The sequence below is a fragment of the Bubalus kerabau genome, chromosome 12 (assembly GCF_029407905.1).
Source record: "Bubalus kerabau isolate K-KA32 ecotype Philippines breed swamp buffalo chromosome 12, PCC_UOA_SB_1v2, whole genome shotgun sequence".
Taxonomy (NCBI): Eukaryota; Metazoa; Chordata; class Mammalia; order Artiodactyla; family Bovidae; genus Bubalus; species Bubalus kerabau.
Genome location: NC_073635.1, coordinates 60,030,034 through 60,102,122, shown reverse-complemented (window position 1 = coordinate 60,102,122; position 72,089 = coordinate 60,030,034). Strand labels below are relative to the sequence as shown.

Below are 72,089 nucleotides of genomic sequence, written 5' to 3'. Positions count from 1 at the left end.
TCTAAATAAATTGTCTTTCTTAATATAGTATTGTAATATATCAAGCCTGAATTAACAACAAGTCTAAAATACTATTTAATGACTCTGAGAGCATACAATCTCTTTCATCTCCCAGCATAATAGAAAATAGATATAGGCATGGTGTTAGCCTATAAACTGAAAATTCAGAAACCTAAAATAGAGTAATAAATTTCTTTTTAACAGCATGCTACCATCAGAGTAGTTAATAATAATTGTAGGAAATTATTTACCCTTTCCTCAGCTCTGGCTTAGAAAGTAATTTCATCTAAATGTATTGTATTTTAGCTGACACTAAGGACCTGCCTTTGTGAGTTCTATTAAATTCTTATGTACTGTGGAATTGTACTTCAGGGTAATTTACAAACTATATGTGTGATTGGTGATTAAAATTATCTTCAAAGACTGAATTCTATATTGATAACATTTTCCTGCCTATTTGAAGAGGAAATGAACAATCAGGAAGGCAATAAGCTATTCTTATGTGCTCCTGCACAAAGGTGCTCAGTAGATCTCTTCTCAAGATAACCAGAGATGATTGAATTAATTTCTTCAAAGAGAACCTGTTCAAAGTTTTTATCATTATCTTCGTTATTGCCATTGTCATTATTATTTTACTCTGTCTCAACAATAGACAGTAATAGTATTCCTAAATTGTATAGTATTCCTGTACTTGTCCCTTCTTTATCAAACAAAAAATCAAATATATTGGATAGGGAAGTATTTTTGTATGCAATTTTAAAGTGATCCCTGGAATTAATTTAGGCATAATAAGATACAAACATTATAATACACATGATATTATATGAATACCACTAGTATTAGAGATAAATATAAAAGTAAATATGAAGCATTAAAATAAAATGTATCAACATTCAAACACTATAGAGTAGTGTTCAGAGTATGACATCTCTATTGAAACTAAGTAGGTTGCATTTTACTTTCTTCTTTTAACTGAAAAACTATTTTAATGTGCACACATTCACATTTTTTATTTTCTTTTTTTTATTTGAAGTATAGTTAATTTATTTTTATTTATTTATTAATTTTTTTAATTTTATTTTTAAACTTTACATAATTGTATTAGTTTTGCCAAATATCAAAATGAATCTGCCACAGGTATACATGTGTTCCCCATCCTGAACCCTCCTCCCTCCTCCCTCCCCATACCATCCCTCTGGGTCGTCCCAGTGCACCAGACCCAAGCATCCAGTATCATGCATCGAACCTGGACTGGCAACTCGTTTCATACATGATATTTTACATGTTTTAATGCCATTCTCCCAAATCTTCCCACCCTCTCCCTCTCCCATAGAGTCCATAAGACTGTTCTATACATCAGTGTCTCTTGAAGTATAGTTAATTTAAATGTTTTGTTAGTTTCAAGTGTACAGCAAAGTGATTCAGGTATACACACATACTATATAAACATATATATATCAGAGCAGGCAATGGCACCCCACTCCAGTACTCTTGCCTGGAAAATCCCATGGACGGAGGAGCCTGGTGGGCTGCAGTCCATGGGGTTGCTAAGAGTTGGACACGACTGAGCGACTTCACTTTCACTTTTCACTTTCATGTATTGGAGAAGGAAATGGCAACCCACTCCAGTATTCTTGCCTGGAGAATCCCAGGGACGGGGGAGCCTGGTGGGCTGCCATCTATGGGGTCACACAGAGTCGGACACGACTGAAGCGACTTAGCAGCATATATATATATATATATATATATATATATATATACACATATATACACATATATTATATATATGTATATAATAGGCAATATATATATATATATATATATTCTTTTATTAGCCTTAACATAGATTCTAGCAAGTAGGAGATGGTCAATACATTTCTCTCTGTCTGTCTTTCTCTCTTTCCTTTTTTCTTGTGCTTTCTATGTATACATATATGTATATGTAAGGGCTTCTTCAATGGCTCAGTGGGTAAAGAACCTGCCTGTAATGCAAGAGACACAGGAGGTGTGGATTCAATCCCTGGATCGGGAAGATCCCCAGGAGAAGGAAATGGCAACCCCCTCTATTATTATTGCCTAGGAAATTCCATTTTTAGAGAAGTCTGAGGGACTAGTGTCCAAAGGGTCACAAAGAGTCAAGCATGACTGAGCAACAAAGTATGAATGAATACATATGTATATATATATATGTTTCTATATAAAACATACACATCACATAAATATATGCTTACAGGCAGGCACATGTATGTTTATATAATTATATATTTTATTTCATGTATAAAATATATCTATAATATAATATATATATAATTGGTAAATAAGTAAACATATCCCAACATTCTACAACATATACTAAATCTTGCTGATGATGGCAATTTCCTTCTTTTTTAGCAATTTATCTATCTCTACCTATAAAACTTCTGCCATCACAGTACAGATGAAGCAAAAATTAAGGACAAAGTAATAGCTACAGAAAAAGTGAAGCAAAAGTCCTTATAGTACTGTCCATTTCACAATATCGCCTTCATAGAGCACAGCCTTGTCATCATGAAGGGGCTGCATAATCCAATGAAGTTATAAGCCATGCCATGCAGGGCCATGCAAAATGGATTGGTCATAGTAGAGAGTTCTGGCAAAATGTGGTTCACTGGAGGAGGGAATGACAACCCACTGCAATATTCTTGCCGAGAGAACCCCATGAACAATATGAAAAGGCAAAAAGATATGACACTAGAAGATGATCCCCCCCCCCCCCCCAAGGTTGGAAGGTGTTCAAATATGCTACCAGGGAAGAGCAGAGGACAATTGCTCATAGCTTTAGAAAGAATGAAGCAACTGGGCCAAAGGAGAAGTAACACTCAGAAATGAATGTGTCCCGGTGGCTAAGATAGTAAAGGATCTGCCTGCAATGTGGGAAACCTGGTTTCGATCCCTGGGTCTGGAAGATTCCCTGGAGAAGGGAATGCAAACCATTCCAGTATTCTTACCTGGAGAATTCCATGGACAGAGGAGCCTGGCGGGCTATAGCCTACAGGGTTGCAAAGAGTCAGACACAACTGAGTGACTAAGACGTTCACTTTTTTCACTGGTGGTAAAAAGAAAGTCTGATGCGACAAAGAACAATATTGTATAGGAACCTGAAATGTAAAGCCCATGAATTAAGGTAAACAGGATGTGGTCTAGCAGGATAAGGCAAGAATGAACAATGATATCCTAGGAATCAGTGAACTAAAATGGACAAGAAGGTACAAATTTAATTCAGATGAACATTATATGCAGTACTGTCAGCAAGAATCCCTTAGCAGAAATGGAGTAGCCCTCATAGTCAACAAGAGAGTCCAAAATGCAGTGTAACCTTGAAAAATGGCAGAATGATCTCCATTCATTTCCAAGGCAAACCATTCAACATCATCACAGTAATCCAAGTCTAAGCCCCAACCATTGATTATGAAGAAGCTGAAGTTGACCAGTTCTCTGAAGACCTATGATACATTACAATACTAACACCAAGAAAGATGTCTGTATACCAATGGGGATTGAAAGGCAAAAGTAGAAGTCAAGAGATACCCCAAATAATAGGCAAGTTTGGCCTTGGAGTGAAACATGAAGCAGGGCAAATCTAACAATGTTTTGTCAAGAGAGCTCACTGATCAGAGCAAACACCTTTTTCCGGCAACCCAACAGACATCACCAGATGGTCAGTACCACAATCAGGCTGATTATATTCTTTGCAGCCAAAGATGGAAAAGCTCTATACAGTTAGTGAAAACAAGTCTTGGGGGGTGATTGTGGCTCAGATCCAGAGCTCCTTACTGTAAAATTCAAGCTTAAATGGAAGAAAGTAGGGAAAACTACTAGACCATCCAGGTATGACCTAAATCAGATTCCTTATGATTGTATATTGGAGGTGAAAATAGATTCAAAATATACTCAAAGGATTAGATCTGGTTGACAGGGTGTCTGAAGTAATATGAACAGAGGTTTGTAACATTGCACATGAAGCAGTGACCAGAACCATGCCAAAAACAAAGAAATGTAAGAAGGCAAGGTCATTGTCTGAGGAGGCTTTACAAATAGCTGAGGAAAGAACAGATTCAAAAGGCAAGGGAAAAGGAAAAGATATACCCAACTAAATACAGAGTTCCAGAGAATAGCAAGGAGAGAGAAGAAGGCCTTCTTCAGTGAATAATGCAAAGAAGCAGAGGAAAACAAAAGAATAGGAAAGACTAGAGATCTCTTTAAGAAAATTGGAGATATCAAGGGAACAGTTCATGCAAGGATGGGCATAATAAAGCATAGAAAAGGTAAGGACTTAACAGAAGCAGAAGAGATAAAGAAGAGGTGGCAAGAATATACAGAACTGTACCAAAAACAAACTTAATGACCCAGATAACCACAATGGTGTGGTCACTCACTTAGAGCTAGATATCCTGGAGTGTGAAGTCAAGTGGACCTTAGGAAGCATTACTAGAAACAAAGCTAGTAGAGATGATGAAATTCCATCTAGGCTAATTAAAACCCTAAAAGATGATGCTGTTAAAGTGGTGTATTCAATAGTTCAGCAAATCTGGAAAACCCAGCAGTGGACACAAGACTGGAAAAGGTCAGTTTTCACCACAATTCCAAAGAAGGGCAGTGCTAAAGAATGTTCAAGCTACTGGACAATTGCACTTACTTCCAATTCTAGTAAGATTATGCTCAAAATCCTACAAGCTAGGCTTCAGCAGTACTTGAATCGATGTAAAACCTGGGTTTAAAAAGCCAGAGGAACCAGAAATCATATTGATAATACTCACTGGATCATAAAGAAAGCAAGGGAATTCTAGAAAAAAATCTACTTTTTTATCGTTGGCTACGAGAAAGTCTTTGACTATGTAGATCACAACGAACTGAGGAATATTCTTAAAGTGATGGGAATACCAGATCACTTGACCTGCCTCCTGACAAACCTGTATGCGGGTCAAAAAACAACAGTTAGAACTGAATGTGGAACAATTGACTGATTCCAAATTAGGAAAGGTGTACAAAAATGCTGTATATTGTCACCCTGCTTATTTAACTCCTATACAGAGTATATAGGGTAAAATGTTTGGCTAGATTAATCACAAATTGGAATCAAGATTGCAGGGAGAAATATCAACAACTTCAGATATGCAAATACTTCCACTGTAATGGCAGAAAATGAAGAATAACTAAAGAGCCTCTTGATGAGGGTGAAAGAGGAGAGTAAAAATCTGGCTTGAAAATCAACATTAAAAAACTAAGATTATGACATCCAGTTTCATCACTTCATGGCAAATAGAAGGGGAAAAAGTAGAAGCAGTAACAGACTTTTTTTGGGGGGCTCCAAAAATCTGCAAACAGTGACTGAAGCTATGGAATTAGAAGATGCTTAGTCCTTGGAAGGAAAGCTATGACAAACCTAGACATCATATTAAAAAGCAGAGACATCACTTTGCCAACAAAGGCCCATTATAGTCAAAACTATGCTTTTTTCAGTAGTTATGTACAGGTGTGATAGTTGCTTTCAAACTGTATTGCTGGAGAAGACTCCTGAGAGTCCCTTGGACTGCAAGGAGATCAAATTGGTTGATCCTAAAGGAAATAAACCCTGAATATTCATTGGAAAGACTGATGCTGAAGCTGAAGCTCCAGTACTTTGGCCACCTGATGTAAAGAGCCAAATTATTGGAAAAAGCCCTGATGCTGGGAAAGATTTCAAAAAAAGAAGAGGGTGGCAGAGAATGAGATGATCTAATAGCACCACTAACTCAATGGACATGAATTTGAGCTAACTCCAAAAGATAGTGGAAGACAGAGGAGCCTGGCATGCCACAGTCCATGCAATCAAAAAGAGTTGAATTTGACTTAGCAACTGAACAACAATGACAATTTCACAAGATATTTTGAAGGTGGTCTTCTGATTCAAAGCTGTTAATGGAGCTTCAGCTTCAGCATCAGTGCTTCCAATGAATATTCAGGTTTGATTTCCTTTAGGAGTGACTGGTTTGATCTCCTTGCAGTTCAGGGGACTCTCTGGAGTCTTCTCCAGCTCCACAATTCAAAATAACCATTACTTCAATGCTCAGCTTTCTTTATGGTCCAACTCTCAGATCTGTACATGACTACTGGAAAAACCATAGCTTTGACCCTAGAGACTTTTGTTGGCAAAGTGATGTCTCTTCTTTTGAATATGTTACCTAAGTTAGCCATAGCTTTCCTTGCAAGGAGCAAGAGCCTTCTAATTTCACCTATTAAGACAGATGATTTGTTAATAGCTGGGGTATCTGGTTTAAATATGTAATAGAATTATTTACTACTTTTGCAGACCCACAAATAAGTAAATATTTTATTCAGGACTTGGTATGATGAAATTTATTTTGTTTCTGAATTCTCAGCCAAAAATTATTGTCTCTACCTTTTCTCCCTACTCCAATCCTGGGTAATATTGATATTTTGTTCAGACACTCAAGGCAACAGGCTTTGGTAGTCTGTTTTATAGGACTGAGATATACATACTCATGTCTCTTTAATAATTTGTGAGATGGTCTTCTCAACTGTCACAAATCCCATTTTGAAAGCTAATCAAAATATCTATTAATAACTAAATATTTCATCAAAATATAACTCTCTGGCTTTCTTCACTCATCTTTAATTCTGCTATTGTTTTCATAATCTCAAAGCTTTTTTAGTCACAACTGAAAATATAAGGAAAATATTTTATATACAAATGTAAGGTTACGTTAGGTTTTAGTTGTATTATTTTATTTACAAAATTTTTGCTTATATTGATTGACATATATTCTATCACTGAATAAGAACATTGCAGACTTTATCAGCATGATAAGAGAAAGAAGCCAATAATATACTCAGTCACAATCAGTAAAAACAGTCAACTGTTATACTATACAAATCAGTGTACACCAGTTAATATGTTAATTCTATCAGTCAACAGAATTAGAATATTTATTCATTCACCTCATCAATCTGAAAATCATTTCTTACAAAGAAAAATATACATAAAGTAACAACACTTACCTCAGAGATATCATCAAGTTAGCAGTGGCAAATGAAATAAAGCATATGCAAGTTCTTTATGAAGGGCAGAGCATTTTCACATGATAGAAATATTGAAGATGCTCTCTCAATAATCCAAAATTATGCTATGGGGCTTCCCAGGTGGCACTAGTGGTAAAGAACCTGTCTGCCAATGTGGGAAACATAAGAGACACAGGTTAAATCCCTGGCTTGAGAAGATATTAGAGGACAGCATAAAAACGCACTTCAGTATTCTTGCCTGGAGAATCCCAGTGAAAGAGGAACCTGGTGGGCTACAGTCCATAGGATCACAGTCGGACTTGACTGAAGTCACTTAGCACACACATAGTCCACGTATCTCTAAAAGTTCTGTGTGTGTGTGTGTGTGTGTGTGTATGTGTGTGTTAGTCACTAAGTCATAGGATTCTCCAGGCAAGAATACTGGAGTGGCTTAGCCATTTCCTTCTCCAGGTGATCTTCCAGACCCAGAGACTGAACTCCAGTTTCGTGTTGAAGACAGATCCTTTATCATCTGAGCCACCAAGGAGGCCCATAAATAGTGTATAGCTCTTATTTTTTTTGTTTTAATTTTTCATGATGCTTGTGTTTACACTTGGATTTGCACTTAGTTGAAAAAAAACATGCACCCCTTATCTCAGTTAGGTTTTTTTCATATGAGCCTACCAGTCTCGGGCATAGTAGGTAACATAAAAAAGTAAATGCCAATATTGGTAATCCATGGCTCAGGTGAAAAGCACCTCTGTACTTCAATTCACAATGGTATTTCATATCTAAAAGATATTTGATTTTCTGCACCCAATGAAGCCAGGGAGATAGCCAGAACATGTCTAGAGAGTCATAGAATTTTACAGCTGGAGGTAAATTTATTGTGAAATCCCAAATACATCAGATAAAGAAATGGACTTACAAAGGTTAAATAACAAGCAAAATTTAAGTGTGGGCTAACTGATCTCAGATTTGGGGGAAAAAAATCTAGGTTTTTTTTTTCCTTTATTCCCAGTTCAGCTACCCAAGTTTCTTTCAGACTCAAATAACATTTGATAGCCTATTTCCATTTGAGATGTACAAAACTACGTAAATACTTGCTCTAAACTCTTGCTGGATAAAAATTATAACTAGGTATTTTATAAAAAGGACTTTTTTTTCACTATCAAAAATATGTTAGAATTATTTTTGAAGGTAAATTAAGGTATGTTGTTTTGTGGAATGACTAAGACAGTAGTGTTTAAATAAACCAAGAGAGGTAATAATTCTATGTCTGCTTTGCTAGAAGAAAGCAAAATTATTAGCACAAATATTTTGGGATGCATTAATAAAAATCCTGACCAACTGACTAACAACTATTTTCTCTACCTAATTGGTCTAAAATAATTATAATTATTTGGAGATTTTTCATGTAAGAAAAGTGTTAGCCAGTAAAAGATAAGAGGAGAGTGCAAAAGCTGGCTTAAAACTCAACATGCAAAAAACTAAGATCATGGCATCTGGTCCCATCACTTCATGGCAAATAGATGGGTAAACAATGGAAACAGTGAGAGACTTTATCTTCTTGGGCTCCAAAATCACTGCAGATGGTGACTGCTGCCATGAAATTAAAAGATGCTTGCTCTTTGGAAGAAAAGTTATAACCAACCTAGACAGCATATTAAAAAGCAGAGACATTACTTTGCTGACAAAGGTCCATAGTCCATAGTCATAGTCATAGTCAAAGCTATGATTTTTCCTGTAGTCATGTATGAATGTGAGAGTCGGACCATAAAGAAGACTGAGTGCTGAAAAATTGATGCTTTTGAACTGTGGTGTTGGAGAATACTCTTGAGAGTCCATTGGACTGCAAGGAGATCCAACTAGTCCCTCCTAAAGGAAATCAGTCCTGAATATTCATCAGAAGGACTGATGCTGAAGCTAAAACTCCAATATTTTGGCCACCTGCAAAGAGCTGACTCATAGGAAAAGAGACTGATGCTGGGCAAGTTCGAAGGCAAAAGGGTAAGGGGACAACAGAGGATGAGATGGTTGGATGGCATCACCTACTCAATGGACATGAGTTTGAACAAGCTCTGGGAGATGGTGAAGGACAGGGAAGCCTGGTGTGCTGCTGTCCATGGGGTTGCAAAGCATCAGATGTGACTGAGGGACTGAACAACAACGACAACAGCAAAGTGTAACAAGGGCTTCTAAGAATACAGTTTTGTTAAATTTTAGTTCTTAAAGTAAATCCATAAGAACTCAACCTCTCAGTTTTGCTGAATAGCAATGAATTATCATCTAGCCCCAAGTGCTAATGTCAGCCTTCTTGCATGTAAATAAGTAGGCACCATGTGGATATGTTCAGTATATATAATGGTTGGCCAGACAGAGACTGAAAAATGCTCAGTCTTTCAGCATCTGGGGGGGAGAGGTTGATGACTTTGTGGACATTTTTGAGTTATTGAATTACCTCTCCTGAAGTCTTTACTCCTTGTGTCTTTCATGAGCCAACAATAATAAAGCAATACCCAAAACAATAAAAACATGCTATTTATTTACCAATACCTAGAATATAGATTTACTTACAAGACAAAAGATACTACGGAGGTAGGAAAAATCATAACTGAGTAGCTTATGTTTGCAACAGAGGATTCCTCTTTACTGAAAATTATGGGTATATTAATACAGATGTATTTTGTATTGAGAGCTTCCTGGCAGCAGAGATGATGAAGACTCTGCCTGCAATTCAGGAGACTTGAGTATGATCCCTGGGTAGGAAAGATCCCCTGGAGAAGTGAATGGCTACCCACTCCAGTATTCTTGCCTACAACTCACATCAAATACTCATTCCCTTGTAGTGCTTGATACAAAAATGCTGAAATATTCCCTTTAATACAAGTTTAAATAGATTTTATCCTAGGACTAACCTAACAGAAATATTTCTTTAATCTATATGGAGTGGATCTGCTTACTCAGTCACACATAAGATTTACTACTAGTTTAAGTTAGAGTTGACAGTTCATATATATATATATAAAAGTATTTTTATATATTAAATATATATTTATATAATAGATTTAAGGGTCTAGATCTGATAACAGAGTGCCTTATGAACTACGGATGGAGGTTTGTGACATTGTACAAGAGACAGGGATCAAGACCATCCTCAAGAAAAAGAAATGGAAAAAAGCAAAATAGCTGTCTGAGGAGGCCTTACAAATAGCTGAGAAAAGAAGAGAAGGGAAAAGCAAAGGAGAAAAGGAAAGTTAAAGCCATTTGAATGCAAAGTTCCAAAGAATAGCAAGGAGAAATAAGAAAGTGTTCCTCAGTGATCAGTGCAAAGAAATAGAGGAAAACAATAGAATGGGAAAGGCTAGAGATCTCTTCAAGAAAATTAGAGACACCAAGGGAACATTTCATGCAAAGATGGGCTCAATAAAGGACAGAAATGGTATGGACCTAACAGAAGCAGATATATTAAGAAGAGGCAGCAAGAACACACAGAACTGTACAAAAAAGATCTTCAAGACCCAGGTAATCACGAAGGTGTGATCACTCACCTAGAGCCAGATCCTGGACTGTGAAGTCAAGTGGGCCTTAGGAAGCATCACTACAATGAAAGCAAGCGGAGGTGATGGAATTCCAGTTGAGCTATTTCAAATCCTAAAAGATGATGCTGTGAAAGTGCTGCACTCAATATAGCAGCAAATTTGGAAAACTCAGCAGTGGCCACAGGACTAGAAAAGATCAGTTTTCATTCCAATCCAAAAGAAAGGCAATGCCAAAAAATGCTCAAACTACCGCACAATTGCATTAATCTCACACACTAGTAAAGTAATGCTCAAAATTCTCCAAGCCAGGGTTCAGAGAAATATGTTAACCATGAACTTACAGATGTTCAAGCAGTTTTTAGTAGAGGCAGAGGAAACAGAGATTAAGTTGCTAACATCCGCTGGATCATCAAAATAGCAAGAGAGTTCCAGAAAAAAATCTATTTCTGCTTTAATGACTATGCCAAAGCCTTTGACTGTGTGGATCACAATAAACTGTGGAAAATTCTGAAAGAGATGGGAATACCAGACCACCTGACCTGCCTCTTGAAAAATCTATATGCAGGTCAGGAAGCAACAGTTAAAACTGGACATGGAACAACAGACTGGTTCCAAATAGGAAAAGGAGTACATTAAGGCTATATATTGTCACCCTGCTTATTTAACTTATATGCAGTGTACATCATGAGAAACACTGGGCTGGATGAAGTACAAGCTGGAATCCATATTGCCACAAGAAATACCAATAACCTCAGATATGCAGATGACACCACCCTTATGGCAGAAAGTAAGGAAGAACTAAAGAGCCTCTTGATGAAAGTGAAAGAGGAGGGTGAAAAGGTTGGCTTAAAGCTCAAGATTCAAAAAACTAAGATCATGGCATCTGGTCCCATCACGTCATGGCAGATATATGGGGAAACAGTGGCTGACTTTATTTTTTGGGGTTCCAAATCTCTGCAGATAGTGTTTGCAGCCATAATACTAAAAGACGCTTACTCCTTGGAAGGAAAGGTATGACCAAACTAGACAGCATATTAAAAAGCAAAGACGTTACTTTGCCAACAAATGTCTGTCTAGTCAAGGCTATGGTTTTTCTAGTAGTCATGTATGGATGTGAGAGTTGGACTACAAAGAAAGCTGAGCCGTGAAGAATTGATGCTTCTGAGCTGCAGTGTTGGCAAAGACTCTTCAGAATCCCTTAGACTACAAGGTGATCCAACCAGTCCATCCTAAAGGAGATCAGTCCTGGGTGTTCACTGGAAGGACTGATGTTGAAGGTGAAACTCCAATACTTTGGCCATCTGATGAGAAGAGTTGACTCATTTGAAAAGACACTGATGCTGGGAAAGATTGAAGGCAGGAGGAGAAGGGGACTACAGGGGATGATGGTTTGATGGCATCACCCACTCAATGGGCAGGAGTTTGGGTAGGCTCCAGGAGTTGTTGATGGACAGGGAGGCCTGGGGTGCTGCAGTTCATGGGGTTGGAAATAGTCAGACATGACTGAGTGACTGAACGGAACTGAATTTATATAATATATTATATAATATATAACATTATATATAATTTTATAGAATTAATATATGTTATTAATTTATATATTATTTATTATAATATAAATAAATACTAATTAGATTAATATAATCATTATATTTTATATAATTTTATATTATATATATATGAAAAAATTGAGATCTGAAACATTATGCTCAATATCTTATTTCAAATAGATGTTGAGAGTTAGTGTTAAGTCTTCTGGTAGTTGAGTTTAATACATTAAAATATACTGTCACTTTCATCAAAGCAGATGATACCTACAAAAACGTAGTATGGGTTGGAAAGGCCCATGGAAGAAATACTTCCCAGGAAGGTGTATAGACAGAAGCATGTGTTTAAAAATAAACTACTTGATACATAAATAATACCACCTAAAATAGCCAAGTGAAATTGAATGCATGTCTGCAGAAGCATAAAATGTGACGTGCTTTCCAGATTCACTGGTCAGAAATTTCAGGGTAATTTCAAATATAATTTAGAAAAAAAGTTTTGGAAAAGTAAACAATGTGTGAAAGACTAATAAAGTCAAACCCTATGTTTGAAGCAGATTAGACTATTCAAAAGACACAGGTTATTATTATCATTGGTCATTTAGAATATGTCTGCAAGACATAGAACACTTGTGGGCTTTGACAAAAATATTAAGAGCCTTAAATGTTTCATGTGTTATCTTAGTAAAAACAGTAAATTTTGTTTCCTCTGGTTTGTAAAAGCTACAACTAAGAGCCAGTTTATATGGAGAAGCTATAAAAGCTGTATAACCCTTGGCATTTCTAGAGACACTAGGATCTGTCCTACAGAGAAAAACAACCAAAATTCAGATGCACAAAGAGTTAGGTCTCTCTGATTTAGGAAATATATTAAGACTTTTCCAATAGATCTTCTATTCTTTTTTTTTTTTTTAGATCTTCTATTCTTTGAAGATAAGTGATGCATTGATAGTTATGAAAATATTCTCCAGATGCATAAAAATAAGGATTCATAAAATATTTTATACTGAAGAAAATTCACTCATGAAGTAATTTTTGATGGCAAGTAGAAAGATTTATAATGAAGTCTACCATTTGAGTACTTGCTAAGGAAAATTTATCTTATTCTTATAATGACATGAAATTCATTCCACAAAAAAAAGACTTAACAATTTAGATTCCGATCATCAAGAAAGTACTAGTACAGATTTTAAGGTTGATGTCAGCCTATCTGGCCTTCGAAGTGAATAATTCATTATCATTAATATAATTATTTCATTGTACACTGCTAATTTAATATTATGGCATTAGTGGAAGTATATGGTCTTGTGCTGGAGAAGGAAATGGCAACCCACTCCAATACTCTTACCTGTAAAATCCCGTGGACCAACGAAGGAGCCTGGTAGGCTACAGTTCATGGGGTCACAAAGAGTTGGACACGACTGAGACACTTCACTATGGACTTGTGCTGACATTTACCCTTTGCTGTAACAAGAATTAATTTTGAATTTTTTTTATTTGTAACTTTTAAAAAATTCATAATTTCTCTTGTTAAAAGAAAAATGGGTTTTGGTTATGAGGAGGCAGGGCCTTAGGGAGGTGATAAGATCATGAAGACAGAGTTCTCATAAATGGAATTGTTGTTGCTGTTCAGTGACTAAGTCTTGTCCGACACTTTGCAACCCCATGAATTGCAGCATGCCAGGCTTCCCTATCCTTAACCATCTCCTGGAATTTGCTTGAACTCATGTCCATTGAGTCAGTGATGCCACCCAACCATCTCATCCTCTGTTGTCTTTTTCTCTTCTTGACCATTTAGTGTCCTTATAAAAGAGACCTCAGAGATCTGGCTTGCCCTTCTCACCACGTGCTGTGCTGTGGTTAGTCACTCAGTTGTGCCTGACTCTTTGTGGCCCCATGGGCTATAGCCCTGCAGGTTCTTCTGTCCATGGGATTCTCCAGGTAAGAATACTGGAGTGGGTTGCCAGGACCTCTCGCCAAGTGAGAACACAGCAAAAAGTGGCTGAGAACCAGGAAGGGGGCTCTCACACCATATTAAATATGCCTGGCACTTTGTTTAGCTTCCCAGCCTGTGGTATTTTGCTTTAGTGTCAGAACTGAATATGAACCACAAGAAACTTGTGGAGATTAAATTTTATTTTCCTTGAAAATGTATATACAATTACTCTAATAATATTTACTTAAATTGTCCACATAAACTCATTCACTTGAAGTGCCCTTACAAAAAACCTAATTGCTTTTCATTTTATGTCTCTTCCATTTCCTTACTGTATTATAATTGTCTATGATTCTTTATTCCTGCACTAATATCAAACTCATAGTTGTTTATATCCCTTAATAACTGATAAGCCAGGATTCTCTATTTTTCAACATACTCTGAGTTTTCCTAACTGTATTCTATATTATTTAACAGAATTAAAAATCATCTTGTCCTGCTCCATAAAATTCCTGTTTAGAACTCATAATTGCTTTAAATTTTGCATTTTTTAGAAGAGAAAAGCCATTTTGCAATATTAATAACATGTAGGGGATTCAAGAGATTTGTTTATCCATTTGCTTACTGAAGAATATTTGGTGTACTTTCAGCACTGGCTATTATTAATAAAATGACTATGAAATTCTCAAGAAATCTTCTTATGGACAATGTTTGTATTTATAATATATCAATAGCCACAAATGAAATTTCTATGTGATAGAGTAGACAGGTATTTATTTTTATTAGAAAATTTGAGTTTTTTTTCTAAATTGAGAGTAACATTTTTATCCCTGTTGTGAATATACCATGTATAATAATATATAGGCATTGCATTCTCTACATTTTCAGCAACATTTGGTTTTATCAGTCTCTTTATCCATCTAGTGAGAGATACCTGGCATCTCGCTTTTAGTTTGTATTTCCTTGAGGAAGAGTGTGTCTTGAGTACTTTTTTTAAAAATTATTTTTGTGCCTTCCTAGTATGCATTTTGCTATTCATAGATATTCCTTTGTGAAGCTTCTGTTCTAATCTTTTGCTCATGTTTATTGAATTTCTTGTCATTTCATTATTGACTTGTAGAAATTTGTTGCATAATTCTGGGTTTAAGTCGTCTTGCAAATCTATGTTTTGCAAATATTATTTTCTTGGACTTAATTTTAAAATTTAAATTTAAAATTCTTTTAAAATTTATTTGCTTAATGTTTTATTTATTTTAATGAACAGAATTTTTATGATTTACAATATATTTTTTAAGTCTATTGTTTCTGGATCTATCAAATAAAACTTTTATTCTCCAAAACTGTGAAAATATTTTCTTCTGAAAAGTTATAGTTTTCAAATTTGTGATAATATATATATAATCCATTTCATATTGATTTTTATAAATTTGTAATATGTAAGAAAATATCAAAGAATTGTTCTTTATAAAAAAGGTTTTCAGTTATTCCAGCTCCGATGATTTGAAGATTTTTTTTTACCCAATGATGACTTTGGCATCTTTTAGAAAATCAAAGTATCATTACATAAAAGTGGATCCATTTCTAACTATTTTCCATTGATCTATTTGTTAGGACTTCAACATACACATTTTGGGGAACATGATTCAGTTTATAACATAGGATCTCATGCTTTCTTGAGAAGGCATTAGATTGAGAAGGCAGCTTTTAGATTTTCAAGTTTTTTTTTTTTTTTTTCCCTCTGTTCTTCAGCAAGAATTATTTCCATTGGTCATAGCACTCCATTAAGTGCTATGCTTATGTTAGGGCTTCCCTGTTGGCTCAGAGGGAAAGAATCCACCTGCAATGTGGGATACTTGACTTCTATCCCTGGGTTGGAAAGATCCCCTGGAGGAGGGCATTGTAACCCATTCCAGCATTCTTGCCTGGAGAATCCCCATGGACAGAGGAGCTTGGCAGGCTACAGTCCATGGGGTCGCAGAGTTGGATACCACTGAGTGACTAAGCAGCAGCAGAGGCAGCAAGCTTAGCTAACTGGATCTCTATTTTGTTATTTCTGTTTGTTCGCTAGGCCCATCCAGTGAAGTTTTTCTTTTCTTTTCTTTTCTTTCTTTTAGATATTCTACTTTTCCATTCTAGAATTATAACTTTATTTTTTGTTATAATTTTTTTTTCTCTGCTGTAATTTCCAGACTGGGTTATCTCATGTTAGTCTTTGTTGGTTTTCTTACTTTCTAGACAATCAGCCATATTTTCCTATGTATTTATTTGTTGAGTAATTTTGACTTCTATCTTTGACATTGTTGTTGTTCAGTTGCTCAGTCGTGTCTGACTCTTTGAGTATTTTATTTTATATATTTTTAGAGTTTCTACTTTAAGTTCTTTCTGTTCCTCCTATGAATATTGATTTTGCTTTTTAAGCAAGCATTCAATTTTCCCGAACCACAATTTTGTCACTCTTGTGGGTACAGAAGTTCAAATCTCAATATTTTTTAGCCTTTTCTGCAGTTCTTGTAATATGCCTCAGTAATTCAGACTTCAAGGGTAAGTCAGAATCTGGCAAATTCTATATTTAGATGTGGGTCTCTTTGTCTCTGGTCCTCTAATTTCCCACTCTAACTGAGAGATATTCCCTCTCAGTATTCTTTGACTCTGGTAATACAAACTTTCTTCTAGTTCTTCAATTGTTTAAGTCTTTTTTTTTTTTTTCTAATAGAATTTGACTTATTCTTTTTGGATATGACTAAGGTTGAATAGCAAGAAACTATCTGTGAAAGAAGGAACTCTACTTAGTGCTATTGTTTATTCTCAGTTTAACTTTTATTAACTAGTATCTGAGTGCTTTTGATTATGCTTTGTGCCTTCAGGTTTATTTTTGTTTACCAAAATTTATAGGTTTTATGTATGGGAAGAGTGGTCTGATAGAAGATGTTCAGCCATGGCCCTAGTGAAGTATGTTTACGTACAAAGGAAAAGAGTACTACTATTTTATCTCTCAGGTACATTTGACAGTTGAACAAGACCGAGGTTGGACCATTGACCTCTCCCCCTGCCCAGTCAAAAATCCATGCACAATTTTGACTTCCCCAAAACTTAATTACTAATAGACTACTATTGACTGGAAAATTTACCTATAAGCAGTTAACATATATTTTGTATTTTATTCTTATAATAATGTAAGCTAAAGAAAAGAAAATTATAAAGAAGAAAAATTGTTTATAGGCCTGTACTCTGTCAATATCATTAAGTTTACATCATCTATTTATAAGAGGAATTGTCTGTTGATACCTACAATAGTTGTTTTATGATATAAAACACTGTAGATAATATACATATATTGTGTGTGTGTGTTAGTCAGTGAGCCATGTCTGACTCTTTGAGACCCCAAGGACTGTAGCCTGCCAGACTCCTCTGTCCATGGGATTTTCCAGGCAAGAATATTGGAGTGGGTAGACATTCCCTTCTCTAGATACATATATTACTACATTAAATTTTTTTTAAAAAGAAATATCTTTTACAGGTATAACAATTCATACACTGTTGATTAAGAAGCAACAACAGGATTGCTTTATTGTAGCCTAGGATAATCTATATGATTTCTTCATGAGGCCTAGCCCATACACTAATGAATGAATCACTATAACATTTGTATGGTATACACTATGACAGTCATTTTCATGAAACAGTATTTGGAACATTGTTACATTAAGAAAAAAGTTTATCTGTGATAATAGCTGACAAGAAGTTTCTTCAATTAGAGAGAGAGGTATAACCTAAGGTAATGCAATTCTTTGTAAGCAAAGTAAAACGACAGTAAGAAAATAGAACATTTTTAATTTTATATAAAATATTACTCACCATATGCCTATATAAGGATGGATGGTATAGACATATAATTTATACCTTTGTGACCTACCTGGTTTTATTTTTTCAATAGTTCTAAACTATGTGGTTCATGCTATATAATGTAAATATCTCTATGGATATAAAGTTAATTGAATGAAGGTCAGAGAACACATTTATTGCATGGTATTATTGAGTTGTACCAAAACAATAGTTCAGGGTTTTTTTTGTGTTCTTCTGTTAGAACATTGCTTTTTCATTTTGCTTGACTCTCTGTTAGTTCTTATATGTTAGATAAATGAGCCACCTCTCCTAGTCTTGAAGGAATGGCCTCATGCAGGATATAATCTTAATCCTGGCCTAGCTCTAGGTTGTCCTTCAAACATCTGCAATTGGCCAAGCAGCCTATTTTTATTTTTAATGGCCCCCAGTAGTTGAGGGTGTGCCAAGATCTTTCAGTTTGCCAGAAGAGAGGATCTCAGTCTGTATTGAGATGCAGCCTGATTGGGAATACATGCTCAAGCAGCAGCTTTTCAAGTGTACAAATGTATACAGTCCTGTGGGACTACAAGCATAAGCCATGCTGATCTCCAGAACTGGGCAACTGGGTGGTCTGGAGATGATCCCCAGGTATCAGTTACAAAAACTGTGACTCCAGATGACTGTGTAAATTTCTTTCTGGGAGTTATTAATATAAGTATGCTGTAGTGAGGCAGAGGAACACTATGATGATGGTGCCTTCCAGCCTCTAATGTGTATTAAATTAGATATTAATATCTCCCAGGACTTCCCTAGTGGTCCAGTGGTTAAGAATTGATACTTCCACTGCAGGGGTGCAGGTTTGACCCCTGCTCTATCCCTTGGTCTGGGAATTAGGTCCAATATGCCAGAAAATTAGATGCTTCCATGACAGGTTAATGCTCTAAGATTAGCAAATAAGCCTCCCCATCTATTGTCTCCAGGCTGTGCCCTAAGGCTATGGAGACTGATCCTGCAAGCCATTTAGGTCCTTTCACACACTATTATAGCCTTGGGGTTTTGCAGACTTGAGTCTGCCTCTTTGGATTTCAAAGCTATATGTATTAGGGATTCATCTTTTAGAAGCAGGTTTGAAAAGCTGAAGTGTTGTAGGGAAAGAGCAAATTAGCGAAGATGGCTTGGTCAGGCTCTCTCGCCCCATGGCCTCTCGCTTTTGCCCCACATTTTGTAAATAATGATATGTAACAGCTGAGATCACTTATTGCATGTGCATGCATATCATGAGCTTTATATAACAACTGAGATCACCTATAGGACTGTGCATGCCCCTCAGGAGGTACTTATTTGGTCACAGGTTGTGTTGTTGTAAAGCAGCGGCATTACTGCTGCGTGGCTACGTCTGCAGGGTCAGCTATGAGAGGAGAGATTTGTGGCATGGCTGTCATGCCGGCCAGAACAGAATAAGTGTGTCTGCGATTGCTAGGGCTCCTGGAGTCTCCTTCCGGCCTCTTAGCTCGCGCCTTGCCTACCCTGCATTCAGCGAACAGTGTGGGCAGTGGCTACAGCAAGACAATTGGCGTCACCAGCAGGATCAGCAATACGGGTGTCCAAAGTGCAGTTCAAAGCTTTCACTTTTCAGCGTGGAGTTCCCTCCTGATTATAGGTCTCAGTGCCAGGGATGGGGCTTATGGAGAGATTGTGTCCCAGCCTCCTCAATAGATATGAGCTTTCTCTCATTGGCTCCTCAACTAGAACTGGCTCAGAATTTTTCTTTTTTTAGAGAGAGGGATTTTTTTTTTTTAGAAAGATTTGTTGAGTCTCTGAAAAGAGGTGAGTCCAGGATCCTCCTAAGTAACTCCTGGAACTGGACCCCCCCAAAAATATTTTAAAACGTCTAAAGAAATATACAGTAGGCATTTACGTATGTTCTCTTGCACTTTCCACATTTTAAAGCATTTATTAAAATTTGTGTTAGGTAATTCGGAAAGAATATATCAGCAGGTCCACCCCCAGCAAGGGTTCTTCTGCCAGGTGTCTTTTGAGCCTATGGAATGAGACTGAGTTCAGTTCAGAGGAAAAAGAGATCTTTATCAAAGAATGGAAAAATGCAAACTCCTGCTCTAGAGCAGTGCCAGGGACCAAGGGTTCCAGAGGATAGTTGGGAGATGATCAAGCATGTTACATTTATCGTGCACTTTATTTCTAATCTAATGCCACCACTCATCTGGCAGCATGAACTAGTCAGCCTGGAGGTTGGGGACTCCTGCTCCAGAAGAAACACTGTCCTCAAGAGGCTGCAGGTGGGACTGTTTTGCAGGTTTCTGTCAGTGAGGAGAGGGCGGGGTTCTTGCCTATGAGGCGCAGGCGAGTTGCTTACCGCCCCAGACCCAGGTGCCTGGCCCAGTTTCTCTGCACAGGGCCGTCGCCATCTTGAATTGAGGCACTGCCCAGTGCTTGTCCTGAGGGCACACCGCGCTGGTGTGTTAAGTGCAACAGTTTCTCTATGGAAACTCTAACTGGACTTGTTACTTGCAAGGCCTCTGCACGCAACACTCTATAGGTAAGAAAAACCAGTTGTTGTTACTGTTTAGTTGCTAAGTCATGTCCGACTCTTTTGTGACCCCCATGGATTGCAGCACGCCAGGCTCCTCTGTACATGGGATTTCTCAGGCAGGAATATCAGAGTGAGTTGTCATTCCCTTCTCCAGGGAATATTCCAGATCCAGGGATCAAACCCACATCTCCTGCATTGGTGGGCAGATTCTTTACTGAGCCACCAGGGATGCCCAAATGAAACTAGACTAAGCCCTAAAGAAGAGGTTAGACCTCATCACCTGGATTACATGGAGACCAGTCAGCTTTGCCAGTGACAGAACTATCCATAAATTGAATTGGCAGCTGGAAATGAGGTAAGTGACAAAGATGACTAAAGGTTTATTCATGATTTGTGTGCATATTAGGGCCAAAATCTATACCATGGGAGTCTAGATTGAATAAGGCTCACCAGGACACTGTGGTAATAAAATGCACCATTTTCCTGTTAGTTTAGTGACATCTGTTGATGGAACAGTCATAGTGAATGTATAACTGTTGTATATTTAGGTCTAGATCGTAAATGAGTAATGATGTCATGGAAGTAATATCTGAAGCCATATATTTGGTTAAACTCACCCAAGGGTAAAATTACAAGAAAAAAAAAGTTAAAAATCCATACCTATACATTCACTTATCATCTAAAAGAAGAGAAACTAACACATTCCTTAGTATAGAGGTAAGTATATATTATTTATCTTTAGAAAGTTCAGGTACAGCATATGTAACATTCTGAATATGGGCTTAAAAACCTGGATCAGGAGTTGGCTGCCATAATAGGTCTTATTAGTCAAGGCAGGTAACATTTCAGAACTTCAGTTTTCACCCTCTGTAAAAGTTATCTACTTTGTCAGGTTAAAAGCTCTTTTTTTTTTTTTTTTTTTTTTTTTCCATTAGGCAGTGAAGAAAGGAAAGTATATGGGGGAATGGGACAATAATGATTATCAGATGAGTTAAAAAGAAGGGCTTCAGGTACCTTCAGCTTTTTTCCCCAGGATATCCAGCTACCCCAGAGACAGTTCTGAAACCAGAGAGAGGCTCATTTATATATATACTTACTTGGTCATGACTTGTTAAAGGTACAAAATTCTCCACAAGCTTACCACCCTATGTTGGCTTTGCTTTTCTCTATCCCATCAGGGATCAACATAGGAAACTGCTGTTTCCCAGAGGGAGCACACGACCTATTCCTAAGCTGCTCTTCTCCCAAATGGTAAGATGTGAATCAGTCACTTTATCTTTAATTGTAGTAGTGTATGTATATTCATATGTCTATTGAAAATGAAATATTCTAGCAGCGCCAAGTACTTCTGAAAGTGCCATTCAGACATATGGTACAATATGTTTATACCTTTTGCGGACCATCTGCTGTCTAGGCTCAATTGCACATTTATTTTACTTTTAATTCACTAAGAAAATGGAAAATAGAACTGGCCCATGTATCACAATTTGGCTGGGCTTTAAGCAGGTGCAAATTCAATAAGAAAACGTATTTGGAACTATAAAAACCTCACTTGTCTGTCCCCATGTGGGTATATATTCTTTCCAAACCAATGCAAATGTCTCAGTTTCTTATGTTTAGATCTGTCGTGCTGTGTTTTAATGGGGTCAGATGGGATGAGACTGATTTAGAAACCAGAGAACTCTATATCCTTTTGCTAAAGAATAAGGAATGTGTATAATAATGCTTGCAATACAATTTTCTTGGTGTCATCCAGGTTTTATACTTAGAAGTAACAATTATGAAAACTTTATTCTTTCTAAATAATTTTCCTTTTAATATAGTATATGCCCTACACAGAATGAAAATACATGAGATTTCCATAGGCAAATCATCTTGCTTGTTAAAATGTGAAAATTTGTCAGAAACCAAGTCACAGTTACATACCACAAGAAAGAAAAAGAGAAACGAAGGTAATGAGGTAATATACTCATGTAGCAATGAAGACATACTTGCAATTTATTTATTCTTAACTATGATACAAAGTATTTTTCAATAATAAGTTCTTTCCTGGTACTTTCCTGGCCTTCCAGTGGTTAAGACTTCAGCTTCCAATGCAGGTGGTGCTGGTTTGGTACCTGGTTAGGGAACTAAGATCCCACATGACTTGTGGACAAAAAATCAAAATATGAAACAGAAGCAATCTTGTAACAAATTTAATAAAGACTTTAAAAATGGCCGACATCTAAAAAAACCTTTAAAACAAATATTAGTTCTTTCCAAAACTGCTCAGATGTTTTAATTATTGACTCTGCTGCTGCTGCTTCTAAGTTGCTTCAGTCGTGTCCAACTCAGTGGGACCCCATAGACGGCAGCCCACCAGGCTTCGCCGTCCCTGGGATTCTCCAGGCAAGAACACCGGAGTGGGTTGCCATTTCCTTCTCCAATAATTATTGACTCTAAGTAATCTTTTAATAACTAATGTTTTGGGTTGAGTTTTAATATAACTCTTTCAATTTTAATATGAGATAACTTTTTCAAAATTTCAAAGCTATTTTTTTTTGGACAGAAAATGTTTGAATATTTAAATTTGATGTGCTTTAACCTAAAATATTCTTCACTGTCTAGGTTCTTTAGGTAGAAATTGTTGGTGAATTTTTCAGATAGAGGCTAAATATATCATATGTCAATAGGAGACACTTCTTTCACTGTTATGGTCACTTGATAAATGAAGGATATATATCAAGGGTCACTTGATACATGTAAATTTTTTTTTTTTATAAAATTTGTCCTCAAAATGTTTTGTCTGTGAGGTCGAATGTATCATTTGTGGCGAATACATACATACATAGATGTGATATAAATAAATGATGCCTCAGAAAGGAGTGTGAAGTGTGAAGTCGCTCAGTCGTGTCCGACTCTTTGCGACCCCGTGGACTGTAGCCTATCAGGCTCCTCTGTCCATGGGATTTTCCAGGCAAGAGTGCTGGAGTGGATTGCTATTTCTTTCTCCAGGGGATCTTCCTGACCCAGGAATCGAACCCGGGTCTCCCGAATTGCAGGCAGACGCTTTATTCTCTGAGCCACTAAGAAAGTACAGGTATATTGTGGGAACACAGGTGTAGGTTACTTTTCAGTTTCAATGGCTACACAATACTATTTTAACAGAAAAGAATGGGGATCCGTAGAGATTTCCTAAGGAAAACCATTCTATCGATAAAAGTAAGTCTTGATTGAGTATTTGCCATATGACATGTTGAAATGAGGAATAATAATAATATAATAATAAACAAGAGCTGAGACTAACTAGTTTCATGTGGAATATTTAAATAAATACTTGCATTACTTTCAAACCCTTACTACTTCTAAAATTTAAAGGCAAAGCAAAATGAAAACCAGTGGCATTGATTTAAAATTTTTGCCAAATCAAGGAAGCATTAACACTTTTAATCAGGATGGTGAATAGGTTTAATCTCATGGACAACTTCTGTCAATTGATACTGGTCTTCAAAAATGCTACCCTGCGAATCATTTGGGTTCTTCTCTTATGGTCACTGGAAGCAAATACAATGATTATTCATGTTGCCTTCCAAGATCCTTTAAAACACACTTTTCAAACTATCTTTAATTAACAGCTCCAACCATTCCCCCAGTAATATAAGACTTCTATTTGGAGTGAAACTGAATCCTTTTACTACCATAATTTCTTTGTATTCAAATAAGTTAACATGGATTAAAAGTTATCCTACAAAAAAATTAAATCAGCTAATTAAACATCCTGACTTTTCAAGAAATCCTGATGTTACTAGATTCCTCTGTCTTTCTCTAAAGGAGGAAATGATACTTTCTACAGGGGGAAATGATACTTTAATTCTAGATATGAGAATATAAAGATGGGGCTGAATTATATTTAGTGGCAGTGTTATTTGAACTGTAGCTATATGGGAATAAGTTTTAGCATTTGTTATTGAATTCCTATCTCTCAATTAAATCATACAAAAATCGGCTTTGTTTTCTGCCTTTTTCTTCTGCATTGTTCTTACTATGTGGGATTTCCCAGGTGGAGTAGTGGTAAAGAACCTATCTGCCAGTGCAGGAGACATAAGGTACATGGGTTTGATCCCTGGGTTGGGAAGATCCCATGGAGGAGGAAATGGCAACCAGTATCCTTGCCTGAAAATTCCATGAACAGAGGAGCCTATCAGGCTATAGTCCATAGAGTCGCACTGAGTTGGACATGACTGAAGCAACTTAGCATGCACGCACCCATCTATAATGTTTGTTTGTTCACATTATTCTTTGAAAAGGAAATACCCGGTGGGAATAAGTTATTATTTGGGATGGTATTTGTTTACTTAATAATCTTGACATGGGTCTATATGGTGTACAAATAGATGTATTTAACAGGAGTCTTCTGAATTTCAAGCGTAAAATATAAGTTTAGAGTAACTAAACTCTTATTGAGGAAGTAAAGTGAAAGTTGTTTAGTATAATTGAATATATATTTAAGGTCTATATATATACACACATATATTTAGATGAATCATTTATACATTGTATGTAAAATATACATATGTATGTTTGTGTGTCTGTGGTAAAACTGACATGTGTGTACATACATAAAAGTGTACCTTACAACATTTACAAATAATATATGGCATGGGTTTGGTCAATGCAATGTTTAGGTAGCTTTGGCTTACTAAAACATCTTTGTGAATTCACACAAAAACAACTTGAAATTGAATATTTGCAATCCAGATTCCTCAATTTCTACTGATACACCTCTTGTTGACCTTGATGGATGTTCGAACTTGATGTCATCAAAATCAATGCTGATATTAAAAGGAACTTTAGGAGCCCTGTCAAAATTAGCTAAAAGGTCATTCTCCATGGCAAACATCAAGTATGTAGCAGTGGAGACTACTGCTCATTAAGCAAGAGAAAATATATTCTCCAATCATCTGCTTTACCCAGGAAATGATATCTCCCTTACTGCCACACAGAAACTTTCTGTTAAAGTTGCTTTTTTTTTTTTTTCATAGCTGTAATTTATTTGGCATCTTCTATGAGTCTGTTGCTAGGTTAGAGAGTCTAGAATGCATTTACTTTCCAACTCTAACCCCTATTCATACCCTAACTCATGCTGTCATGGTGTTTAAGCCTTAATTTTAGGTCAATAAAAAGTTTTTTTTTTTTTTTTTTTTATGTTTCTTTATGTCAAGAATGTCATTTGTGTGTGTGTGTGTGTGTTTATTCATTAAAACAATGACCTCCAGTCAGTACTCATGGTTATTTCCTGCTCCAGGGAGTTTTTATCTTCTCCTTCTTAAAATGTCTGCTCTTCAAGATCTTTGTGTATCACAACACTCCAAAGACAACTCACAGATGAGACAAATGAATCTTAAGCTGTGCGATGAAATCTTGCATTTTTGTCAAGATTTTATTGTATCATTAAACATGAAAAATAACAACTTGAAAATCAGGTACCTTTATCTTTAAAACACTGTTTCATTGATTTCCCTTTTCTCTGGTTACCAGTGTGAATTCTGAATAGAAAAGACTGATTTTCTTTCTGAACCAAGATTTTTAAAAACATAGGAGATGCTTTTTTCTTTTTTTCCTACTTTAACCTGTATATTTAGGAATTTAAAAGGAAATGAGTATGTATCTCTATTTTATTGTCATTAGTTTCACTAGAGACTTGGTTTATCCATTCAGTTACTGGACTTAAGCCTTTCTGTAGGGTATCACTCCAATTATACCTACCTGTCTTCCTGTCTTGCAAAATTCCTTTTATACATATGATTCATTTCTTGGATCTACCTTTTACGTGATTTTTGTTTTTCTCATGATTTCCATTTCTTTGATCTCATGCTTCAGGATTGTGTGGTTGTTCTTACTGTTAATTTGTTTAATTATTTTGACAACTGTTTCTTCCTCTTGTATTTTCTTGAACACTAATTCATTTCATAGTAGGGACCGTTCTCTTTCAAGTTGTCTACATATTTTTAATGAAATCGTGTTTCTTCAGTTGTACAAAGTGGTTTGGTGTTTGAATTTCATTCATTTGATAGTTACTGTAATTTCAGGACTTTTTCCATTAGTTTCATTTCAACAGAAGCTATCTGTTATGCTTGTTGATACAGGTCTCCCACATTCAGTTTGTGTAAATTATAATTTTTGCTGATTTATTATTGACTCCGTATGAGTATCACAGTTTTTAAGAATTTTTTAGTAGTAAGCCAATGGCAATCAGTTAAGAGAGTTCCATGGCTGGCATCTCTTCAGAAATAATCATTATAAACCAAAACATTATCTGGAACAAATGAATCTGAACTCATTTGTATTTCATAAATAATAAAGTAACACTGTAACAATATTAATAACTATATTTTTAATATAGTATGGCAAATCTTTTTATATTGACATTTACCATATGAATATTTTATCTATATAATAATGCCTAAAACCAATATAATACAATTGGTGAACAGTGGCTACACATAGGTTATGTAACTTGAATGAAGCTCCATAACTAAGTATTCAATTTAGAATGATGGGTCTCCTAATTACATGCTCTATCTGTATTTTGCACCTTGCTGTTACTTATTGCCACTGTTATGTCAATATGTTTTAATATCTTTTAAATAGATTTTAATATCTTGAATGTTTTAATATCTTTCATTTGTTTTAATAGGTAAAGTTTCAAATACTAGATTTTTCCAGACCAATGAAAGGACTCATCATAATGGTGTACCCTATATAGTATTCTTTTATATATAAGGATATATATATATGTATACATACATATACATATATATGGATATATATATATATATATACAGATATGCATATATATATGTATGTATGGATATATATGGATATATATATATGTATGGATATATATGGATATCCATATATGGGTATATATGGATATGCTGGGAGGGATTGGGGGCAGGAGGAGAAGGGGACGACAGAGGATGAGATGGCTGGATGGCATCACTGACTCAATGGACGTGAGTCTAGTGAACTCTGGGAGTTGGTGATGGACAGGGAGGCCTGGCGTGCTGCGATTCATGGGGTCGCAAAGAGTCGGACATGACTAAGCAACTGATCTGATCTGATGCATACATATATACAAGAATAAACAGAAGAACTATACAAAAAAGATCTTCATGGACCAGATAATCACAATAGTGTGATCACTCACCTAGAGCCAGACATCCTGGAATGCAAAGTCAAGTGGGCCTTAGGAAGCATCACTACAGACAAAGCTAGTGAAGGTGATGGAATTCCAGTTGAGCTATTTCAAATCCTAAAAGATGATACTGTGAAAGTGATGCTTCTCTCAATATGCCAGCAAATTTGGAAAACTCAGCAGTGGCCACGGGACTGGAAAAGGTCAGTTTTCATTCCAATCCCAAAGAAAGGCAATGCCAAAGAATGTTCAAACAACTGCACAATTGCACTCATTTCACACGCTAGCAAAGTAAGGCTCAAAATTTCCCAATCCAGGCTTCAACAGTAAATGAACCATGAACTTTCAGATGTTCAAGCTGGTTTTAGAAAAGGCAGAGGAACGAGGGATCAAACTGCCAACATCCACAGGATCATCAAAAAAGCAAGAGAGTTCCAGAAAATCTTCTACTTCTGCTTATTGACTATGCCAAAACCTTTTACTGTGTGGGTCTCAAAACTCTGGAAAATTCTTCAAGAGATGAGAATCCTAGACCACGTTACCTGCCTCCTGAGAAATCTGTATGCAGGTCAGGAAGCAACAGTTAGAACTGGACATGAAACAACAGACTGGTTACAAATCAGGAAAGAAGTACACCAAGGCTGTATATTGTCACCCTGCTTGTTTGCCTTAAATGCAGAGTACATCATGAGAAACACTGGGCTGGATGAAGCACAAGAAGGAATCAAGATTACTGGGAGAAATATCAATAACCTCAGATATACAGATGACACCACCCTTATGGCAGAAAGTGCAGAGGAACTAAAGAGACTCTTGATGAAAGTGAAAGAGGAGAGTGAAAAAGTTGGTTTAAAACTCAGAATTCAGAACACTAAGATCATGGCATCCGGTCCCATCACTTCATGGCAACTAGATGGGCAGACAGTGGAAATAATGAGAAACTTTATTTTCTTGGGCCCCAAAATCATTGCAGATGGTAACTGCAGCCATGAAATTAAGAGAGACTTGCTCCCTGGAAGAAAAGCAATGACAACCTAGACAGCATATTAAAAAACAGAGATATTGCTTTGCTAACAAAGGTCTGTCTAGTCAAAGTGATGGTTTCTCCAGTAGTAATGTATGGATGTGAGAGTTGGACTGTTGAGAAGACTGAGTGCCAAATGTGTTGGAGAAGACTCTTGAGAGTCTCTTGGCCTGCAAGAAGATCAAACCTGTCAATCCTAAATGAAATCAGTCCAGAATATTCATCAGAAAGACTGTTGCTGAAGCTGAAACTCCAATACTTTGGCCACCTGATGTGAAGAACCTACTCGTTGGAAAAGACCCCAATGCTGGGAAAGATTGAAGGCACGAGGAGAGGAGGACCACAGAGGATGAGATGATTGTATGGCATCACTGACTCGATGGACATGAGTTTGAGTATGATGTGGGTGTTGTTGATGGACAGGGAAGCCTGTTGTGCTGCAGTCCATGTGGTCGCAAAGAGTCGGACATGACTGAGTGACTGAACTGAATGTATGCATACATATATATCTATCCTTTTGATAATTAAGTAACTGAGAAATCTAAATAAAGCATGTTTCCATACTCCACATGTGTTTTTTCCTTGTAGGTTTTTTTCTTTATGCATATACCGACATTGGGCAAAGGCTCTTTTTAATATTTTATACCATAGAATTTTTGCAGCAATTAAGAACAGAAACCTGCTTTGCACAATGTCTAGTGTGTGCTAAGTGCCCAGCTAATGGTAAACTAAAACCAATAATCAAACAATATTAAGGTAAATCATTTTCTAGCAAACTGTTCCTCTAATGGCATTCAACATTATTCAGACTAATTTATCCATTGAAAACAACTAAAGATGTTGGATTAAAAAATCTTTACAAATCTTACTGATAAATCAAAGACTGATAAAATAACAAGAAATCATCAGGCAAAATATAACAGAAGGCAAGAATTCACTCTTAAGTATACATAGAGCCTGAGCTCATATGCCAATCTTGCAGTAATTGAGCTTTTGAGAATCTAATAGGGCAAGGGAGATTGAAGTATAAGCATAAAGCCTTGTAAGGTTACTAAGCCAAGTGCAAATTCCCTAAATTAAGGTTGCACTCCTAGGGTAAACTTGAACCGAAATAAATATACCCCATCCCAAGCCTCAGAAACTTAAAGACAAATACAGACTTCCATATGATTTAACACCCTAAGGACACATTCTGGGAGAACCAAGGGAAATCAGATATCAAATCTGGTCAAGGAGGTATCTAAATCATCATTGTGCCTACTGGAACTATCAGACACAGATTGTAAAAATAAATAATTTTTATGATGTTAAAAAGACAAACCTTGGCCATATTTGCAGAGAATAAGAATTAGATGATTTGAAAAATATTCAAATAAAACTTGTATAAGTATTTTTTAAAAATATATGACCAAATCAAAACTCAGTGATTAATTTTGACAGCAGACTGGGATTTCCCTGGGTATTAAGTGGTTAAGAATCTGTGTTTCTTTTGCAAGGGGCATGGGTTCAATCCCTTGTCAGGGAACTAAGATCCTGCATTCTGTGCAGTGCAGCTAAAAAAAAAAAAAAAAAAGTATTTTAGCAGACAAAAAAATATTGGACATTAGGTCACAATAAATCATCTAGATAGAGCATTCAGACTCAAAACAATAAAAGTATGGGATAGCAGTAATGAAAATGTGCAGGACAGAATGAAGTCTATATTGTTTAATGAGAGCTATAGGCAAAAAAGACAAGGGACAGAGACAATATTAGAAAAGACAATAACTAAGAATTTTCCAGAAATATTATATTAGAAAGGCATAACAACTCACAGCCAGCTGAATGACCGTAAATCATCAGCATCTACTTTGGAAATTCAGGTATCTTTTTCCTTAAAGTTCTGTATTGATCTTTCCACTTGGCCTGGGCCATTTCTCAAGATGCAGTAAAACACATTTGTAATGGTGCAAACTCTACTTTGGCTTCTGAGGAGGAAGTATAGCACAATTCTCATCAGAATCCTAGCCATTTATTTGAAGTTGACCTGAATGCCTTCAAGGACCCAACTTTTGTTAAGCTATAGTAAGGGATAGATTTTATATCATCTTTTCTGATTGGATGACTCTGTTGTAGAGAATTGGAGAAGGAAATGGCAGCCCGCTCCAGTATTCTTGCCCTGAGAATCCCCTGGGCAGAGGAGCCTGTCAGGCTACAGCCCATGGGGTTGCAAGAGTTGGATACAACTTAACGACTAAACCGCCACCACTGTAAAGAATAATGGCCATAGTGGGTACACAAATTATGAATCTGTTATCCTTCTAGGAATTTTCCCCAAGCAAACAAACAAAATTATATTCTCTATAGATTTTCCCAGCCAACTGAGGGATAATTGATCTACATGGGGGAGTTTCTTAGATATGTGAGGTCTCTTAAGGTCATCTCTAAGGTGGAAACAGTTGTGTTTAGGGAAGAAAGGTGATTAATGATTGGTTTTCCCAAAAGAAATATGATTCAAAAGGTGCATATGGTAATCTGTGAAGAACATGTTTATTTTGTTGGGATTTAATCAGCTGCAGGTCACAGGTTGATAGTGCGGTCAGCATAGCCTGCCAGCCAATTGGTAAACTTTGTAATAACCAGTTACTCAGTTTGTGTAACTGAACCTAGTTCTTGTATTTGGAGGGACTGCCTGAGGGCATTGAGTGCAATCTGTCCTCTTTATCTAAGACAGATACTAGATAGTATCCCTGTGTCACATTTCAGTATCTGTAACTAATTTTTTCTCCAATAAATTGCTCACAGCTAAACTTTTAACAAAAAAGGGTAAGATGGAAGAAAACATCATTTTCATAAAGCACAATTGGAAGTAATTTTGAGTCCATTTGCCGCCTTTTGACTATATTTTCATATGAAGAGTGTGTCAACCAGGCTGTTGTGAGGTTGGTGATAGTAGAAAGATGTATCATCTCCAGGAATGAAATGGGTGGGATAGAATTCACTCATGTGTCTCTAACTGAGATGGGATGGTCACTTTCTGAAAAGAGCTGGATTCAATGACCAAGTTACTCTAATGAGGTAAATTAAGAAGAGGTGAAGTAGAAATCTGTTTAAACTAATTGGTAAGGAAACTGTTCCAACACTTAATAATAGCAGATGCTTGCAGATAATGGGAAGCATGGAATTTCCATCGAAGAGCTTGACTATAAGCTCATTGTTGAATGACTTTTCCAATAAATTGCATACTATTTCCAGAGTACAAGTGGTCTAAAAACCCCAAAAGAGAAAAGAAAATAAATCTTAAAGCCAAAGAATTAAAAAAGAATTATTTAGAAGTACCAGCTACATTGACTTCTCTACAGTAAAAGAAGAAGAAAAAAGAATGGAATAATATATTTTGTATATTGAAAGAAAATCATTCCTAAATTGGACATTTATACTGCACACAATTATCTTTTAAGAGGAGAGGCATTTATCACTGGTTGGATAATACTAAGGGGGAGAAAAGGAAAATGATCCAGGATGTGACACTGGTGACTGAAAGTGAAGTGTAAAGAGTAATGAAGAGGCAGAGTTGTATATATGATGGAAGTTAAGCAGGTATAAATTCAAATTAGAATTTTACAGCCTTAGGATGTTAAATGCAATTCCTGTGATAAAAACTGTTAAGATGCCTTTTCGTATATGTTGATGGGCTAATGATTTAAAAATACTGACAAGCCCAAGACTGGTAGAAAGCAGAAATGTTTTAACATGGATGCACTAATAGTAGAAACTTAAATTGGAAACGGTTTGGCTTTATACAAGAATGGTGAACATGTGAATTCCCTAAAATCAAGCTATTCCACTCCTCATACTAAAGAAATGGCAGCCCACTCCAGTATTACTACCTGGAAATTCCCATGGACAGAGCAGTCTGATGGGCTACATTCCATGGAGTAGCGAGGTGTTGGACACGATTTAACGACTAAACAGCAGCAGCAGCAGCAGCAGCATAATAAAGTTAGCAGAATTTAGAGTACCAGGATGGATGTATAAGAATAATTAGAGAAAGATTCTGAAATAGGGAAAATTTTTTAAACAGAGTGAATATATAAGTTGTTATTAATTTATAAATATCAAGAAAATTAAAAACAAACCAAGACTGCATTTCAGTGAAAATAAACTCGTTACATAAAACAATTGAAAGAATTTTAAAAATATATTGTCAGTTGAAAGGACAAAGAAAAATGACTGCCTAGAGTATGGAATCTCTATGTAAAATGTTCAGTAATAGTATTAAACTCTAAAGTTTTAAGGATAAATACACAGGAAAACCATAGAGGCAAGTAAGAAAATGAGTATCACAAGATCAATGTAATGGTAACTTCTAAGAGTAGCTAAGTTTGTGCTTGGAAATAGTCATGAGGTGAAGGAAGAGGACTGTGAGTTGCTGTTGATATTTTATTTCTTGATTCAGGGTGGTGTTGATGATTTATTCATTAAACAGTATAATTCATTATTTTATTATGTGTATCAAACATTATTAAATATGATCCAAGTAAATATTTTCTTTCCATTACTCTTCCTATTCTCTTTAACTACTGATACATCTAAAAATAAGTATATGTGTCATTACATTCAGGGTCTTTAATAAGTATTTTACCTATAATTTTGAAAGATTATCACAACATGAAATTTTTTTTTTAACTTTACAATATTGTATTGGTTTTGCTGTATATCAAAATGAGTCCGCCACAGGTATACATGTGTTCCCCATCATGAACCCTCCTCCTTCATCCCTCCCCGTACCATCCCTCTGCGTTGTCCCAGTGCACCAGTCCCAAGCATCCAGTATCATGCATTGAACCTGGACTGGCAACTCGTTTCATATATGATATTATACATGTTTCAATGCCATTCTCCCAAATCATCCCACCCTCTCCCTCTCCCACAGAGTCCAAAAGACTATTCTATACATCAGTGTCTCTTTTGCTGTCTCTTTTGCTGTCTCATATACAGGGTTATTGTTACCATCTTTCTAAATTCCATATATATGCGTTAGTATACTGTATTGGTGTTTTTCTTTCTGGCTTACTTCACTCTGTATAATAGGCTCCAGTTTCATCCACCTCATTAGAACTGATTCAAATGTATTCTTTTTAATGGCTGAGTAATACTCCATTGTGTATACGTACCACAGCTTTCTGATCCATTCATTTGCTGATGGACATCTAGGTTGCTTCCATGTCCTGGCTATTATAAACAGTGCTGTGATGAACATTGGGGTACACGTGTCTCTTTCCCTTCTGGTTTCCTCAGTGTGTATGCCCAGCAGTGGGATTGCTGGGTCATGAGGCAGTTCTACTTCCAGTTTTTTTAAGGAATCGCCACACTGTTCTCCATAGTGGCTGTACTAGTTTGCATTCCCACCAACAGTGCAATTTTTACAGTACCTTTAGAGAGCACTGAAACCAAATTTTTTCCAGTGAAAATTTTGTGTATAAAATAACACCCAAAGGCAGAAAGAAGCAGCATGATCTAAATTCCCAAGTAGTCATGAATATAGTGACTTTGAGACATATGCCTGGAATATTTTAAGAACTGAGAAAAATAGAGATTTGAATACATATGTACACAAGTTATACTGTTAAAAATTGTGCATATAAAAGTAAAACATATTCTAAATTAGCAAAAAAAAGCCTACAAACACAAATTAATTTTAGGTTTATATTTCAGGAGTAGTTTGCACAAATATATATACATAATTATTTTTTATAAATATGATCAATTGATTATTCATAATTCCAGTTGTAGTATATAATGAAATACCCTTAAAGCTGAGCATATGGATTTTTCTTACCTTAGAGACCATGGTATTTTTCTATTTAGTTTGCAAAAGCTTATTGCAAAAAAAAAAAAAAAGCATATGCAAAAAAATTTTTTTTGGTAAACCTTTTAAGTATTTATTTAGTACCCATTACCATGATATTTTTTATAAACCACTTAAACATTTCTTTAGCATTCATTACCAAAATAGTTCTATAAACAGCTATGTATATAAATATATATATACGTGCATGCTCATGTGATCAGTTGTATCCTATTCTTATTGATCACAAGGACTGTAGCCTGCCAGGCTCCTCTGTCCATTGAATATTCTGGGCAGAAATAGTGGAGTCAGTTGCTATTTCCTAGTCAAGGGGATCTTCCCGACCCAAAGATTAAACCTGTGTCTCAAGTCTCCTGATTTGGCAGGCAGATTCTCTACCACTGAGCCACCTGGGAAGCCCGTATATATGCATACCTGCATATTAAATTATTCCCATATTATAAATGATAAATTGATTTGATAAATTATCCAGTCACTGATTGTGATCCTAAAACTAGTACATGCAATCTTACAATAAAGTCTCAGGTGGATTGTTATATAATTTAGACATGACCAAGAAGTACTGCTTTGATATAAAGGCCGACTGTTTTCTAAAAGTGAGTACATTAACAAGTCAACTTATTTTCCCAGATAAATGATATACTGCCTTAAATAATATATGGTGCCTTAAATAATAATATATGATAAATTAGGAAGTAAGTTAGCAAGTAGGATTTATTTTCAAGGGGCAAAAAAGGAATTGGAACAGCTCTCCACAGTAGATATTGGCTAAAGAGGCATTGCCTAAGGCCATTGAACTTGAAAAAATGAAGCAAATGTGTCGAAGTTCCCCACACTTAGTATGGTATGAGGATGAAGGCTGGATTTGCAGCTTACCACAGATACCACCCTTATGGCACAAAGTGAAGAGGAACTAAAAAGCCTCTTGATTAAAGTGAAAGAGGAGAGTGAAAAAGTTGACTTAAAGCTCAACATTCAGAAAATGAAGATCATGGCATCTGGTCCCATCACTTCATGGGAAATAGATGGGGAAACAGTGAAAACAGTCTCAGACTTTATTTTTATGGGCTCCAAAATCACTGCAGATGGTGACTGCAGCCATGAAATTCAAAGACGCTTACTCCTTGGAAGGAAAGGTATGACCAACCTAGATAGCATATTCAAAAGCAGAGACATTACTTTGCCAACAAATGTCCGTCTAGTCAAAGCTATAGTTTTTCCAGTGGTCATGTATGGATGTGAGAGTTGGACTGTGAAGAAAGCTGAGTGCCGAAGAATTGATGCTTTTGAACTGTGGAGTTGGAGAAGACTCTTGAGAGTCCCTTGGACTACAAGGAGATCCAACCAGTCCATTCTGAAGGAGATCAGTCCTTGGTGTTCATTGGAAGGACTGATGTTGGAGCTGAAACTCCAATACTTTGGCCACCTCATGCGAAGAGTTGATTCATTGGAAAAGACTCTGATGCTGGGAGGAATTGAGGGCAGGAGGAGAAGGGGATGACAGAGGATGAGATGGCTGGATGGCATCACTGACTTGATGAGCATGAGTTTGAGTGAACTCTGGGAGTTGGTGATGGACAGGGAGGCCTGGAATGCTGCAATTCATGGGGTCGCAAAGATTCGGACAGGACTGAGCAACTGACCTGACTGACTGACTGATAGGATGCCAACAAACACTTATCTGAAATATGAGGACTAGTTTGCCTTGATATAATTCTTGTTCCTCAAAAAAATTTCAGCCCTTTTGCAAAGAGAACAGATCATACCTAGACATGATTCTGGGTTATTTTTTTTCCCCCTAATCTTTGCTAGCTCTCAGATTTAGTGTATAGGAAGGTGTCAGTTCACTGAAACACTACCATGAGCATGTGTACATCATCTTCCCCTACACTGTCTTCTTCTAATATATTTTCAAGCCATCATTCACTGTTTCCAAAATCATCTGTATAACACAAGTTAGTTAAATTTTATCTCTGTAAAAACTTAGTGTTTTCAATTTCTTATAAGAATAGTCCTACAGAAATCTACAATAAAAATTTTATCCACCAGTACATTCTTTCCTTGTTTTGATCTACAACCCTGCATTAAGACAAAACCCAGTCCCAATGTCCTAGTCTGTTAGCTATGATAAACCCAAAACCACACAATGTACACTGGATTTCTGTTTAGAATGTACTTTCAGAATTTTCTTTAGGCTATCTACTTTGAAGAATTGGTAATGGAATATTTTGCCTTGTTGTGTAACTGAAATTCTTTGTTGCTTGTTCATTTTTTGCTGTTCTTCCTGGTGACCAACCCAAATGACCATTATCTATTGTGAAAGGTGAAAAGCCAAATCATTAGGTCAAATTTATACTAAATATTGCTAAATGAGATCAACTTTGTTATGAATGTGAGGGAGGTAAGCAAGATGCTTAAATATATTGTATGACAGAGAGAAGGAGATAAGTCAAAATTTAGTTTTGCTCTAAGTTCACTATGGAAATTCTCAATATTTATGAAAATTAAAGTATCATTAATTATAGGACAGGAGGGCAGAGCAGCAAAGCTGTGGTTGCAATTTATCAGCTATTGAATTTAGGTCATCTTGAATTTAGCAAAATTTTGATGGGAAGGAATAGTTGAAGACAAGTTTTTCAGGGGTCCTATTGAAACAGTTTTAGTCTTTTAGAGACTTTTACATTTATTTTTTTACCAGCATTTTCCTCAGAGAAACCATTTTTATGCTCAATGTCAGAGTCCAGTTTCTCACCTCTAACTAGGAATCCAAGTCTGAAGAACAAGTGAAGTCCATGAGTATAAGAATGTTAGAGTTTCAAGTGTAATTTTTTTTTTCCCTAGTGAATTCATTCATCAGATACTGACTAGTTCTCAGATAAAAACACTCACGGGTCTGGATAAGATACAATACAGAATTGCAGTGCTAAGGAATACAAGAAGTGGATCGTGAATACACCTTGAAGTGCTTCCTTTAGAAATACTAACTTTTATTAATGCTCACCAAAAAAAAAAAAAGAAAGAAAAAAAGAAATCCTAAGCCCTGAATTCTCCAGTTTAGAAAAGCCACAGTGGCCAGATTTCCAAGGTTTCATTTCTTTCTCTTTATTTCTTTATTCTAACCATCAAATGTCAAATGCCAAACATTTAGGAACTAAATAAAGTTTTATAAATAAAAGGAAAAAATCTTAAGAATTTTCATCCTTGATGCTTAATAAATTTTATATTTTTAAACCACAACAGATGGTTTAAAAAGATAGTTATTTTTTTAGCTTTTTAAAAAATATGTTTATTTTTAGTTGAAAGATAATAGATTTACAGAATTTTGTTGTTTTCTGTCAAACCTCAACATGAATCAGCCATAGGTATACATATATCCTCTCCCTTTTGAACCTCCCTCCTGTCTCCCTCCCCAGGCCGCCCGTCTAGGTTGATACAGAGCCCCTGTTTGAGTTTCCTGAGCCATACAGCAAATTCCCGTTGGCTATCTATTTTACATATGGTAATGTAAGTTTCCATGTTACTCTTTCAATACATCTCCCCCTTTCTCCCATCTTCTCATGTCCATAAGTCTATCCTCTATGTCTGTTTCTCCTTTGCTGCTCTGTAAATAAATTCTTCAATAAAATTTTTTTAAGATTCTGTATATATATGTTAGAATACAATATTTATCTTTCTCTTTCTGACTTATTTCACTCTGTATAATAGGCTCTAGATTCATCCATCTCATTAGAACTGATTCAAATGTGTTCCTTTGTATGGCTGAATAATATTCCATTGTGTATATGTACCAAAACTTCTTTATCCATCTCTTGATGGACATCTAGGTTGTTTCCATGTTCTAGCTGTTGTAAATAGTGCTGCAATGAACAGTGGGATATATGTGTCTTTTTGAATTTTGGTTTCCTCAGGATATATGCCTAGGAGTGGGATTGCTGGTCATATGGTGGTTTTATTCCTAGTTTCTTAAGGAATCACCATACCATGTTCCATAGTGGCTATATCAGTTTACATTCCAACCAACAGTGCAAGAGCATTCTCTTTTCTCCACACCCTCTAGAGCATTTATTGTTTGCAGACTTTTTGATAATGAAGGATAATTATTTTTAAAAAAATGGAGAAAGAGACAGCAATTCGGATTCCCTTGTATTCAGAATCAGTGTCTGAAAGTCTTAGGAGTCAGAAATGTGACTCAAAATTTTTGGAAAAACTGAATTCTTTATGAAGCTATCTGCTTTTAGAGAATCTGTAAAGAATGTCAGTTTTACATTTCCAATCATTGAGGACAGCTGGTTCATGGGCGTATGATGCATTGTGACTTTGGAAATGTAAATCCAGGGCTTTCAAAGATAATTGCTGGGTTAGTAAGACCAGGTATGATCTTTTCCAAAGAGGTTCAAGAGTATTTTTACATTGTTTCTGAGGTTTTCCTTTAGTTCAGTTCAGTTGCTCCGACATGTCAGACTCTTTGCAACATCATGAACCACAGCACGCCAGGCCTCTCTGTCCATCACCAGCTCCCAGAATTTGCCCAAACTCATGTCCATTGAGTCGGTGATGCCATCTAACAATCTCATTCTCTGTCATCCCCTTCAACTCCTGCCTTCAATCTTTCCCAACATCAGAGTCTTTTCAGATGAGTCAGCTCTTCACATCAGGTGGCCAAAATATTGGTTTCAGCTTCAACATCAGTCCTTACAATGAACACCCAGGATTGATCTCCTTTAGGATGGACTGGTTGAATCTCCTTGCAGTCCAACCGACTCTCAAGAGTCTTCTCCAACACCACAGTTCAAAAGCATCAATTCTTCGGTGCTCAGCTTTCTTTATAATCCAACTCTCACATCCATACTAGATGGACCTTAGTTGGCAAAGTTATGTCTGTGCTTTTTAATATGCTGTCTAGGTTGGTCATAACTTTCCTTCCAAGGAGTAAGTGTCTTTTAATTTCATGGCTACAATCACCATCTGTAGTGATTTTGGAGCCCAGAAAAATAAAATCAGCCACTGTTTCCACTGTTTCCCTATCTATTTGCCATGAATTGATGGGACTGGATGCCATGATCTTAGTTTTCTGAATGTTGAGCTTTAAGCCAACTTTTTCACTCTCCTTTTTCACTTTCATCAAGAGGCTCTTTAGTTCTTTTTCACTTTCTGCCATAAGGGTGGTGTCATCTGCATATCTGAGGTTATTGATATTTCTGCCGGCAATCTTGATTCCAGCTGTGCTTCCTCCAGCCCAGCGTTTCTCATGATGTACTCTGCATAAAAGTTAAATAAGCAGGGTGACAATACAAAGCCTTGACGTACTCCTTTTCCTATTTGGAACCAGTCTGTTGTTCCATGTCCAGTTCTAACTGTTGCTTCCTGACCTGCATACAGATTTCTCAAGAGGCAGATCAGGTGGTCTGGTATTCCCATCTCTTTCAGAATTTTCCACAGTTTATTGTGCTCCACAAAGTCAAAGGCTTTGGCATAGTCAATAAAGCAGAAATAGATGTTTATCTGGAACTCTCTCGCTTTTTCCATGATCCAGCAGATGTTGGCAATTTGATCTCTGGTTCCTCTGCCTTTTCTAAAAACAGCTTGAACATCTGGAAGTAAAGCTACCTAGATCTGTTGGTGATAAGTTTTTGTATATTGCAATAAACCTTTAAAAAATGACAGTTTTTGGATATATAATCGCTAATATCACTGGGTTAGAGTTAAGAGAATGATGACCTATGATTTTCAGTCAGTGAATTTTTGATAGTTAAGGAAGTTAAGGATGATACCTTAGGTCATGGCAGTGAATGCTTCAAATAATTTTCCAAGCATTATTTCTTCTTTTGTCTTTCACTACCGATAGACATGATAAAGACAATGGAATTTCTAAATAATGAAAAGTATCATATAAAGTTATTGTGAAATAATTTCCTCTGTCTCTGAATAAAATGGTTCATAAGGGACCCAGTTGAAAATACAAAGTCTAGGAGGCTGATTGTTTTTATTCATTTGTTTTTACCTTATTTGTTTTCTAGTTGTTAATGCAGTTGCCTTTGCCAGATAAAATCTTATGGCCATCTTGAAAATACATACTAAAAATGTATTCATATCAGTTTGAGGGAAGCAATTGCAAAATACCATTTTTAAATTTCAAAATAAACTTTGAGGCTTGGTTCTTGGTTACTGCTTCGAGGTTGTCCTGGATTACAAATTTGGCAGGTGGGTGTGTGCCTGAAACATCCTAAAAGTTTTGAGTAAAATTATTCTGCTGCTGCTGCTGCTAAGTCGCTTCAGTCGTGTCCGACTCTGTGCGATCCTATAGACAGCAGCCCACCAGGCTCCGCCGTCCCTGGGATTCTCCAGGCAAGAACACTGGAGTGGGTTGCCATTTCCTTCTCCAGTGCATGAAAGTGAAAAGTGAAAGTGAAGTTGCTCAGTCATGTCCGACTTGTAGCGACCCCATGGGCTACAGCCTACCAGGCTCCTCTGTCCATGGGATTTTCCAGGCAAGAGTACTGGAGTCAGGTGCCATTGCCTTCTCCCCAAATTATTCTAGCTATAGTGATATTAAGCTGCCAGGTAATTTATCTTTGCTACAGTGATCAAACTGAATAGTTATGTTAATAAATTATGTTATTTGATTATATTAATATATTATTATAATAAAATTTATCCTGGGAATGAGAATATGTTATAAACTGTATGGAGATGAGCAAGCCTCTGTAGCAATTTTATTTATGTTAAAAACCAAACTGATTGCTATTGATTGTACTGATGGTCATGCACATTGTATTTTAAAACAAAAATCATTTTGTAGATAGCTGTTATGCATGCCTTTCTGCTTGTCCATGTGCATGTACATGCTCAGTCTCCTTAGTCATGCGTGACTCTTTGTGATTCTATGGATTGTAGCCCACCAAGCTCCTCTGTCCAAGGGATTCTCCAGTCAAGAATACTGGAGTGGGTTGCCATGCCCTCCTCCAGGGTATCTCCCCAAGCCTGGGATTGAACCCATTTCTCCTATGTCCCCTGCATTGTCAGGCAGGTTCTTACCACTAGTGCTAGCTAGGAAGCCCCTGGCTTATACATGAGTATATTTTAATCTGAGGACTTCAACATATCTTTTTGGGGAAACACAATTCAAACCATAAGGGTCTACTCTTTACCCTCTCTGAAATTCATGTCTTTCCCATGTGTGAAATACATTCACTTCATCTCAACATCCCCAAAGTTTTAGCCCATTCCAGTTTAACTCAATGTCCAAAATTCACATAAATACAATTAGCTCAAATTCACTTAAATTAGTTACATGAGAGGCACTGGGTATGGTCCATCTAGAGAAAATATTTTTTGTCATCTATAGTCTTGTAAAATTACAAAACAAGTTATATCCTTTAAAACAAAATACTGGAGCACTTATTGGATAGATGTTTTCATTCCATAAGGTAGAGATTGGAGGAAAAAGGTCTCAGGTTCCAAGTAAATTTGAAAACAAGCAAGGCAGATTCCATTAGATATCAAGGGTTGAGAATAATACCATGTGACTCAGTTTCCTATTCTGTCAGCTCTCTTGGCCCACTGGGGTGCAGCCTTAGCCTCTCTGCCCTGAGAAAAACTGTCATCTCTGGCTGCTTCATCCATGGTTCTACCCTCAGAGTCCTTTATTGCATCCTGTCTCTGACCCTCTCAAGCCAGGCTGGCAATGTTTCTTCTTGCATAATTCTAAAAATCATGTCAGTCTTCTGAACAATTCATGGGAGTCCAAACAATCAAACAGAAAGGTACTCAATATATCATTCCTGATTATTGACATCTATATTCCTAGGTGCTCTGAGAGTTGACTGGATCCACAATTCACATAACCAGTCTCATTAGCAAATGTTTGTCCAGCCACATTCTTAGGTTCCAGAATGTACAGGATTGGATTTGAATTTTCTAAATCATTAACTGATGTTTTGTTTTTTGTGTAAGAGTTCATTTCTCAACTTATCTCTTACCTTTTGCATTTTATTATAAGCAACAGGAGAATCCAGGTCACACATTTCACACTTTATTGCAAGTTATTCTCAGTTAAAATCCATGATTGTCACTTACAAGTTCTACTTTCCACAAAATAGTGGAGCATAAATCCATCAAGTTCTCTGCCACTTTTAAAAAAAAATAAGTATCACTTTTCCTCCATGTTCCAGTAACATATTCCTCATTTCCATCTGAGGCATCACCAGAAGTACTCTTAATGTTCATATCTCTTGTAGCATTCTTCATGACAATAAATGTATTGTCTAAGAAATAGAAGCTTTGTATGCAACTCCTCTTAACTCTTTCTTATTCTTTCTCTGAATTTTCTTTGATGGCCATATTTCTATCAACAATCTCTTCAAGGCAATCTAGCTTTTCCTATTAAGAGTTTCAAAAAATTTCCATCCTCTACCCATTACCCATTTCCAAACCCACTTTCACATTTTCTTAGGTGTTTGTTATAGCAGACTGTTGGCCTTCTAAACTATGAGAGAATTCATTTTTGTTGCTTTAAGTCAGTTGCCTTATAACAGCCCAGAGACTAATACAGATTTTACTAAAATGATCAAAGTGCTGCTATAACAAATACTTGAGGAAAAACACAAATATAAAATGAAATGCACACATACTAAAACCAAACACACAGAGATATCTATAAAGCACCAATAAGATGGGAAAGGGGAGTATTTTACCTGTATTTATATTTATAATTAAAAATAGCAATTACTTTTAAGCAAAACTTTTGGAAGCTGGATGTCATTGAATGACAGCTTTATACTGATGGAATACTGCGGTGTTGGAGAAGACTCTTGAGAGTCCCTTGGACTTGAAGGAGATCAAACCAGTCAATCCTAAAGGAAATTAGTCCTGAATATTCATTGGAAAGACTAATGCTGAAGCTGAAGCTCCAGTACTTTGGCCACTTCATGTGAAGAGCCAACTCATTAGAAAAGACCGATACTTGGAAAGATTAAGAGCAAGAGAAGGAGATGACAGAAGATTAGATGGTTGGATGGTATCACTGACACAATGGACATGAGTCTGAACAAACTCCAGGATAGTGAAGGACAGGGAGGCCTGACATGCTGCAGTCCACGGGGTCTCAAAGAGTCAGACAAGATTTAGCAACTGAAGAACAACAATGTACAAAGAGGTTGTACAGGCAGTAAGTATGTTCACTGTCTGTAACAAATTTAAATATATAGTAGATCTGAATAGAAACCACTCTGCTCTTTATATCATAAAGCACTGGAATTTCTAAACATTGTTATTGGTAAAATATACCTGCTTGCCTTGGTTGATTATTTGTATTCTCCCCACTGTTTAAAAGTAGTGCTGAAAACTGTGTCAATTTAGAATTATATACTCTGTAAAATTTCTCTTAAAGAATGAAAGTTAACATCTAGGCATTTTTGTATATTGGCCATGTTTCCTGTGAACTTCCCAGATGGTGCTGGCGGTAAAGAATCTGCCTGCCTGCCAATGCAGGAGACAAGAGACATGGGTTCGATTCTTGGATTGGAAATATCCACTGGAGGAGGACATAGTTACCCAATCCAGTATTCTTGCTTGGAAAGTCTCATGGACAGAACAGAGTTGGAAACAACTGAAGCAACTTAGCATGCACGCAATCAGTTCCCTGCAAACTTGCTAAACTCATTTATTCAGGTAGCTTTTATGTAAATTTTGTAGGATGTTCTAAGATAGAAAATCACTTTGTTTGCAAATAAAACAGATATACTTCTTCCCAGTAGATTGTAATGGCTTTTATTTCATTTATTTTCTTATTATTCTTGCTAAAATTTCTAGTAAAATTTTGAAGAGAAATAGTAGATCATCATCATTGCCTATTCCCTGATTTTAAGTGGAAAATAATGTTAGCTGTGAGATTTTCCCAGTTGCCTTATATCAGTTTGAAGACATTTTATTCTAATGAAGTGAAGTGAAAGTCACTCAGTCATGTCCAACTCTTTGTAATCCCATGGAGTATACAGTCCATGAAATTTTCCAGGTCAGAATACTGGAATGGGTAGCTTTTCCCTTCTCCAGGGAATCTTCCCAACCCAGGGATCACACCCAGGTCTCCAGCATTGAAGGCGGATTCTTTACCAGCTGAGCCGCAAGGGAAGCACAAGATTACAGGAGTGGGTAGCCTATCCTTTCTCCAGTGGATCTTCCCAACCCAGGAATTGAACCAGGGTCCCCTGCATTGCAGGCAGATCCTTTAGCAACTGAGCTATAAGGGAAGCCCACCTTTCTTCTAAGAATGACTTTTAAAACAAAATAAAACTGAATAAAATATCTGACGATTCTAAATGTTGGCAAGGATGTACTGCTCACACATTTCTTGAGGAGGAATCAATTTTTATAACCTTGGAAAATTCTTTGAAATCATCTAGTGATGCTGGAAACAAACAACTTTCAAACCAAATTGTATGCACATGTTTAACAAAAGATACATACAACAATATTGATGGCAAAATGATGTATAAAAGTTCCAGACTGGAAAACTGAAGTATCAGTCCCAAATTATCAATTTCAATATATTTACTCAAGAGAATAATGTACAAAAATTACAGTGGCATAGCTAGATCCTCAGTCAGTGATAAGCATGAATCTCACATGCATAACTTTGAGCAAAAGAGGCAAAACCTGAAAAACTGTATGCAGTTAATTTGTACACATTTTAAACATAGTTGAAACCATAATGTGAATTAATCTGTTAGAAATCATTATAGTTGTTAACTTTTGGCATACAGGCAGCTCTGACGTACTGCTATGTACCCTTTCCTTACTTGGATGGTATATGTACACTTAAAATATGCAAAAATCTCTGCATATATGTTATGTTGAAGTTTAAAAAATAAGAAAATTTGTGCAAATAGATGTATGTTGTAATAAAATTTAGACCTATAAGCCAAGTTTTTACTTACATATCTATTTCTTTCCCTTCATCTTCTGTCTTCCTGTAGTTGAATTAGAAACATTCATTGCTTTGAAGAACATGCTGTTAAGAGAGGTCCAAAATGAATTCAGAAAGAATAGAATGAACAAGTCGCTTTGTGTTCCAAATTAGATTTATTTTTTTATATTTAAAGCAGGGACAATAACCTCAAAATGAAACGCTTTTCATTTTCAAGGGTCTTCTATTTTAAAGAACCAAAAATTAAACTTTGAATGATGCCAAGATGAATATGTTTGCCATACAAGAGATAAGAGCAAGACCCTATGAACTGCAGTTCATCAGGCTTCCCTATCTTTCACTGTCACCTGGAGTTTCTCAAACTCATGTCCATTGAGTTGGTGACACCATTGTAATGTCATGATCCATGGTTTATTAAAGTCTGATTATAATATAGAGAAAAATAAACATTTTTGCACTTCACAAATAACACATATTTGTGGCACTTGATGGTTTTGCTATGTCTAAGGCTGGTCTTGGAAAATCATAGGATTTTGAATTATTTATTATCTTTATATGATAAACAAGATTTCATATGCAGATTTCTAAGTGGTTTTAATTATACCATCACCTGAAAAATAAATAACCAATATGAAGTCATAAGTAGTAACCAGTTGACTAAGGTAAATAAAAATAGTCAAGTTTGGTGCATGTATGATGCATGTGTGAATAATTGAATCAAAGACTTTTACATTAAGATACAATACATTAATCTAAATTAGCATAATGAAAGTTAACAACTTTGGAAGATAATTGAAATTATAAAAGCTTACACATAAATGCAGATGTTTAAATTAACAAATAGCAAAATAGAAAGTAACATCAGTTTTTAAATGCTAGTTTAATAATGTTCATTGACATCAAGCAAAAAGTGAACAGTTTCCTTTACAAATCAGAAGTCAACAACACATGCTCATAGAAGAAATGTCAGAGGGCACTTGCAGTTTTTAATATCCATACTTTAATAAAGATGATATATAATATATGCTATGATAGTATAAAAAACATCTTATTCAGCCATCCTGCTCTAGAAATATTTCTAAAATTGTGTTATTCTTATAATAAAAGTAACTTGAATTCAACTTTAGAGTGGGATCTTATTTAGGTTCTACTTTTAGCATTTTCTGAAGAATATTTTTAGTTAAGAAAAGCATAAATTAATTTCAATAAGAATGATTTATTTAAAACTGTTAACTGCATAATATAAAATAGAAAATGCACTGTAAAAATATGTAACTAATATTAAATAAAAGTATAATTACTGTGACCAATTAAAAGAACAATAGTAGTGACTTATCCATTGGAGTCAGGGAAAGAGGTTAGAATATATATATAATATTTTTTCAAGAAGAAGAGAATAATATTTTTTTAATTTATTTATTTTCATTGAAGTCGAGAATAATATTGTTTCAGTTCAGTTCAGTTCAGTCGCTCAGTCGTGTCCGACTCTTTGCAACCCAATGAATTGCAGCACTCCAGGCCTTCCTGTCCATCACCAACTCCCGGAGTTCACTCAAACTCATGTCCATCGAGTCTGTGATGCCATCCAGTCATCTCATCCTCTGTCATCCCCTTTTCCTCCTGACCCCAATCCCTCCCATCATCAGAGTCTTTTCCAATGAGTCAACTCTTCACATGAGGTGGCCAAAGTACTGGAGTTTCAGCTTTAGCATCATTCCTTCCAAATTTAGATATTATTAAATTACATGAGAGGGATAAGTGTTGACTGGCAAATGAACTGATGTTCTGTCTTTCTCTCTGAGGATATCTGAATGTTCAGTTCTTAACTGTTGGTCAAGATAAGGACCATAAATCTATGTTGTGTTGTTTAAGGTCCAAACATCCACTGGTGATCAGTTTTGTTACTGCTGGTTTGGTCCTGGCTTAACTGATTTAATAAGCCTAGTGGTACATGGCCAATGGTCTTAGTCTTCCCTAGGAGCCTCAGTGTCTCCTAGACTTGGTCTACCAATGCTTGCCTGCATTGTATTCCTCTTGCCATAATGGCCACTTTTCCTTAAAAAAGAAAGCCTAATGTGAGTGTATTCTGTGAAGTCAAGTCTTTTCAAGTATCTAAAGGAGAGAAGTGTTTGCAGCATCTATGAGTTAATAATAAGCTGATTGAGAGAGTGAAGATAAAACAACAAAATATCTCATTCAAAAAAAGGCAGTGTGGAAGGAGTAAAACAGAATCAGAAAAAGGATAAGACAGAGAATATAAAAAGTAAGATGCTAGAAAGTCCTCCAAATATTTGAGCAATCACTGGTAAATATAAATATGTGGAAACGTAACTAAGTATACTATGGATTCTTGCTTTGCATTTTATCTCTTTGAAAATGTTATTCCAGAACTTTTCCAAATGCTTAGATTTCATCTGAAATAGATATTTTAGAATAAAAACATTTTGTCTCCAAAATAAAAGGATGTTTACTTATAATGTATTTTTCTTATAGTTAATGCTGGAAGGTTGACCCCCCAAAAAAGGAGATTCAACAGCCTGTTTTCTCAACCTACAGCTTCACCATTTATGATTGCAGGTACTGAAAAAGATGATTTTGACATTTCAGTGAGTATTCTGACTCATTGGTAAAGGAAACTGGTCCAAATAAACTGGGCCAATGGTAACTAAGAAAAGAAAAATATGACAAAGACCATCTTTCTCTCAGCTTTATAAGGTGTTGATCATACGATGGTTGTCTTATAGCACAGATTTTTTTTTTTTTTCTTTTTGGAATAGTATTATGTGTCAGGTAAACCAATCATTCTAAGCGCACACACACAAAAAAAAACTTGAATGTTTTTTGAGCTCTTTTAAAGAACTGACTCATTTGAAAAGACCCTAATGCTAAGATTGAAGGCAGGAGGAGAAGGGGACAACAGAGGATAAGATGGTTGGATGGCATCACTGACTCAATGGACCTAAGTTTGAGTAAACTCCGGGAGTTGGTGATGGACAGGGAGGCCTGGTGTGCTGCAATCCATGGGGTCTTAGAGAGTCAGACATGACTGAGCAACTGAAATGAACTGAAAGATGAAAGTCATTTAAAAAAGTCATACAGTTTCTTCCAGGGTAAATTTTCATAATTCACTGGTTGGATAAATGTACATGAAGGCTGAGAGATTGAAAAAGTTTTGAACAGTTGACACCGGTAAATGCTTGTCTGTTGAAGACTTAGTAATGAAAGGAGAAAGTGGGACAAATGCAGAAAGTAGCATCGACATATATACACTACCATATGTAAAATAGATAGCTGGTGAGAAGTTGCTATATAACACAGGGAGCCCAGCCTGAGGCTGTCTGATGACCTAGAAGAGTGGGATGGGGGGAAGGGAGAGATACTCAAGAGGGAGGTGATATATGCATGATTATGATTGATTTGCATTGTTGTATGACAGAAACCAACACAATGTTGTAAAATGATTTTCCTCCAATTAAAAAATAAAAAAGTAATCATGTCCATGTACTTTTCAATGAGGGAGTGAATCTTCAAATTAATAATTTAGCTGAAAACATGAAGTCAGCATTTTGTCTTTAGGATTGTACTTTTGACTTATGTATTGACTAATACAGATGTGGCTGTATTGTTTGTTTGCACTGGTCCAAAGTGTAAGTTTGCACTGGTCCAAGTGTAAGTTCAGTTCAATGCAGTCGCTCAGTTGTGTCCCACTGTTTGCGACCCCATAGACTGCAGCACTCCAGGCTTCCCTGTTCATCAACAACTCCCGGAGCTTTCTCAAACTCATGTCCATGGAGTCGGTGATGCCATCCAACCATCTCATCCTCTGTTATCCCTGTTTACTCCTGCCTTCAATCTTGCCCAGCATCAGAGTCTTTTCCAATTAGTCAGTTCTTTGCATCAGGTGGCCAAAGTATTGGAGTTTCAGCTTCAGCATCAGTCTTTCCAATGAATATTCAGAACTGATTTCCTTTAGGATGGACTGGTTGGATCTCCTTGCAGCCCACGGGACTCTCAAGAGTCTTCTCCAACACCACAGTTCAAAAGCATCAATTCTTCAGCGCTCAGCTTTCTTTATAGTCCAACTCTCGCATCCATACATGACTCCTGGAAAAACCAAAGCTTTGACTAGATGGACCTTTGTTGGCAAAGTAATGTCTCTGCTTTTTAATATGCTATCTAGATTACAAAATAAGTGTAAGCTAGCCATCATAGAAGAAAATGTATGAAATGCTTGGCCATAAACACAAGTAATACTAAAATATACAAAGTGCTAAATAACCCTTTGAATGGTCCCTTTTTATCTATAATAATTGTACTGACATTTGCATTTTGGTGCAGAAATAATAGTGAGTGAAACTTTTTGTGTCAGTACAAGTCAAGGTAGAGACACCAAATTATGGCAATAGTCAGTTTTCTTCACCACGACAAACTTACAGTTAATAACTGATACTTCAAGCAAGTATTGGAAATATAGAAACCTGTGTCCATCTCCATGAGTTTATATCCTCTCAGTAATTTAGGGTTTTGTTGATAAGTTAATGGATATATTTATGAATAGTAAATTATGTCAATATTAGGAAGATTTGTATAATTCATGGAAGGATTTTCCAAATGAACAATATATGATGATACAAATTCATTTATGGGTAAAAGACACATTCAAAGATAGCAATGACTTTTACTCAAGTATGAAAGATTTATCGATATGGTTTCAAATTTCTACTGAATATAAATCACTGACTCTTTAAAATCTTTAAAGATTTTAAATCTTTATCACTAATCCTTAAAAAACTACCTCTTGTCAAGCTGGAGTATAGAATCAAAAACAGCCACAATTATCTGAAAAAGGCTATGAAAATACTTCTCATTTTTTTCTACATTATTTCTAACTTTTTTTTTTGTAATCTTCAAGCAGAAAAAAATGAAAAACTTATTGCAGCAGAGTGAATGCAGGAATGAAATAAGAATCTAGCTCTGTTCTAGTAATGTATAAAACAATGCTATTCTTCTCACTAAATGTTTCAAATAATGTGTAATTTTCAATAAAATGTATTGGCATAGTGGGCAAGGGTTATAATTATTTTAAGAATGTTAATAAGCAAGTATTATGAAAGATCTTAATTTTTAGCAAAATTTAAAGTTAAGAAAATGTGATGATTTTAGTCACAATGCAAATCCTCTGACATTACCTTTTCATAAAAATTTTAGCTCTATATGGGTGCAGGAAAGAGCTCCATTTTTTTTTTTTTTTCCTTCTTCTAAAGGTCTGCTCATTTCTGTTAAGTGCATGTGTGCTTGCTAAGTTGCTTCCATCTTGTCTGACTCTTGGGGACCCTGTGGATTGTGGCTCACCAGGCTTCTCTGTCCATGGGATTCTCCAGGCAAGAATACTGGAATGGATTATCATGCCCTTTGTCAGGGGATCGTCCTGACCCAGGGATCAAACCCGCATCTCTTACATCTCCTCCTGTAGCAGTCGGGTTCTTTTCCACTAGGAAAGCCCTTCTGTTTCAGTTGTTCTAGGTTATGCTCTGTCTCCTCATAAGAATGAAAACTCTCCCTTTAACTTTCCATCTTTCTGTTTGAAGGTGATAAATTTTAGAGTTCAAAGACACCCTCTATTATGTTCTTAGTTACTGTTGTCAAGATTTGATAGAGCTCTTCTGTTGCAAATCTAGGTATTAAAGAATTTCACACTCTCCTGCTGAGATTTGGGCAAAGCACTCTTTGCAGTTACTTAATAGCTGAGAATGGCTTTTCTTTCTTTTCATTACACTGGTGGAGTAGAAGTAACTATAACATTTTCAGGGACTTTGAAAAATATATATCAAGGTATGATTCAGGTTGCACTCCATTATATATATATATATACATATATATATACACACACACACACACACACATATCTGAAAAGGGCTATATGTATTTATATATTTATATATATATATATATATCAGTTCAGTTCAGTTTGGTTGCTCAGTCGTGTCTGACTCTTTGCAACCCCATGAACTGCAACACACCAGGCCTTCCTGTCCATCACCAACTCCCTGAGTCCACTCAAACCCATGTCCATCGAGTTGGTGATGCCATCCAACTATCTCATCCTCTGTCGTCCCCTTCTCCTCCTGCCCTCAATCTTTCCCAGCATCAGGGTCTTTTCAAATGAGTCAGCTCTTCACATCAGGGGGCCAAAGTATTAGAGTTTCAGCTTCAACATCAGTCCTTTCAATGAACACCCAGGACTGATCTCCTTTAGGATGGACTGGTTGGATCTCCTTGCAATTCAAGGGACTCTCAAGAGTCTTCTCCAACACCACAGTTCAAAAGCATCAATTCTTCTGCGCTCAGCTTTCTTTATAGTCCAACTCTCACATCCATACCTGACCACTGGAAAAACTATAGCTTTGACTAGACGGATCTTTGTTGGCAAAATTATGTCTGTGCTTTTTAATATGCTGTCTAGGTTGGTCATAACTTTCCTTCCAAAGAGTAAGCCTCTTTTAATTTCATGGGTGCAATCACCATCTGCAGAGATTTTGGAGCCCAGAAAAATAAAGTCAGCCACTGTTTCCACTGTTTCCTCATCTATTTGCTGTGAGGTGATGGGACCGGAAGCCATGATCTTAGTTTTCTGAATGTTGAGCTTTAAGCCAACTTTTTCACTCTCCTCTTCAACTTTCATCAAGAGGCTCTTTAGTTCTTCTTCACTTTTATATATAAATATTTAAACCCCCTTAAATATATATAGAAATATCAATGATTGGTGAAATCTGAAAATGTCTCTCAGTTGCTGGAATATCTTGTCTCTGTGTTACACCCTGTGTTATCTCTGGCACATTATTTAAGTTGCAGATAAAAGAGAATTTTGATTTTTACAGTAATTTAGATTATCATAAAAAAGATAGTTCTATACACTGCAATTGGAAGCAGCCTCTAATGAAATGACTGTATGCCAATTAAAGTAAATAAAGATAAATAGTATCCTAATTTCAGAACCAATGATCCTTTTGCATTTTACTTCCAAACACAATATATTTTTGTTGGAATTCAATTTCTAAATAAGTATATAAACATTAACAAGTCACTGATATTTGGGTTGTAAAGTGACTCACTAAAAAAGGCCAGTGCTGAAATAAATTTATTAACACTAATTTTGATAAATGTTTCTAATATTTGACTATGGAATTTTTTATAGAACATTTGCCTATTATTTATATAGATACATCTTTATAAAATTAAAGTTTAGCACAATATCATGAGTACTGAATGTTGGAAGGATATATAAAGATCATTTAATCTGACTTGTTATTGAATGTAATGGGTGTTAAGAATGTTCAATCATGTGGTTTTTGCATTATAGTAACTCCATTTCTAAATAAAATTTTAGCTGATATAATAAATGTTTCTCCACTTTTAATCCATTTTTTTTTTAAATCAGGAAGGCATTTTTCTTTTTTTTCTTTCTTTTTTTTTTTTTTGAGCAGAAAAATGACTTGATTTTATTTTCAAAGTAGTATACTGGCTGTCTTAGTAGTATGGACTACAGGAGAGGATGGGATGGATTGAGAGAATAGAATTGAAACATACACCTTAACATATGTAAAATTAGATAGCCAGTGGAAATTTGCTGTATGACACATGGAGCTGAAATCAGGTGCTCTGTGACTTTTCATATTTTTACCCACGAATGATTTATGCCCTTTACTTTAAAAGTTATATTAAAATCAAACTAATATATTAAGTTTGATCCTGTTACTTAAATTCCTGTTCATATGTTGGTTGGCATTTATTAGACATGGAGAGGAGAGAACGCAACGTGTCAGCTGCAGCTTGAAACATTAGCCACAAGAATAAAAAGCTCATTAAAATAGCAGTGCTTCCTCTCACTTCTGTTCCTTGACATAATACCCCCAGATACTATACCACTGTTAACCTCAGATTATAAAAATGTTACTAACCATGGTGATTCCTCAACAGTTGTAATCTGTTTTGCAAACTATTCACCTTTGAAACCAAAGGTCTCTTTATATTACCTTAAACCTTTTTTTTTTTCTTTTTCACCTCCTATTTATTTAAGCAAACATTTATCTAGAACTCTCTAAAAATATTGCTCTGGTTTTCCTATTATGAAAGTAATGGAAGTTCATTAAAAATAAATATTACTGTAGTTCAACATACAAGGTGAAACCCAAATAGATTATAACACATATAATTTCAGCATAGAGCAGAAGGTTTAAGATGAATGAATCTGGAGCTTGATTCCTTGGGTTCAAACCCTGTCTCTGCCAGCCTTTAATGTGCATTTTAAAGCAAGGTAATTAAGCTTTCACCTATTCAGCCTCCAGGGGAATCAAATAGTTCTGACCTCATAGGGCTGGTGTGAGATTTAAAATAATTAATTAAACTTTATTAGTAATAGTGACCTCATAAGCTTGAAGTTTTATAAAATTAAATTAGTTAATCGGTTGTGAGGATGAAATTAACCTCAGAGTACTATTTAATGCTCAGTAGACATTGACTTTATATTAGCAATATAAAATAGAGTATTTTTACCACTTTAAACTCATATTAGGTATAATATTTGAAAACTGCTCTTTCTTCTAGCATGATCATTTCCCTGTGTTTCTCAATATCACTGTTTTCAGTAAATACTATCCCCATTGTATGAAGAAAATTAATCAATAGTATGATATTCTGAAATATATATGTTGTTTCCATTCTCAGTTTTGGAAAGGCCAAATTTAGCAGTCTTTTACACATAATTTATGCAAGGCAGTTTTATTTCTTAAAAATGCATTTCTACTATTGGGATTATTAGAACTTGGGATATTCAAACTCATTTATTCAAAGAACATTTATTTAGTGCATGTGTGTACAGTCATCCCTCAAAGCCATGAGGTGGATTGATTCTAGGACCTTCTCAGATACCAAAATCCATGCATGTTCAAGTCCCTTATATAAAATAGTGAGTATAACCTTTGTTCTCTTTCCATGTATTTTGTCATCTCTAGATTAGCCCAGGTGGCGTTAGTGTTAACCCCTCCCCCCCACACCCCCCGCCAATGCAGAATACATAAGAGATGTGAGTTCTACCTCTGAGTCAGGAAGATCCCCTGGAGGAAGGCATGGCAACCCACTCCAGTATTCTTGCCTGGAGAATCCCATGGACAGAGGAGCGTGGTGGACTATAGTACATAGGGTTGCAAAGAGTCAGATGTGACTGAAGCAACTTAGCAGGCAGGCAGATTACTTATAACGCTTAATACATTGTTAATGCTATAAAAATAGTTGCCAATGCAATAAAAATGCTATGGAAATGGTTACCAGTATGCAGCAAATTCAAGTTTTGCTTTTTGCTAGCTTTCTGGAATTTTAAAAAATAAATTCAACCCATGGTTTGATAGAGCTTCAGAAGTGTGACCCACTGATGCGGAGGGCCAAATGTGTAGTGGCTGGTATCCATCTCAGTTCCCTTGCAGATACTGCCAAAGTCTCTGTCCCCATGGAGATTATATCTCCTGGCAAATAATTTGAGCTTTTGGTACATACTGCCAAATTCCCAAACTGACAAAGCTTGTTCCACATTATCTTTTCACCAATGATGTATGAAATATTGTTTCTTAAATGTCAACCAATAGTGGCTAGTCTAAGCAAGCAAGTAACAGCTAAATGAATAATAAAACAATAGGAACAAAAATAGAAGCTATGGAATAAACAATGAAAAGGCAGAAAAATTCATCATCTTTAGCTTCATTATGGCATGTAGGAGTGTAAATTAAAGACAAGTGTTGTGTTTGGTCATTAAGTCATGTCTGATTCTTTTGCAACTCCATGGACTGTAGCCCTCCAGGCTCCTCTGTCCATGGGATTTCCCAGGCAAGAATACTGGAGTGGGTTGCCATTTCCTTTTCCAGGGGATCTTCCCGACTCAGGGATTGAACCTTCTTCTCCTGCATTGTAGGCAGTTCCCTTAACACTGAACCACCTGGGAAGCCCAAGTTAAAGATGTATATTCCAAATAAAATATTTAAAGTGCTGATAATACCAGAAAACCATCTTCTCCTTTATTTCCTTATTTGTTATTATTATTGTGTTGTGGGAAATATCTTACCCAAAGAAGACTTTTATTAATCTTAGCAGGAACACAGGTCAGACATCATTTATATAATTATTTTAAAGAATAGAAACAGTTCCAAATATGACAACATGGGAAGACAAATAATTTAAGTATGACAACATCTTTCACTTCCCATCTTCTTAGAATCTGTAAAATGCTTGTAATTTTTCATACTATTATAATAATTGCTGTATAAAGATACATAATGTTGACAGGTTGGGGATAATTACTTCCAATTTACAATAGGAAAAATGGTGAGATTAAAGTACAATTTCATTTTTTTAGCATATCATTTCAAAGATTTGCACTCTCTAAACAATGGTGTAGGATATGACTGAAGCAGTGATATGAAAGATACATGATACAGATAACAATACATGATCTAGAGAAAAAATACAGGCTTTAAAGTGAGAAACTCTTGTTCTGAATTTCAGTGAACTGTGATGTGTAAAAATACATTTAATCATTCAGTCTCCTTTTCTCTCATTAATAAAAATCAGTTAATACACAGTACACCAAAGGTCTTCTGTGAGGATGTAATGAAAAAAACTATGCAAAATTTCATTCAAGTTCTTAGCACATGATATAAAATCCCAAGCAATGGTTTTCCATTGCCATTGTATTTATATTAACCACAGCCACATAGATATTAGCCATTTTTTCCAGTCCCACCCAAGCATGCACATGCATACATCATTTAATCTTTTAAAAATATTGCACAAAAAATTGAGGTCTCTGATTTCCGTCTTTGCTATAAAAAGCTTTCTCTTCTGATTTTTTTTAAAGAAAACTTTCAAGCTATTATATCACACTTAAATACATGTCTCTTTTAGCAATGGACATGCTGTCTAATATTTTAAGAATAAATACATATATTTTCTTTCCTTCTAACTTAATGGATACTTAACAATGAAGAGAGCCATTTTAAATACTGTAGATTGTTTCTTCCTCAACTCAAGGTTGAAAATGAAATGTTATATGGTTTTATAGTGGCCCACGATGTTTAACTTATTCTTAAGAACATAAGACTAGAATTGCACTTGATTTCTTATGATCAAAAACACGAGCAAAAGGATTTGTAAGTGATCAATTGATAATGATTTAAGTAACTTCTTCACAAGCAGCAACTCCATGTTGCTTTTACTTTATTTCTAACACTTACTAAAGGTGTTAAATGCCTGTTATCACTAGTTCAGAATTTATCTTAAGTATGTATTTGTGATTTTCATATTGTGTAGACACTCCATCTTTGACAATCAGAGAGGACTTCTTTTTGAAAGAATAATAAGGTAGGTACAGCTGTCATGGGCTCTACATAGCAAGTGGACAGGTTTCTAAGATCCAGGAATGGTTAAGGTCAATATCTCAATTACCCTTTGTCTTGTAAATGATTCTTTCCATGTGTAAAGAAAAGTGTCTTGTCAGGATAACATGATAGAAGATTGTGCACTTAGTGCCCAGGATCTATTTTTCTTCAGATAAACAGAGTGCTTTACTTTCTTTCCTTCCTGCCAATCTTCCTTTCACAAGAACTAAATTACCTAAATGGAGAGCAGGTTGTTAAATGTCTGAACTTTAAGATCCTAAAAGTACTGGCAGTTTGCCACATTGAAGATCTGACAATGACTGGCCTTGGTTTTAAACACTCCTTCCCATTTAGATATTGACAATATAGAGAATGGGAATGTCCTGTTATTTCCTGTCACAGTTTATGTTCACTGGAGAAATCCATATCTTCAGAACTTCTGTTTTTCATTTCTTTTCATCTGATTTCTACCAAAGTATTCACTAGAATGGTAACTTTCACAATTCTAGTTACTGTGAAAACAGAACCCTGAAGATGCTGTCCCTACACTATTTTTTTAGTTGCTGATCTACCCAGAGTGAATTGGGAAAACAGGATAAAAACAGGAAGTAGGGACTGGGAAAAGAAATACAAAGAAGATAGTATCATCTTCAACCTAGCCAATGTTCTATCTATGACCGGTCCTCACATTCCTATTAAAAGGCAACCACTGCAACATATATACATTGGAAATGGTATTTTAATCCAGTTTCCAACATTTATTATCTCAGTGACTTTGGTATGAAGAAATTACAAACTCATCTTGCTTCCATTTCTGTATTTCCAAAATAAAGGTAAAATGAGTCAATGTACAGAGTGTGTGTGTAGCTGGTATCCCAGGTGGCACTGTGGTAAAGAATTTGCCTGCCAATGCAGGAGCTGCAAGAGATGCAGTTTCATTCCCTTGGTTGGGAAGATCCCCTGGAGAAAGGAAAAGGCAACACACTTCTTTCTTGCCTGGAAAATCCCATGGACAGAGGAGCCTGGTGGGCCCTACTCCATGGGGTTGCAAAGAGTTGAACATGACTGAGTGACTGAACACACACACATATGTAGGTAGCTAGCTTTAGGAGATTCAGGAGATTCCCTGGTGGCTCAGGGGTAAAGAAACTGTCTGCCAATATAGGAGATGTGGGTTCGATCCCTGGGTCAGGATGATCCCTGGAGAAGGAAGTGCTCAATAAATGTGCTAATATTGTCATGGCCCTGATTCTCTCAGATGCGTGCCCATGACAGACACCTTCAGGTCCAAATCAAAAATTTGGCCTGGTTTTTTTTTCTTATAGTAATTCTGTTGTGATTATATCATATCCCAAATCTTATGTAGCTTAAGGTATCAAAGTAAAATTTTCTTTCCTTATGCCTAAAAAAAACCTTGAATAGCCAAAGCAATTTTGAGAAAGAAGAATGGAACTGGAGGAATCAACCTGCCTGACTTCAGACTCTCCTACAAAGCCACAGTCATCAAGACAGTATGGTACTGGCACAAAGACAGAAATATAGATCAATGGAACAAAATAGAAAGCTCAGAGATAAATCCATGCAGCTATGGACACCTTATCTTTGACAAAGGAGGCAAGAATATACAATGGAGAAAAGACAATCTCTTGAATAAGTGGTGCTGGGAAAACTGATCAAACACTTGTAAAAGAATGATATTAGAACACTTTCTGACACCATACACAAAAATAAACTCAAAATGGATTAAAGATCTAAACGTAAGACCAGAAACTATAAAACTCCTAGAGGAGAACATAGGCAAAACACTCTCTGACATAAATCACAGCAGGATCCTCTATGACCCACCTCCCACAATATTGGAAATGCAAGCAAAATTAAACAAATGGGACCTAATTAAAATTAAAAGCTTCTGCACTACAAAGGAAACTATAAGCAAGGTGAAAAGACAGCCTTCAGAATGGGAGAAAATAATAGCAAATGAAGCAACTGACAAAGAATTAATCTCAAAAATATACAAGCAACTCCTGCAGCTCAATTCCAGAAAAATAAATGACCCAATCAAAAAATGGGCCAAGAACTAAACAGACATTTCTCCAAAGAAGACACACAGATGGCTAACAAACACATGAAAAGATGCTCAACATCACTCATTATCAGAGAAATGCAAATCAAAACCAAAATGAGGCACCATTTCACACCAGTCAGAATGGCTGCTATCCAAAAGTCTACAAGCAATAAATGCTGGAGAGGGTGTGGAGAAAAGGGAACCCTCTTACACTGTTGGTGGGAATGCAAACTAGTACAGCCACTATGGTGAACACTGTGGCTATTCCTTAAAAAACTGGAAATAGAACTGCCATATGACCCAGCAATCCCACTGCTGGGCATACACACCAAGGAAACCAGAATTGAAAGAGACATGTGTACCCCAGTGTTCATCGAAGCACTGTTTGCAACAGCCAGGACATGGAAGCAACCTAGATGTCCATCAGAAGAAGAATGGATCATAAAGCTGTGGTACATATACACAATGGAATATTACTCAGCTATTAAAAAGAATGTATTTGAATCAGTTCTAATGAGGTGGATGAAACTGGAGCCTATTGTACAGAGTGAAGTAAGCCAGAAAGAAAAACACCAATACAGTATACTAATGCCTATATATGAAATTTAGGAAGATGGTAATGACAACCCTGTATGCGAGACAGCAAAAGAGACACAGATGTATAGAACAGTTTTTTGGACTCTGTGGGAGAGGGAGAGGGTGGGATGATTTGGGAGAATGGCATTGAAACATGTATAATATCATATAAGAAATGAATCGCCAGTCCAGGTTTGATGTAGAATACAGGATGCTTGGGGCTGGTGCACTGGGATGACCCAGAGGGATGGTGTGGGGAGGGAGGTGGGAGGGGGGTTCAGGATGGGGAACACGTGTACACCCATGGTAGATTCATGTTGATGTGTGGCAAGACCAGTGCAATATTGTAAAATAATTAACCTCCAATTAAAATAAATCAATTTATATTTAAAAAATTTAAGAAAAAAAGAGCTTCAGTAGAACTAGTAAAAATTTTTGTAAATATTTTTGTACAGCAGAAACTATTATTTCTAGTAGCTATTACTGAATCCCTAATTTTCCAAAAGTTTTCAATATTGTTAAACAACTGTTTTACATCTGTGAACCCAAAATGTCAGTCAAAGCAAAGGAGATGTTGCAGTATAAAAAGAGAGAGAGAAATTCATTTTACAAATATTATTCTGTTAAATGTATATGTTTTGGAGCAAAGCATTTTCTGTTTGAAGTTGAAGTCCAAACAGTTGAAAGCCTAAACAGAACAAAAACATCAAGAGAGAATTTCTTCTGCTTCACTGGCTTCGAGTGAAAACAATATTTTTTTTCTTGCCTGTGAACTTTAACTGAATCATTGGCTCTTGATGAGTTTTAAGCCTACTGGCTTTCGCACTGGAACTACATCATCTGTTCTTCTGGGTCTTTAGCCTCCTGAAGATCTTGGGACTCGTCAACCTCCATAATCACATATGCTAATTCCTTAAACTCTTTAGGTAGATAGATATATAGGTCACTAGGTATATGATAATAAAATAGGTGATAGATAGACAGATACAGATGATCCTCCATTAGTTCTGTTTCTCTGCTGAACCTTGACTAATACAGCCTCCAAACTGTACTTTGTCTTTTTCCAGTGGGGAATAATAATAATTCACACCTCATAGGGTAGATTCAGTGACTCTATACATAAAAGTTTTAGTAAAAGTGGCTCAAAAATTGTGTTTTCAAATTAAAATTTTTATTTTAAGATTTCTATTTAAAGTCTTGTAAATTTTATCTTTAAATCTGAATGTGCAGTTGTGTCCAACTCTTTGTGATCCCATGGCCTACAGTCCATGGAATTCTCTAGGCAGGAACACTGGAGTGGGTAGCCTTTTCCTTACTCCAGGGGTTCTTCCCAACCAGGGATTGAACCCAGGTCTCCTGCATTGCAGACGGATTCTTTACCAGCTGAGCCACAAGGGAAGCCCAAGAATTCTGGAGTGGGTAGCCTTCCAGCAGAAGGCTGGGGAAGATCTCTTCCCCAGTGGATCTTTTCAACCCAGGAATTGAACCGGGATCTCCTGCATTGCAGGCAGATTCTTTACCAACTGAGCTATCAGGGAAGCCCACTGATAGGTAAAAGGAGAAGATAAAGTTACCTAAATTTTATTTTAGGCTATTACAAACTCCTGACCAGTTTATCCGCCTAAAGCATGTTCTCCTCTAAAAGCTATAAATTAAAATTCTACATTTGTCTAATAGTCTGATAACTTTATGATTCCATCAGATCAGATCAGTCGCTCAGTCGTGTCCGACTCTTTGCAACCCCATGAAGCACAGCATGCCAGGCCTCCCTGTCCATCACCGACTCCCGGAGTTCACTGAGACTCACCATCGAGTCCATCGAGTCAGTGATGCCATCCAGCCATCTCATCCTCTGTCGTCCCTTCTCCTCTTGCCCCGAATCCCTCCCAGCATCAGAGTCTTTTACAATGAGTCAACTCTTCGCATGAGGTGGCCAAAGCACTGGAGTTTCAGCTTTAGCATCATTCCTTCCAAAGAAATCCCAGGGCTGATCTCCTTCAGAATGGACTGGTTAGTGAGTCATTTAGCCTCTTCATGCCCATCATCATCTGTTCCCACAGCTGGATTTTGTTGTTGTTGTTCAGTTGGTAAGTCATTCTAACTCTTTGTGACCACACTGGCTGAAGCACACCAGGTTCACCTGTCTTTCACTATCTCCCAGAGTTTGCTCAAATCCGTATCCATTGAGTCAGTGATGCCATCTAACCATCTAATTCTCTGCCGCTCTCTTCTCCTTTTACCTTCAATCTTTCCCAGCATCTGGGTCTTTTATAATAAGTTGGCTCTTCACATCAGATGGCCAAAGTACTGAAACTTCAGCATCAGCCCTTCCAATCAATAGTCAGGGTTTATTTCCTTTGGCAGTCCTCAAGTCTGAACCCAAGTCGACTGGCTCTAGAGTCTTCATTTCTGATTGCTTCACGGTGAATCCTGTCAACTATACATTGACTTGTAAATCAGTTATTTAACACCCTGTCTACACCAGATGGAATGCTCTTTTGGAAAAAAAAAATAAGTAAATTGACTAAAAAGATATTTTATTTACAGATTTACCTAGCTCTTACTCAATTTAAAAAGACTATAAGTTTGAGTTTCTAAGACATAGGAACAGAATTCTCAACGGGAGAGAGTTTAGTTGTTTTGTCCAAAAAAAAAAAAATGTATAAAAGTGTCACAAACATAGAACACACTAAAGAAATATTCAACAAACTAATAAATTAAGGAATAATTTGTAGAGTGGTTGAAAATAGAGCTCATCTGGCAAAGTTTCTTAACTTCAAAATATAAACAAATTTAAAAGTCTTATGGACTTAGACTTGTTTTAAGTATAGTACTCTTAAGTGGAGCCTCAGTTCATTCAACATTTATTTTCCTATAGTATTTAATGATTCAGCAACTTATACTGGTGGTTTCCATTCTAGGAGTGTAGATAGAATAAAGATGTTTTTCTTCTAATCATATTCCTCTAAATTAAATGTGGATATTATATGTGTGTGTGTGTGTGTGTGTGTGTGTGTGTGTATATATATATATATATATGTCTGTATTAAAAATATTAAATAAGTATCACTTTCACCAAATGCATTTGATTTTCTGAACTCTTTCTAGGTACTTCATACACTAAAGGGAAAAACTTGCTTGTGTTGGATGATTTAGTACCAGAAGAGATTTTAGCAAAGCCTCTAATATGTTGAGGATCAAAGTCAGATAACAAGTTTCCGGAACTTGGGAGAAAACATTATCCCTTAAAATGATCTTAGGATTTTAGAAATGTGATTTTATTATATTGTTTTTTAGTCTCCTATATAGATGGGACAAACTGTTCAAGTAAAATGGAAACTGAGCTTGGACGATGAATTGACTCCACTTTAAATCATTTTCATTCTGTGACCTTGGCAATGAAAAGACAGGCTCAGATGATGTAATGTTTAAGGCTCTCCTAGCTCTAATGTTCTGTGAACTAAATAGGATTCTAGATTTTAAGCAACAGAAAATCATTAGATATCTTACATATGTGACTGATTTGTGTGGCTGTGTAAATGCATATGTATAAGTTTAGATAGAAAGTGGATTAGTGTTTGACTGCAGAGCTTTTTTTTCTTTATTCTGCAGTTTACTTTTATTGCCAAAATAAACAAAAAGAGATTTAATGTATTCTACTGAATTTCAAGTAATATATTGATTTCTTCCTAACATCTAAATAAAACTGTTATTCAGTATAAATAATAGCCAATATTGCCAATAATTTTTTTGCCCTGCATTTTGATGTTATTGTTTGTATCCATTTGTAAACCAAATAAACTGTCATATGTCAAGTGTGACATTACTACCTCAATATAGTCCAAATCAAGTCTGTCTCTGTCTCTTTTTTGCAGGAGATTAAGAAACTACTTCAGTAAATAAATGGAGTCCATTCAAAGAATGAAAATGTGAAGCAGAATTACCTGAGTGAGTAGAAGAAATAAGGCACCATTTTATAATTTAGAAAATGGGAGCAAAAATGCAAAAATGAATCCCACTATTATAGAATAAAATATAAGAAAATTTTGGAAGTGGATATAGAATCAGTCAACATTTGATCAATAATTGCAAGTCTGCAATCAAAATTAGATAGCATTATGTGAAAATCAAACATAGGTGGGCAGGCAATGTGTCTAAAATTGATAATATTTTATCTTAAATAATTATTAATTGATACAAGTATTTTACAGTAGTCCTCATGTAAATACCTGAGTGTGTACCAAGGCCAGGGTCTGCTTCATGTGTTCCTAGGACTTGGAGACATTTAGCAGATAGCAAAGTCAACAATAATGAGTTTGTCAGTAAATGATACCCTGATTGTTGTTGTTGTTGTTTTCTTAGCCATTAGAGACCTTACCTGTTAAGTTCCAATTTTAAATTATTGTTTTAATTTGGATATTAATTCAAGTTATTTATTGTTGTTTATAAACTTCATAGTGGTCTTTCTGAAATTCTTCACATTATAACATAGTAATTCTCCAAAAAAAAAAACAGAAACCAGCAAGAAAACAAATCCAAATTAAACTATAATTCACCAGAACTAAACAAGGATAAAAAGAAATCAAATGCAAGCACTATAAAAATAATTCCCATAATAACCCATTTTATCTAAGATAAAACTGTCTAATAACAGCTCAAGTCTTTATGTATTTTTTATATATATGTATATATACATACATACATATCAGATCTTATAACATAGACCATTTTTCTATTCAGTATACTCTTCAAAAAGAAAGTCTTGTGGAAAAGTTTAACAAAGTCCTATAATAACTGCTCTACAAATGTGGAAACAGGCAAGCAGAATAATGGGATATGGAAACAATAGTATTAGTTATAAAAGTGCAACAGCCTTCCTTAGGACCTATATATTGAGCATCAATGTCAGAATAACCCTGATCTGAGGACAGTTTGAATAGGCTAAAAAGGTTAAAATAATGTCCCACTACAAAATTCTATTGACCACATAAGTCTGTTTGGCTTTTCACTGTGTGACTTCTTTTTATTACCTTTTCGCAATTTTAAACTCATGAGGTAAATGTGTGTGTGTATGTTCCTATGTATGCTATGCTATGCTAAGTCACTTAAGTCGTGTCCGACTCTGTGCGACCCCATAGACTGCAGCCCACCAGGCTCCCCCGTCCCTGGGTTTCTCCAGGCAAGAACACTGGAGTGGGCTGCCATTTCCTTCTCCAATGCATGAAAGTGAAAAGTGAAAGTGAAGTCACTCAGTCATGTCTGACTCTTAGCGACCCCATGGACTACAGCCTAACAGGCTCCTCCGTCCATGGGATTTTCCAAGCAAGAGTACTTGAATGGGGTGCAATTGCCTTCTCCTATGTATAGATATAAACTTTATTTCAGATCTAGCCTAATCCCACTTGACAGTGCTATTTCCATTTTTGCGTAAATTCCAATAGACAAGTTCCATTTATGTTGCAAAATAAAAGTTCTAGAGACACCACTGATTTTGTAACTAAAATCATAGTTACGAATTAAGAAGGAGATTTAAATGCTAAAAAGATAAATTATAAAAACCTGAAGACATGCTTTTGCTCAAACATTTATTAAAACCAGCCAATTAGAATAAAACAATAGTTTTAGTAAGGAAAAGTATGTAATATGTCATTGAGGAAATTTGTGAAAAGGAGTGCTATGGTCTGAATATTCATGGTTCCTCAAAATTCATACAATGAAATCATACAGTGAAGCCCCAAAGGTGATGTTAGTGGTGGATGAGGTCTTTGGGAAGCTCTTAGCTCATGATGGTGGAGCCCTCATAAATGGGACTAGTGCATTAAATAAAAAGATCCTACAGATTTATCTTGCCTCTTCCACCTTGTGAGGACACAGTGGGAAGCTGCTGGCATGAGCCAGGAAGAAGGCCCTTGCCCTGCCAGGCTACTACCTTGATCTTGGATTTTCTGGCCTCTACAACTGTGAAAAAAATAATTCCTCTTGTTTATAAGCTACCCAGCCTGTGGCATTTCTATATAGAAACATAAATGGACTAAGACAAGATGGAAAACACTTTCCAAAGTGTCCTTATAGACTTCTAGAAGACATGGGTATTCTAAATATAAGAATATATAAGAATAAATATAATATTATAAATATATTCTAATATAATAATTGTTATTATCTAAAGGCAATACAAAACCATAAATACCTCTGCATATTTCATATCTTTCTTGAACTCATGATCTATTAATAAATCTGGTTATCTCAATGATATCTCTTTAAGGATAGCCTAACCACATCTCAAAATCATTATCAATGCTTTTAATCAAAAGTATTATTTTTCCATCTTTTTTAGATACACTTACAAAGTGGATGTCAACTGAGATCCTTTCATAACTAAAAAAAGTTTATAACCAAATATTTTCATTCCTACCCCCTTGAAATTGTTTTCTTTTTCTATTTTCAAGCTTATGATTAAGCCACAATATATAACATTATTATTTCTTCCTGATATTTAAACCTTGAATCAGTTTCCTCTAATTAAATACTCTTCCACATCTGCAGTAAATTTATCTGTTAAAAATTCAAAGAAGATCATATTATTTTCTGCTTTAACGACATTTTATAACTCTAGTCAACCCAGATGTAGTTCAAACTTCTCTGTGTAAATTCAAGATAGTCCACCTTCTGTCACATCTTCAACTTCTGTAGCACTAAAGTATCCTCTTCATCTGTCTAGACCAGGTAAATGTGTTTTTGTTGTTTCTGTGATAGACAGAATATCCCCATAGTTATATCCATGCCCTAACACTTATAACCTAAGAATGTGCTATGTGACATGGCAAAAGGGTTAACATTTACAGACTTTAAAATAGTGAGATTATTATGGATTACTTGGGTAGGTGCACTATAATCACATGAGCCCTTAAAAGACAAGCACATCTTCACCTGGACTTGAAGAGAGGTGGCCCATGAATAAGCTATGGGGATTGAAAGCACAACAATGACTCATCTTTGTTGCTGGAGGGCTCCACAGAGAAAGTATAAGGAACTGGTCTGAACTAACAGCCGGCAGTACAACAGGGACTTCAATCTGATAACTACCAAAAAAATAAAAAATAAAACTGAATTCAGTCAACAACTTGAATGAGCTAAGAAATGCATCCTTCCTCAATCTCTAGCAGGGAACCTAGACCTGTGGTTAATTTGATTTTGGCCTTATAAGACCTAGAGCAGAGAAACCAGCTAAGACCTGTGAGCCGTGGACATGTGAGATACAAAATAGAAGACGCCATTGGCCCTGAGTCTGTGGGACATTTTATAGAAGCAGTAAAAAACTAAAGTCTCCCTTAGAAATAAGCATTACATTTTAAAATAAACATTTCATCTTCCACAACATATTATATGTATGTGTCGATTATGGTAATTTGTATTTATTTTTGCTCTTAGGACATATAAATGCTTTGCTACAGATGTTCTTTGAACTAGTTAGTATTCCAATCTTCCTAAATTCACCAACATGGGATGCACAGCAGATTTGTTTTCCAAAGGTAACCACAACAATGTCTCCCATTCCATATGTGCTGCTGCAAGGTGATTTGCCATTCCTCCAGCCAAAGGTAGAGTTTAATTTTTAACCACTTTAAAACTGAGTGGGCTTTGTGACTACATTGATAAGAAAATAAAAATAAATAAAGGGCAGACATGTTTCTGTGTTAGTTCTAGATATCTTCTTGTTAGCTTCTCTTTCTCCCTCTTGGAAGCCAGCCACTAAAAAAGAAATGTAACTACCCTGGAATTACCAAGTTGTGAGAAATTATAGAAATCGCAGCACATGGAAGACCCTGGAAGATAAACCATCATAACTAATTTGAGACACACTCACTAATTTGTGAGAGAGAGAGAGAGAGACACAGAGAGAGAGAGAGACTAACAAACACCATGGCAACAGATATGTGAATGAATGGAGAGAATATTTAGGAATGTCATCATTCAGACACTACTACCCCAGCTGATACCAAAAGGATCACAGGTAAACTATTCAGGTTAGTCCTTTCCAAATTCCTTACCCTCAAACTGTGAGCAAATTAAAATGACTGTTTCTGCCACTAAGATTTGGAGCACTTTCTTACACAGCCAACTGCATGTTAGTTGCTAAGTCATGTCCAGCCCTTTGCGACCCCATAGACTATAGCCTACCAGGATCCTCTCTCCATGGAATTCTCCAGGCAAGAATACTGGAATGGGTAGCCATTCCCTTCTCCAGGGGATCTTCCCTATCCAGGAATTAAACCCAAGTTTCCTGCACTGCAGGCAGATTCTTTATCATCCAAGCCACCATTTATAGGGAAGACTTACAAAACCTTAGATAACTTAAATAAACCTTAGATAACTTATAACTTAAATAAGATAATTGGCTAAAAAATTCTGGTCATTAAAAATAATAATGACAATCAATTCCCTACTTCTAGTGTCAAAGCACATACATTTCTGGTCTTGTAAGCATATATTCAGAAGTTTGGCTCCCGGCCAAAAATCCAAGGAGTGATTTTTTTCAGACCTGATTATAGATAATTTCAAGTCTTTGCCAGTAGCATCATAGAACAAAGCTGCGCTCCCCACATTGGCTTAGAGCAGAGTCAATCCACTGCATTCTCTGAAGGGAGTTGCAGTCAAGAACTCAGACCTCTTTGCTGCCCATACTCTGGTCTGCATCTGCAGTTCCTATCCAAATTTCCTTACTCAGAATCCTTTTTATCTGGGGCCTTTGGCCAAGACCTTCCTCAGGTGCCTCTGCTGAGGCCTTCTAACAGGGGAGAGGGGAAGGAAAACTTGAAGACACTTTTCTTGATTCTGGCTCAGTTCTCATTACTTTCCCATTCCTGCTGCTGCTGCTGCTAAGTCACTTCAGTCGTGTCGGACTCTGTGTGACCCCATAGATGGCAGCCCACCAGGCTCCGCCATCCTTGGGATTCTCCAGGCAAGAACACTGGAGTGGGTTGCCATTTCCTTCTCCAATGAGTGAAAGTGAAAAGCAAAAGTGAAGTCGCTCAGTCATGTCTGACTCTGAGCGACGCCATGGACTCCAGTCTACCAGGCTCCTCCATCCATGGGATTTTCCAGGCAAGAGTACTGGAGTGGGTTGCCATCACCTTCTCCATTCCCACTCCTAGACATTCCCTTGCCCTTGCCCTTGGCACCTGAGTTCATCAAACTATAGGAAAGTTTTGTTCCAGGCTCTCTCTTCAGTGATACCATGCCCTTGACTGGACTGATCCAATGGAGCTTCAATAGGGAGAAATTGGAAGAGGAGGTGTATGTGTTTTCTCTGGTTTAACTGCCAGCTTAAAATATCATGGTTAGTGATTAAAGGCTTAACTGTTACTTTCAGTTTGGCTTGTTGTTTTCACTGACAGCTGACAACTCAGGTCTTTCTCTCCAACTCAGCTGAGTCCCTGACATATCTTATTAGTGAGGATAGCTGATTGTTTTTGTCAGGGTATGCTGTGTTATGATGCTTTATATTGAAATATCAGCCCCTAAATCTCAGTAGCCAAAGCAACAGAAGATTACTCTTCACCCAGTTGACACATCCTTCATGGGGCATCAGATTATTGCTCAACACAGTCCCTGGGGGACCTGAATTGACAGAAGAGCTACCATTTTAGCTTTACTGGTTACTAAGTGACAGACAAAGTATGTCCTGGAGGATCTTGCATTAGCAATTAAAAACTGTGACCCAGACATGGCACTTATCTCTTCTGGACACACTCGCTCACACTTACTCATGAGGCCCCATCAACTCTGCTGCTGCTACTGCTAAGTCGCTTCAGTCGTGTCCGACTCTGTGCGACCCCATAGACTGCAGCCCACCAGGCTCCCCCATCCCTGGGATTCTCCAGGCAAGAACACTGGAGTGGGTTGCCATTTCCTTCTCCAATGCATGAAAGTGAAAAGTGAAAGTGAAGTCGCTCAGTCGTGTCTGACTCCCAGCGACCCCATGGACTGCAGCCTACCAGGCTCCTCTGTTCGTGGGATTTTCCAGGCAAGAGTACTGGAGTGGGGTGCCATTGCCTTCTCCACCATCAACTCTAGAGGGGCCAAATAGTATAACCATATTTCTGGAGTCGGTAAGTCAGAACTATTTGGCAGACAATAGTTAAAACTAACTCTCTGAAAATAACTTTCTTGTTAATATCCATTCTCATCCCTTAGAAGGTGTATTGCCTACTTCCAGGAACTCTACAAATTATTCAAAGTGAGGTTCCGTGGGTTCTACTGAGTCATTTTCTGATTAAATAATTCATTCCCAAGTCTCAATGCTCATGTTAAAACTGTGTAATCAGTAAGGAGTCATGATCATGCAGTTGAGAGGGAAAGCTTGGTCAGAGTTTCTTAGTTGCAAATAATGAACTCAAAGCCATTGCTTTTTTTGTGTTCATGGTTATGGGGTAAATATTTAGGATCCTCAGCTAGAGCATCTGATTGACTAAGTGCTAATTATCACCTGGAAGTGGATGAAAGCCTTGGGAAAAGGGTTGATCCAATAGAAGGACCCTCTGGGGACTCCCCTAGGATTCTCCACTGTGAGAATAGGCACTGAGATTTGCAACTCTATCAAGGTTACACAAATTGAGGTGCAGTGATTCTCCAAAGGAAATTGGAGTTAGAAATGAGAACTGTAAAACAGCAAATAACAACTAATGTTGCTGGTAAGTCACTTCAGTCGTGTCCAACTCTGTGTGACCCGTAGACGGCAGCCTACCAGGCTCCCCCGTCCCTGGGATTCTCCAGGCAAGAACACTGGAGTGGGTTGCCATTTCCTTCTCCAATGCATGAAAGTGAAAAGTGAAAGTGAAGACGCTCAGTCATATCGGACTTTTAGCGACCCCATGGACTGCAGCCTACCAGGCTCCTCCATCCATGAGATTTTCCAGGCAAAAGTACTGGAGTGGGGTGCCATTGCCTTCTCCGAACAACTAATGTTAGGGAATAAAATTTGCTCAAGGCCAATTTTTACTTACAAGTTATCCCTGATTCATTTACTGAAAACGGTGCATTCTAAGGCAAAACATATTTAGTATGACCTTCTTTTCTCAAGGTTAAACACACAAACTCGTAGTCTACAGAAAATTCTCCATATCCTTGATGACAGAGATGGCCTTGCTCATTTTGGAATGTCCCCCGTGACTTGCTCCCTGACAAAATACCTGAGCCAAAGTCACTTCCTATGATGACAGCAGGTAATTGGAAAATCTCCACAGAAACATCATCACATTGAAGTTGATACTAAATTAGAACAATGCTGTTTGTCTTGATAGGAGTTGAAGCCATGTTTCTGGCATATAATAGATCTCGTATCAGTACCCTTCAAGAAAGTCCCTGAAAACATTAACTACGCTATTCTTTCAGAAACTTGGTCAGATATAGAACTCTAAAAATAAAAGAGAAGTGTATTCTTTATTTTAGGACATAATGTGAATCCATGTCATTTATTAAAAACTTGTGACTTTGGTTAAGAAAAACACCTTCTACACTGAATCCATGAATGGATACAAATAGAGAGTGTTAAAATCAGTGATTATGACAGAATACTGATTTAGAATACAGCTACTGTGTCAAGTGGAATCAAGGACCACAGGGTCTCTTAGATCCATAGAAATCCCCTGAAACCTTTGCCCTTTCCCCATAATAACTTGAGTGATTATAAAGGGAAGACACTAGTTATTGGAGGATCCTATACTTAAAGGGGAACCATCCTGACTCTTTCAGGATAATTTATCGTCAGTAATGCCTAACGCAGCTCCCGACATCCACATTAGGCATTACTGACAATTTATGTGCTTTTTTTTTTTTTTTTAATGTTTCTTTGGTTAGTTCATTGATTTTAATCTATAGCAAAACAATCATTTTGTTTGTGGACACATATAATCAAGCAACATGAGTATAACTAGACCACCATGAATGAGCTTAAATACTAATTTAATATAAACTAGATCTGAAGTAGACACATGATTGAACATTGTCACCTTTGGTATTTTTCCCAAATGCTTTAGTAAATTTCCAAGATCCCATGAAAAGTAAATAGGTAATAAATTTATGATCCAAACGTAGATCTTCTGGTATGTAATCTAGACTTTTAAATAAGTTATCCTTATTTAGTTTTATTGTTATTGTTTATTAACTTAATTATCATTGTTACAACTGCTTCATTGAAACATTTATGACATATAATGTGATGATAAACAATATTTAACACTTGCAAAAAACAATAAAATTAGTATAAAAAATAAATTGAGTAGGTTACTTGGCCTAACCAAGTCTTGGTTGCCTTCCTACTAAAATGGGGTAGAAAGAAATGAAGTTATCTGTGTTATAGCATCTGTTATAGGAGCTGGCACAGAGATCTTCAATAAAGCTGTCTTCTCCTCCCTGCCTTTTCCTGCTTTCTCTTCCTTGATCTTTATTTTATTCTCATTTCCCCTTTCTTCCTTTCCTTTGCCAAACTTTATGTTCCTTGGGTTTCTTTTCATGAATTATTATGTTTAATTTTAAAGACTTAATGTATAGTTTAACAATCTAGAAAAAAAGCAAACACCTATAGGAGAAACATACTCAAAACTGACAGATT

General features: G+C 36.3%; 1 long non-coding RNA gene across 1 annotated transcript; it reads left to right on the top strand.

Annotated features, from left to right (window-relative positions):
- Positions 1-19,208: 19,208 nt before the first annotated feature.
- Positions 19,209-66,753, top strand: LOC129624611 (uncharacterized). Its single transcript, XR_008701063.1, has 7 exons — positions 19,209-19,494; positions 20,114-20,442; positions 20,591-20,791; positions 21,615-21,687; positions 47,906-47,989; positions 63,352-63,424; positions 65,814-66,753. It is a non-coding gene; the product is annotated as an uncharacterized LOC129624611 (long non-coding RNA).
- The last annotated feature ends 5,336 nt before the right edge of the window (positions 66,754-72,089 follow it).